Raw genomic sequence first — 72,089 nt, 5'->3', positions numbered from 1 at the left:
TGGAGAAGTGATGTTTTTTTCAAAGAAGGGAGAGGTATTTTGTTTTTCTAAATTTTTTATTCAAAATCATGCGACCAAATTCACCTTAACATTGGATAGCAAAATCTTCTGGCAACATTTTGAAGCATGCATCTCAATGTATGAACATGTGTGAAGGAAAAGGAGGGGTCTTTTGATGAAAGGGATGACAGGTAGGAAGAGAAATGAAGTAGAGATGAGGTTTGATCATTTATTCACTACATTTGTATTTTTGCCATCATTGACTATATCGTGCTTCTAAAATGTGCATTGAAGTATATTTGAAATAATAAATTTTTTTCAAATGGGGAGACATGATTGATCTTTTTTTTTTTACTCACGGATTAATACCATGTAGATCGGTTATTAATATCTTTTGCTGAGGAACGGTATTATTCCCGAAAGTTAGCAGTTATATTTTTTGAATCTTGGGATTGTACCCATTATGTTTTCCTACTCAGATATTCCATTTTCATGCTGCAGATTCTAAGGCGGGAAGTCAGTGTTGTAGGGGTTAGGGAGTTAAGTTTGAACAATCCATATTTATTCCTTTTTATCAATTATTTCTCCATTTTATCGACGCAAAATTCTTTATGAGTGACACAATAATACAAATAAAACTATCTTAAGGTATTTTACTATGTTTCGTTAAGCATATATTTTACAGCTGTAAATACAAAACTTTTGTCAATATAAGCCCATCCTTTTTTCAGGGAGACTCTGGAGGACCTCTACAAGTTGCTAGAACTGGAGCATGCCAATTTCAAATATGGGGGATCACATCATTTGGAAAGATTTGCTCCTTTGCAAATTCTCCGTCCGTGTACATGAAAGTTTCGGCGTACATAGAGTGGATTGAGGACATTGTCTGGCCTGCATAAATGCAAAAATGAGATCATCTATTTCATTAGCATAATCAATTTCTTACGTCAAAAATACTACGTAAATCACTTCAAAGCATTATTTATTTCATAAATGACAACAGGAGTGTTTGAGGTACTATGGTCAGTATTTCTTAGGTGAGTAAACCCCTACCGATATAAAGGAAACAAAATAAACTCGTGAAATATAGGCCATATACACAATACATTAATTATAACATTTGTAATAAAAATTATAAAGTACCTGAAGGGTGTCCATAGAGTTAAAATTAAGTTTTGAACCCTAATTTTTCTAGACTAAATTAAAACTATTTCTTTATATCAATCGTTATAACAGTTCATACGTGTGATCTAATTTCTAAATTTTGATCTAATAAATCTTTTTCAAAATCTTAATTTTCTTTTCTCTCTGCTAACAGTTCTTGGACCAAGCGTTGAACGCTTTGAATGCCTTCCCATAAATTTAGTTTGCTATAAATTAGGGATGTTAACAAATTAACGTTTTGAAAACGTGAAATTTAGATTTTGGAAATCAGAGTCAATAGGTATTATCTTTAAAATCAATATATGTATCTTATTATCAAATATAAAATTATTATATTATGCACACACACATACACGTATAAATGTGTGTATATATAAATAAATAAATAAATATATATAAAAGATAATAATTGATACCCATATTGCTGTCCTTTGCTACGTATTAATTTCGACTTCGAATATAAACTTATTAAATAAAGAATGAATATAACGCTTCACGTGCCTTACCTCATCATCGAAGTTGATCAGCTAACAAAGGTAGGTAAAATAAAGTCCGTTACGATCTGCACTAATTACTTACTATTCCTTTAACCATTAATTTTTCTCCAATATTTGGAGTAGAATGTGCGGATGTGAGTGAATTCCAGTGACACGCTTGCCAAGGGGAACATAGCCGCCATGGTGTTCGGATGGCCATCAAGTCAGCTCAGGCAGCATCAGCATTGGACCTCATCGAAGTTAATGAACTGGAATTTCAACTCTGAGTAAAACCTGTGTTGCCATCTATGAGAAAAAACATTGAAGTTCATCATCCAAAACAATGGTTTTTCCATCTCAAAAATTCCCAGAATAATATATTTAAATAGGAACTAGCCTATGTCAAATTCGGAATTTTCACGCAAAAAAAATTAAACCCCCTACACCTTGACGTGATTTGTCTCGAAGCAAACAAACGAAAAAATTAATTTTCATATCTATACAAGATCTGTCAAAAAAGTAGTATGACCTATTTGTCCCGGATTAATGGTCGGATAGGTGGAGGTTTCTCCAGTCGGGTTCGAGGGAGGGAATTCTCAGGAAAAGCCGGAGGCCGTTGGCAGTTGAATCCAAGCCTTTCTGGAGTTCAGATCGTTCGTTTGCGATGCCTCTATAACATGACCTCACCACGCTCCGTCTTAAACTGGTTATTGAAACAGCAGTATGCCATCAAATTTTGCGTGAAACTGGGAAAGAGACTCATGGCATGCACAAAGCAGCTAATGATGAAAATTTCATGGGTAGATCGGGTGTTTTGGAGAGGCACAAGTTATTTTAGGAGGATAAAGAAGATTTTGAAGACGCCGAAGGTTCAGGACGCTCTTGGCTTCAAAACTGGCATAAACCTGGCAAGAGTGAAGGCTTCGTTGCACAGGAATCGCAGATGAAGTGTTTACATGGTTTCTGATGAACTTTGGATCGCTAAATGTGATGTGTATCGACTTGTGACCGAAAATATAGATAAAAGAATGGTGTATGTGAAGTCGGTGCCGCGAGGGCTCTCGGACGAACCAAAGGAAGTGGATCCGCGAAGAGTATCTCGACTATGTGAATTAGGATCCAATTTTTTAGACAGTGCCCCACCAGGCTTCTTCTTCTTCCCCCGCCTCCAATTCAGGCTGAAAGGACGTCACCAGGGTTGGATGGAGGCGTTACCACGGGCCATGACGAGGGGGCTTAGCAGCATTCCTGGCACCTTCCGGCAGGCTTACGAGGCCTGGGAAACCCACTGGCTGTAACCCACAGGGTGGAAGCTCAGGGGTGCTACTCCCAAGACTTTTGAGTGGGTGTATCAATTCTGGCAATACATTTTTTTTTATCGACTCACCCCTACTATTTTGGGACAGGCCTTGAATGTTTATTATATATATCAAGGGTACGGCAACCTAACTTCTTTTTTTTATAGCGTTCGAAAAAAGGAAGTATTGTTACCGCACCCTGTCTATACGCAGTCTATGCAATAAATGCGCGAACTGGTGCAATCTGGCGGCCATGACGCGAACTATAGCCCCGCTGTCTGTGCATGGCGGATCATCGAGCTGTGCGTGTGGCGCCAGTTATGTTAGTTTCTGTTTTCCTTGTTTTAATGCTTGTCGAAAATTGAAATTGACGAAATCACGTAGCAACGAATCACATGAAGTTTTTGGTGAAGTTCAGTAAAAGTTATCAAGAAGATACTGAAATGTTGACAGCTGTTTACGGTGATGATGATCTGGGGAAAACATCCGTTTTCAAGTGGATTAAGCGTTTTAAAGATGGCTAAAATGTTAAGACACACGGAAGATGCCAGACTGGAACGATCTTCAACCACCTGTGTTGACGACAACATTGATCCTGTGCGGTCCCTTGTCCTTACCGATAGTCGAAAAACTGTCCCAATGATAGCTGATGAACTAAATTTAGGAAAATCAACAGTGCACACTATTTTAACCGAAAATAATGGATGGATGACCACCACCATGACAATGCACCTGCACATTCAGCATTGATTATTCGTCAGTTTCTGGCAAAAAATTCAATCACCATCCTTGATCATTCTCATTCGCCAGATCTCCCTACCCCCTGCGACTTTTTCCTAGTCCCAAGATGCAAAAATGTGATTAGGGGACATCACTGGGAAGTTGTGGGCACAATAAAGCAAGAAACGACGAGAAAACTAAAAAGCCTTACTGCCGAGGACTTCCAAGGGTGCTTTAAACTGTGAAAAAGAAGATGGAATACGTGCATTGCAACGAATGGAGAGTACTTTGAAGGGGACAAAATTTTATTGTAGACTAAGACTGTATTTATTTATTGTAGACTAAATTTTGCAAAATAGAGTTTTAATTTTTACCTCGTATATATACTAGCGGAAATGCCCGGAATTACCGGACCTATTCATCACTGCAGTTTAACTGGCTATAACTGTGATTGAAGGTCTTTTAATGTACGCGTGCAGAGTCTTAGTCACAGAGTAGTCTGTGACTACGTGATTATGCAGATGCTTTCGACAAATGCAAGTCGAATGCGGAGACCTTTAAATCCATTTTTCCTGCCCTTGTTGGATTTGTCTCAGCATTCCCTCTCCTTCCCCGCCATTCCCAGCACTATCCCATTTGTTTTTCTTTCTGTCCACTTCACCATACCCACTCTTCTCCACTTCCACATTTTGAAAGTCTCAAATCTATGTCTATCATTTTGATTCAATGACAATGTGTCCGCGCGGTACAAATAAACAAATAATTTTTCAGAAATATTTTGTAGCTAAAATTAATATGGTTTCTTTTTTTATGCCTCATTCTTTCTGTGTAATCACCCCTTCCTTACCCCCTAGCATTGGCGGGTAGTAAATATATAGATAGATATACTGTGTCGGTGTCTAGCGGCGTCACTTGGAACACAGGGCCTCCAATCAGTAGCTAAGAGGTCTACGGGACCTCTGCGCCCCGGAATTGAGAGATTATTTCGAAAGTCATCATTTTACATGAGTCTTAACATCACTGAACATTTAATTCAGCTATTTTATTTCCAGTGCATCATATCCACAAACAGATCGCAAAGGAATCGTAGCTACAATCATTGAAAATTTGTACATTGTTGATTGATTATACTATAAAATAAATTATTATAAATTAAAAACAAACTCAAACATACGGAGAGAAGCCCGACAGACTTTTAAATAAAAAATTGAATGAAAATATCATCAGTGAAGCATTTTACACCTTTGGAATAATTTTATATTTAAGTTTTGGAAATTCTTGGGCCCATTTAGACAATCCTAATATTAACTCTTTTTATCGATATCCTTTTAATTTGTATTAATCTGACTTTAAGTTAAAATTCAAAGGTTCTTCTCGCTTGAAGATATCTTAAGGTTAAAAAAAAGGGTGTGGTAGGAGTACAGACATCCTAACCAACCCTTCCTTGTTTATTCAAGTAGCAACATACATAGTAATACAACACTGTTATATGTAGATTGAGGGGATGACTGCTCACGCTTAAATTCCCCTTTATGTCTTTAATCGCCTAAGTTATCTGATATGAGATTGTATACCAGTTATTTACATAAGCTCTCGAGTATCCATTTACACCACTTGACCATTTACAGAATTCACAGAACATTAGAATTTAGGCACTTCAAGTACAATTAAGACATATTTTCGCAGTATTCAGCACAAGTACAGAAACATACAACATAATATATTCAGATATAAATAGTTTGTATCATGCATATATGATATATTTTGGTTTTGCACCTGGTTGTGGAGCATGGTTTATAGGCGAATGTATACTGATAATAAATTGTGTTAGATGTGTCTGCTTACATAACTTAATTACCGCTTATGTGACGAAAACAAATAGGAGTTTACAATTGGTATTTAAACAGAATAATGCATGCATCGAGTGATCACCGTGGAACAAATGTATAAGGTTTTATAAAGTAAGATCATCATCATGGAACTTATTGCCGAATGGATGTGTAATCTGGTGGTTGAGACAAGAGAATGAGCGTAGGTTGGAGGTTTTGGAGACGTGGGTGAGAGAAAAATAGAGAAAATAAGTTGGTCAGAAAGAAGGGAAATGAAGGACAAGTGGAAGATACGATGAAAAGGAGAATTTACACTTGTGCAGTAGGAGAAACAAGAGAGCTGTCGAGATACAAGGAAGATTATCTAATTTTGCTTAGGGGTATGGAGAATAAATGAATAACTTGAATATTCCTCAAAAAAATTCTGAGCGGAAAAACAAACACATAGTATGCCATGCTTGAAACACAATGCGCTGCAAAATAACTTTCCAATGAGTTCAGCAATGCTTGCAACTCCATGACATGCCGGTTGATTAAGGATTATCATCTGCAAATCCGATATAATGAATCCTCCACCTACTTTCATTCATTCCTTCAACCCTTCCCAAGCCTCTCATAAGAATATTTAATCGTAACCCGTAATACGCATAGGTATTGATAAGACACGGGTGTTCACGTTACATATGTAACTGAATAATCGTTGCACTCCAGGAATAAAATTATTATTTCATTTCCATTGTTATTATTAGACAAAATTCAAATAAACGGAGTAAGATACCGTGACTGTAACTTTTAACAGATCAATCCGCTAATCCGTATTAAAATACAACCATTTCATGGTGTAAAATTCATTCGCCTTAATCGGGATTAGAACCTGGATCCTTCGATATTAGGTCGAGTTCTTTGGAAAGTTAAGCTACAGATGCGTTCCTCTACACTCTGAAATTTTTGCAATATGATTAGTTTTCCGCACTTGCAACTCCCACCCGGCAGTTTCAGGTGCCGGAAGGCAAAGTTGCTACTCCTTTTGGAATGTGACATCTGTACCATTAAACCAAAAATAATTGACACAGATCCTTTAATTATTTGAAATAGTGGAAAAGGAAGCGGTATAATATTTTTATTCTCATCGTCTAAAATTTAAGTATTTGCAAGTGATCTAATGCTGCACATATAGTCAATCCATTCAATTAGAATAAGACAAACTGAAACTTTCAACTTTCGTCTTTTTGATGTGACTTTTTGTGCAATAGTTTCATAGAGCATTCACTTATTCACATTGACAAGTGGACATAAAAACACGACGGGACGAGTGCAAACGCTGTCTATTTTCATTTCAAAAGCAATATAAGCAAAATATCCAGCATCTAAATTCAACGATTTCAAATTATATCAATTCCGGAATACATATACAATTAAATATTAATTATAATTTACTTTTTTGGCATGAAAAGGTGCCAAATTAATCAATTCAAGGAATAGGTATGGGTCTAAAGATGAATCTAACCTAAAATTGGTATCGATAATTCAAATCCTCACTATAATTTCAAGAGAAGGGAAAAATGGACGCATGTTAAAGTCCACGTCAGTATCAGTTATTCCAGTGCGAGGAATAAATGAGCAACCCTGTCTTCCTTTTTACGAAAACCGGTTGTCCGAGGACCAGAATGAGAGGGATTAAGCATGAGGCTGGTATTCGATAGGCATTCGATGCCTACTTTGGTGCGCAAGATTTAGGTCAAGTGATGAGGAAAAGAAGGCAAAGTCTCAATCTGTCCTCATTGATCAACAAAGAACCCCACTCCAATATATTGCCAAATGAGGTCTGCAAGAATTCTGAAACTTAACGTTTGTCACCTATACTATCTCTGTGCTATTCATAAACATATTCAGGTTAGGAGCATATTTTTTTGAGCTCTTCTGAAATATTTACACCAAGATTAGCAATTTAAATCATAAAATATACGTTGTGTAAAAAGACTTTATTATTTGATGCTATCATACGAAGGAAATCATCTCACTATTTTCCCTATGCATGTCTTGCTGCGAAAGATTTCGCGAATGGTCTATCTGTTGAGAAATCGAGTAGCATGAAAGGTAATTCGTTGCATTATTTAAAATCAGTATTTATTTGTTGGAGAGGTGGCATCGAGACGTCATTTTGATAAAATTTCATCAGTATGTAACCGTAAATGTATTCTATCAAATAATGGCGATAAAACCAAATATTTTTGGGCCACATCATTTCTCTCTTGATGAAATACGGATGAATGGATTTTTCATTAATTTCATCTTTCGTGAACTAATATGATACGAGTACTTAATTAACTTCGTACTTCGACTTCTACAGCCACCAACCAACCTCGTAAACCATAAACAATAGGCTTACAAATCTATTTCATATTAGCGAATGAGAGTAAATAACTGATGTTGAAAGACGTCTAATTCGCGTGCATCCATTCAATGGTTATTACATACCTTTATGTAACACTTGAATAATTTCGTGGCCAAGAATATTATATTAAATGTAACTAATCTCAAGAATACAATTGTGCCCAACTTTTGCGTCGAGAATGAAAAGATCATGATCATTTTTTTCCAAAAAATAAAAATATCAACATGTCTGTTTCTCTCCCTCGCTGAAGCAAGAAGCAACTTTTATTCACTTTTTTCGTCTATTATTCTCTTTGCACGAAAAAAACATCACTTACCTCACGATATTAAGGTGATCAATGTTGTTTCGAGGAAAATAAAATGGCGACGGAATTTCGGCAACGTTTTCTGAGAAATTACTCATTTGTTTGAGTAAATTCCATAAAATTTAGTTTTCAAACCTCTGATTAAAATTGCCAATCAATGTTCAATGCAAACTTATTATGTTTTAATTTTTTTTTGCTAAGTCGCCCTTTTTCCGAATTTCTGCTCAATTAATATTTATTTACACTAAATTCATAATTACATTTTATTTCATAAATTAAAGTGCGATAAAAAATTTAGCAAAAACCTAAACATGGCCAAAGAATTTTTTGCAGTATTTATTTCGGTATAAATTGTGTAATAACTCCTGACCGTAAGCGTGTATGACGTGACTTCTGCGGATTCTTGGGGAGTGTCGGCGTGTGTGGAGGTTAACCCACTATCTACGAAGAGTGTATCACTGGAAGCAGAGCGCCTGGATGTGAAAATCAAAAATTATACAGGTCGATTATGTATCCATCAACAGCAATGTCTGCGGTTTATTCCAGCGCTTTCTATCCTCCCCTCACCCATATTCACATATACACCACCTACTCCCACTCCCTCCCATCCCATACCCAGCTAACGACCTTAAATTGGCCTCGACTTGTCCCACTACAAGACACTTTCCCCCTATCCCATCTCTCTCCCCTCCACCACCCTTGTCCTACCTCCAAGAATGTTATTTTCCTTATTTGTGTGTCAAAGGCGCTACCCCAAACCCGTACAAAATGTTGGAACTAGAGGCGGTGATCGTCTTACCAGCGCGCCGATAGAATTATAACATTTTTAGGGGTTCGAAGGAAGACAACATCTGTCTGCAGGGAAGACGGTCGAAAAAAGGAATGGCCAATGCAAGTTTATTAGTGGACAACAAGAAAATGGTACCCTTCCAAAGATGACAATCGTTGGATGAATTGACCTGTGCTCCCGACTAGTGACCGCAACTATAGAGGTAACTAAGAATATCCTGAACATCTGACTCACCCGATCATTTTTCAGTTTTTATCTGAACGTGAGTTTTGGCCCTCTTGAATTCAGAATAAAATATCCTATTACACCCTTCCCTCTCGTTTCTGCCACTCCGGGCTCACCCTATGGAGTCGGGATATGGATCGGCAAAGGAAATCATAGGCTGTTGTCCGTGATTCATAAATCGTCCTTACGTCGACGATACCCATTTTACAGCGACAAGGAGATTTGATAAATCGAGTTTATTAAACCCTTCTTTTTCATGTTCCTCTCATCCCAATCAAACTTTAATAAATATAATGATACGATCTTGAAAGTAATCTACAGTAGCTGTAAATATGTTATCAAAACGACCTCTGAAATTGAAATACCTCCGCGTACAGAAGTTAACATAGGTATTACAATAATATAACACTAATAAATATTGTGATTGATTATTTTTGAGCAAATTAGTTCCATTGTCTGATAGCTGATTTTTTCGGATCCGGCACAGCAATTAACATTTGAGTAGCATAGGTAGGATTTTAATTTTTGATTCGAATTGAGGCCGCTATTTAGATTTTTATGTTAATTTTTAAATAAAAAAATTTTTTAATTCAAGAAATAAACGACAAAGCTTTTACTCTTTTGAAAGTATAAAATGGCAGTGTAGTATTACGAAGAAATACTCTGTCCAAACTACCTTCGAAAGCCACCGACTTCATGTTGGTAATCCTCATATTTTCCTTTTTCTTAACTCTCGTCTGATTGCCTGTTTAATTGCTGCTTCACGATCCAGATTTGTCGCAGAATTTTGATCCTATGATAGGGGATAGGTTAAGGTAGGTTTTGATGGCTGTATAATTGTAACATGATACATTTCCTAATAGAACACAGCCTGACATCCAACAATATAATAAACCCGTCTTTGATTCCGTATACTTCCTTCTTCCCTTCATAACGTCCAAAACACCTATTCTTTGCTCACTCTTTCCTCGCTTGCCTAGCATTCTTCCTTCTAAAAGGGTCTTCAGCATAACATCGACAATCAAAGCGCTCTGGCTACATCCTTTCTCCCTCTTTCGTATTCCTACCAAGAGTCCCCTCTCTTCTATCAACATACCTTACACATACTCGTTTGATATCCTTCCTGAGCTTTTAATCTTTTCCAACCTTCTTCACACACACACACATCTCAAAAGTCTCAAATCAATGTTGGTCAATATTTTTCAGTCACCAAGTATCCTCCGCAGAAAATCATGCTCAATATCAAAGTTTTCGTTTATATTTTCCTAACCACCTAACCGTTTACCCTTGCCAACTCCCTCCTTATTGCATATGATTATTTTCCTGAAGAAATCCGTATTATATTCAGACTATTTTTACCATTTGGATCCCAAAAACCGGCGAGGTACATAAACTGCATCACTTGCTCATGTTTTTGCCCTCTTATTCAAATATTTAACTTACCTTTTCTCCTTCTCTCATAACCTTCGTTTTGAGTAAGGTTCATAGCGTACCCAGCATTAATGTTGGTATGTTGGTTGTTTTGTGATTATTATCTGTTGAAATTCGTGAGTGTAATTATAGAATAATAGCGTGTGTAGATATTGTGTCTATGTATTTAGTTTTATATAGCTTTAGAGATAAATGATGTGTCGATTTAAATATCAAACTAATTATAAGTGTCAAATTCCGTAGTACTTCTCATTATTTTCTCTATGTTAATTTTTCAATTCCATCAAAATGTTGAAGGAGGATACTACTATTAATAAAATAATATTAAAAGGGTTTTTACTACCGCATAAAATATCGTAAACACGCCACATCAGTAACGGCCATCTAATCTAAAAGAACTTCCGAAATTTAATCGGCTTAGCAACATTAAAAGATTTTCAAAGGTATAAAGGCAGAAAAGTTTTCTACTCAGGCAATGTTATTAAAATAAGTATACAAAAACAAGTGCTATATTTTTACTTTAAGCAAATATAAAATAATATTCTGTTTTGTTAAAGAAAGAAGATATCCGTTAGAACCTTGTAGCGGATCGTTCCCCTAGTGCCACTTGACTCGGTAATGAACTTGAACCTGTTTCTAGTAATTCTGCAGTCGACTCAAGCAAGTTGAAGCAAGCGACCGGTCTCTCCTGGGATCATCGGCCAAGCAGTCTCCGTGTAGGGGTTTAAATTCCACTTTCATTGCATGTTAAACCTACTGCCGTTGACGCAATGCGCTAAATTAGGGAATGGAAACATGCCGTAACTTGAAAGATGACTGACAACTACGAATTACCATGTTACCCAAAATTAACTGAAAGTTGAAATGAAATGAAATAATTGACTTTGTAATTACACACACTTTATTTAAAAAAAAACACGACCCAGGTTTCGACGTTGAACATCATCATCAGGTGGTCCTCATAGAAGCAAACTTGGTATATACAGGTAAACCTTCTGATGAAGGGAGGGGGATTGGTCAGAGAGGGAGGGTGGAGGGATAAAAAGGTTACGATGTAGCTGGGATGAAAAGAGAATTACATCTTTCGGTGTCAATCGTTGACTTGGAAGAGTGGTAGGTCAATGACAAGGGAGTGGGAGGGACACAACATTTCGTTGGCGAGTTCATCTTTGTAACGGACACATTTCAAACTTTCCAACTGCTTCAAAGCATCGAGCCTTTAACCTTTATTTTCAAAATTAATAATTGTAGTCACAAAGTCACTTTTGTGGTCACGTTCGATGAGGTGCTTTGCAAAGAGGGATGTTATGTTCTTATTTTTTTTACAAATGTTTGGTGTTCTTTAATTCTTTCTTTAAATTTCCGTCATGTTTGCCCAACATACTTTGTGTTACATTCTGAGCACTTTAATTCATACACTCCACTCCTCTCGTTTTTGGGGACTTCGTCTTTAGTGTGAGAGATCAGGTTCTTAAGGCATGAACCACTGTATAAGGCTCATTTAATTGTTTCTTTAAGTAAAATTTTAATTACTTTCTTTGCTTTTTGAGAAATATTATTTTATTTTCTATTTGTCGAATGAAATTCAAATTTTACCTAAAGAAAAAATGAAATGAGCCTTTTACAGTGGTTCATGCCCTAAGAACCTGATCTCTTACACTTAAGACTAAGTCCCCAAAAACAAATCCACAATTATTTCATTTCTTTTTTCAATATGCTATGCAAATTCCATAAAGTTACGTCTGAGACAACAAATTTTAACTGAAAGTATTGTGTATTAGCAGTATCATTAAGAGAAGATGTGAATAAAAACTTCAATAGAAAAACTAGAGAGGGATCGCCTCCATTACATGACACCTGGTATTGTTAGACACTGTCAGTGCGAATGGAATGGTTCAAACCACTGATTATAACAACTGTCAAACCACTCAAATAAAATTAGAGAAGCGGATATCGGAAATGATATCTCATATTACTTGTTGTTTCAACAAATATTTCGCTGATCATAAAAAAATAGGTCAAACGTAGGCATTTTGTTTGAAAACATGAGCTTTTATTTTTACCCCCCCAAGTAACAACATCTTAAATAGTTCACACTGACACTCAGTACCGTCGTAAAGTATATTAATAATTAGTATTCATAACACCTCTTTTAAACCTCTGTCAGTAATGCACATTATACAGTTCACATATAATTCGAAAAGGTTGCCTACACTTAACAAAAAATATAAAGGAATATTGAGGTTAACAAACGCTTTCCTTACAGTAGAGAGTTTTGTTTTCTGTAGAAAAATTGCAAAATGCCTAGTTGTCCGGCTGCGGCATTGAGATTTTGGTTTTACGCAATATACGTGTATCATGTTGACATTTCACAGTGAACAATGAAAATGCTTTCCATGAACAACCTGGAAGTGGGAGCGAGGCCGCGTAATACCAGTTTGTACAACCTCTGAAGGTCATCTACCCAACAATTATTTTAATTCTGACGGTCAGTTCGAAGGTGAACGTTCACTGTCTTAGCTGTTTAATGAAAAAGATAATGTCTTCTACTGAAATTAAAGGGTTTCTCGAAATTATGAGCCATATTTATTTTAATAGTCCGTTTTGTTTCCACCGATTTATTCAAATGCCATAGTCCATCTTTTGCATACAATTCCGCATTCTTTATCGACAGCGATAGGGTGGCACAACTAATTGCAAGGGTTTAAAACATTCTAGTCATTTAATATTAGTGCCTGAAAGTTCGAAGTTAACTTATTGAAATGTGGCTTAAATGTACAGCCCATAAAAAATTAAATTGTATATAATTTTTAAGAGAGCGCAATATTAAGTCCAAATCATCTATGTAATAATATAACCCGGTTAAGGGACATTATGATTTATTCTCGAAACGAAAAGGGATGACCAGATTTATATTGTCTGCATTATTCCAAGAAAGGTGGTAGTTAAATATTATTCATTTCCGAGAACATAGCACAAACCATATGCTCATTTACAACTTAGTGATACTTGTTCACGAGTAATAATACATATATGTAACAAAAAAGAAACCTACTAGTTCTTTTAGATAAGTCCAACGTTCCCTACAATGAGTTTTCGCTGAGTCGAAACCTAAAAAAAATGATTTTTCACATTCTTAAACAGTAGTATTATGTCATTTCTTAAAAATACTTAGAGGAATACAATATGAGTGGAGTCGTTCATTTCTAATTATCAGTATATGGAACACCGAGCTTTTCTCAGTTATGAATGTCCTTCGCTTTCTCCCCACGGTCATTCCTAATTCCTAAACCGTATTCCCTAACTCCACTTCCACATCGCCCTTCGCTTATCTTTGCTTTCCAATCCCCTATCCTTGTCCAATGCTTCCATTCAGGAACACTATCCTATGTCCTCTATCTAATCGTGTGCATTATCGACTTATTCCGTCCTATGATTATGATGATCCTATGATGAAAAATCACTAAGTTAGTCGGTTCTGCCTTTAATTTTACTAATAATATTCTACCACTCGCTTACTCTACGCTTAGTACGTATCTTCCTACCTTTTTGTTCAATACTATTGCCACCCCTCGTTAGCTCCCTTTTGTTGCGCTCCAGATAACTCTATAATTATCGCTCCAGTATTCCTCGCGGTCATTTCATCTCACCTTGCACAGCCCTTAAAATATATATACTTATCTCTCCATCCCCGGCTTTAGATTTGCCGATTTCTCTGCTCTCAGTATCGTCCTATTATTCCAAGTCCTTATTATGACTATATATGTCCTCCTTTTTGTCTTCCATGCTGCTGCTGTCCATTTTTCTCTCCAAGGATTTAATGAGATGGCAACCGCAAAAAAGCCTCTCCTCTCCCTCTGCCAAGCATGGCAAATAGCCCAGCCACGAGGACCGAGTCCCATATTTGCCACGACTCATTATTAAACCTCTGTTACTTTGGCATTGTGCCAAATTTCCATCATTGATGTATGAAATAATAAATCTGACTATTTTTTATCTGCCTCTTTTTTGCAAATCTTCTGTCATAAATAAGATATTCAGCAATAACTAGGCAAACACGAGCTTAGGCCTGCTCGGGAGCTCTCGTATTAGAGAATCCTATCAATATTATAGATTTGTTTCATAATTTTGTAAAAGACTGTTGCATCTCTTTTTGTCACGAAAATATTTTTAGATCATTATTTAAAATTATTATTTTATTATATTTATTGATATTATATTTTAAACCTTCATATTTTGAATTACTTTCATTTATGATCCAGACAGGTGAGTTAGTCTTCAAATAACCACTACTTATTAACTTACTCTCATTTATTCGAAATATTACAAGCATACAGGTATATACGTTCACCACAATTATTATTCATTCGTTAGCCCATATATGTAAGCTAATAGCATTATCATTGTTAACTGGTATAGCGGCAGGGAAAATAAAATGTTTTATGTTAAAAAACACAAAAATACATTTTATAAATGTTACTAACACAGAAATACTTTTCAAAAGCGTGTGTCATGTGAAATTATTCAATAGGAATGTGGACACTAAAATGTGGTCGAAAGCTTTCCTTGGAAACATTTTGAAAGCCGGGCTGAGGTGGGAAATTAGAAACCTGGAATATTTCCACGCAAATTTTGTCACCACGGATAGCAAAAAATCTCTCTTGAACGAGTTCAATAAATGGGTTTAATAGTTAGGGTTAGGTTTATTCAACGCCAGGTAATTTTTCTGCCGATTGAACCTACTTACAAGGATCTTATTTATAGATCCTCTGATAGATACGTGAAGATCTCTTCTCTCGATAGTTTTATAGGCAGAATAACCAATTTGCCAGTTTATGAAGGCCACACGTGGTCTTCGATCCAGCCAATGAATGCCGATACTTTCATATAAATAGACGGAGAATTTGCAAAAGAGCAAATCTTTCCAAATGATGTTACCCCCCAAACTTCATACATACACTTAAAAAGTATTGGAACTTGTAGTGGTCCCCCGGAATCTCCCTGTAAAAAGATAGATAGTTATTTAAAATTGAACATTCAATGGTTACAAAAACCTTTACATGTACATAACATACGAGTCTACGAGAGTTTATGTAACGTCAGGGAACAATTTCTATTGTTCATTCCCGCGATAAAGTCCAATCATTTTTTACATCTTCTTCATTTTATGGTAGCACATTAAAAGTAACATTCGTGTATCATAAAAACGTTTATTCTTTGAGTAGATTTCGATTGTAAAAGGAAAGATTTTCGAAATGCTTTACCTTACAAATGATCCTTTCTTAAAGGGGGAATGATCAGTGCAAAGATTGTATTGCTACCAAGATAAAATAGAAAAGTATGGTCTAAATGTCATAATCATGCAAAAAATCTTTTAGTCAAAGTCCTTTTATTTTTACTAAAACTGATACCCGTGTTTAAGGCGGCATTTATTTAGGAAAATTGAAGGACTAAAATAAAGAAACCTCATTATGCATACCCTGATGAGTGATAGTTACAAAGTTTAATTACTTCTACTCTCTGAGTTTAATGATTAATTTCATAATGAATCGATTTCATAAAGTTACAGTGGCAGTAGAAATAGGATAGGCATGCCTGACGTTACCAAGGGTGTAAGGATGTTTTTGGATTTGAAGAGGAACTTAATGTAGCGCCAGGTTGTGTTTTGATAGGAGAGGCAAGGGAATGCATCGTGCTACCGTTGAATAGTCCGTGTCCATTCAAAGTCTACCTTAAAAGGTAGAATACCATTGATAAAATATTCATTAGCTGCATACAAATAGATGTGATACTCAATCCAAAATGCGGATAATATAAAAAGCGTTACCTGGCAAGTGTCTTTCCCGCCTTTCAGTATTCCGGCACACATCATGGTGGAGTCAATGCCTCTCTTTAATTTACTAGTAGTCCTGATTACGTCTTCGAAAGTCTCGTTACACGCGGCCTCGTCGAAGACCTCCAATTCCACTTTCAGAAGATCATCACTTTGGTCTTCATCTATGGAAATTTTAATAAAAGTTAAGAAAATCAGCGATAGAATGTTTTTTTTACGAGAACAAATGGTGAATCCACTGAGATGATCGGATGCTTGTTTCAGGATTTTCAATGTTTTATTTGTCAATTGAGATAAAATATATGACTTCAGAGTACCTTCATCCACTAGTGATATTAATTACGTTATAATGCTTACAGACCAACCGATTGAAAATATCGCAAATTACACCTACAAGCGTGGTGATGCCTCGGGAAAAAATGAGAGTGTTGGCCAGGTACAAGGAAAATTTCGTTAGCTGGTAAGAAGGGAGAGTTATTTCCCGGAAGCTGGGAGGAAACTATCTTTAATGAAATAAGATACGCGTTCATTTTAAGTTACAAAATTCGATGTAAAAGTTCGTTGAAGAAAGGTTGAGAATATAGAAACAGATGATGCATGGGAAGGTGGCAGGAATAAGTAGTAGACGGGAGAAGATAGAAGGTTGGAAATTCGTAGGTGATAAAAACAAGTGAAGATAAAGCAGGCAGAAAGAAGCAGCGGACTTCGAATATTAACACTGAGGTGAGCGTGTAAGATAAGAAGGAAACAAAATAAGAGACATTTATAAGACATGAAAATGCGTCGAAAAAATGAGAATAACATTAAGGCAATATTAAAAAGTCTATGATTCTAAATATTTTAGAGGTTCTTTAGAAGACCATCCGTAGTCAACAGTCATAAAGTATCGTAATCAATCCAATAAATTACAATACGTCAGAATCAAAATACTTTGAAAAAACAGTGAGGCATTACGTCCTTGTCATGAAAATAGAATACTAAGAATTCTGACATATTAACGCTAAGTACACAAAGTTAGAAGGTAGGTTCCTGTGCTTTTCATTTATTCATAACCTTAGAAGCTGTAATAGTTAGAATAAGCATGTCACATACGTGGCCCTGTGCGACCCCATCCTGTGGCAATGTATGATGGTGATTTTCCGGAATCGTCCGTTTTCAAGCAAGCTGGATGCAAATGTTCGCTAGTTAGAGGCCTAGCATTCCTAGTTAACGCTGGTCCAATCTCCAATAGAGCAACGTCATTGTATTTTGTAGGTGGCTTGTACCCAGGGTGGCGGATCTTCCGAATGACTGCATGGATTTGCCCCGTGTCACCCAAAAGAGACTCATTCTCCACTAATTTCACCGTGCCCAAAAGAACCCATTTTGCTGGACCACTGTAAAACAAAATAACACTTCTATAGTTTGTCCCTATGGAGTTGTGTTGGCATCTCTTGGCAATCCTTAGTTAGGTAAATGCATCATAGCAAAATATGGTGGCAGACTGTACTTCCTCAATATCATAATTGGAAGGACTGAATGATTTATTTCTAGCCTGAAATAAAAAATCAAATTCAAAAGATATAATTACCTATACATTACTCTAAATAAGATCCATGCTTAATGTACCAACCAAAATTGCATGAAACGTAGTGATTTGTATGCAATACTAGAAGCTGATAATTTTCATATTTTATTCGTACTGGGTTATAAAATTTGTTTTTTAAAATTCCACTTTAATTTGCATTTGAATTTGAATTTAATTCATATGAGTGAAACTCGTCAAATATTTTTTCCTTTGAGTGAAGCAGAAAAATAAATTAATCAATTAATGTTTTTAAGCGGTAATAATAAAATAAATAATGTTTATATGAGATATTTTAAGTGGAAATACATGTGAATTAATGCAAACTTTAATTCAATTTCTGAAAACAGCAAAATTTGCTAACTTGGGTACTCCATTGATGTATCCCTAAAATTTCTGAAACGAATTTTCCGCATAATTTTTCCACTTGTTATTGCACCTACGATTTTGTTTTTTTCAGTAAAATTTTTAAAACTTCCTGATAGGGTGTCTCGAATTAATGGTGTGATTCAGCGTAAAATACGAATTCTCGTATCTAAAAGTCACCTGCCATATTTCTGAATTCACTGCTGGACTAACTGGAAGTTGATGACGCCAAACAATGAAAGTAGAGACCATCATCTGTTTGAGACTCGGCGCAAAAACAGCAACACATCAAGTGACCCCTTTAAAAATTTTCTACTGATAATTGTAAGAAGTTAGCAGAAGCAATCCGCATAATTTAGTACTTGATTTCTTTCTTCACTGATCTAATTTGATTGTCCATTGTAGGAAATATATTACCTATTTAAGTAAATGGAATATTTATTATAAAGTACTGCCAGCAAAAACGGAACAAATAAAACTCTTGCTATCTAGTAAAATATACTTTCGATGCATGCAGTTGGAGTTCAATTCAATGAAAACATAAAAATAACACTTACTCTTTACCACCGTTAAGGCAATGGGCAGCTGTTAGAATAAAGTTTTCGCTAATGAGAGTACCTCCACATTTCCACTTGATATAGTTTTGCGCTCCATAGCCAATTGCTGCCTGTGAAAAACAAAAAAAGGTGTTTTATAATAGCAAAAAAAAGGGACGATTTTTGTCATTCTTGTTGATGGAAAACCTTGCTTGAGATACAAGAGGGAAAACAGGGACATGTTTTGCACCTAGCTCGACTGAAAATTTAGTTTTGGAGTCGTGTATGTTTTATATAGGGGCTTGACGGATTTGAGAATTTCCGATAGGCTGGGGGGATATCTAAAAGTGATGGAAGGGAATTTTTTGTGGTATGTTTGTCCGTGATTTTGCGGTTGGTAAGGTTAAGGAAAAGGTCTTTAGGGTGCACTTGGACGAACGTGTGATCCCAACCGTAGAGATAACGCCTAACTCTCACTTTCCTCCCCACAGAAAATCATACGTAAAACATGTCATTTTGCCGTCCAAACCTATTTATCCCACCCTTAAAAACATTTAAGTATTGAGCAGGTACACCTTATTCAAAATAACGCATCTATCACCATGCCTTCGAGCCCAATTTTTAGAGGGATTTTTTCTTATTAAGAATCCGGGGAGTTTCTTTTATTAGACGGAATACGGGTCAAAAATCAAAACTCATGCAGAAATGGATATTATGATCTGGTGGAAGATACGAAAATATTACTCTCAGATACCAGAATAAACTTACAAAAATCATTTTTAGCTTTCCTGTCAATTAACATTTTGATCAAGGATATTTAACGTATTTTTAAATTTCTTAAAATTTAAATAATTAATTTTATAGAGTTCGAAATTCATGCCAAAGTGAGCTTATTTTATAAAAAACAAATAAAACTTACCATGTGTGGAAATTCGTCTGGAAATACAAGTGTCCCTCCAGCCACGGGTAACGGACAAAACCGTTTGTATCGACTGCACCCTGAATTCCGTAAAATTCATCTGATTATCATTGATGAAAATAAAAAAAATAAAAACTTTTTAAACATTATACAATTCTATCAAGTTAAGCCATAAATACTCAGGACTAACCTTCTATTTCATCATTTTGTTTGACATTTGACACATTGCTCAAATTCATCCAATGATAAATAAAACAGTTTCTAGCGTGACTGGGTGGAAAAGTTTCACATTGAAATTGAAAATAAACAACTTTGCTTTACCTCGCAGAATTTTTTTAATTTACGATATAGGTTTCATTAAGGTATAGCATCGTCAGGTCCATACATACCATAGACCTGGCGATGTTATACCATAACGAAACCTAGCTCGTAAATAAAAAAATTTTCTATGTGGAAGAGCCAAGTTGTTTATTTTCAATTTCAACAAACAATGATAACTTTCTATGGGCAGAAAATACGTCCCTCCGCTCATACTTTTAGCAAAGAGAATTTAAAGCACGTTGTAGCCATTCATGATAGTAGAGTCACGAAACCTGAGCTCATATTCTAATTGGTAAATGAATACCATCGAATTTTCGGTATTTGCTTCCGACACAAACATATTGCAAATAGAAGAATTGGTATTATTTTTATTTTACTTGCCCTGATGCCTTATTAAGATAAATTTGATTTTAAGTGAAAATCGCTTTGAAGTTAATGGGATTTAAAATGGTTGATGGTCAATTATATTTCTTTCAGACAAAGCTGATTGGGATAAGTAAGGGACAGTTTAGTCTCAGGCGGATTTTCATAGATTGGAAGGCCTTTTAGATGCAGGTGCGTAGAAGAGTAGGAAAAACGAAATCGACAGGAAAGAAAAGAAACGAAGACTCGCCAGACATGTTTGGAGTGAGAGTGAAAGTTGCTGAGAGAAATTCGAAGAAGACTTTTCAGCATAATAGATAAAAATCACTGGTTCAATTTCGGCGTAGGGTGCCATTCTCAAGGTGCCTACTCCAAAAGTATCAAAAGAAGTAAAAGACCGATAGATGGGGAAAATAAAAAAGCAACTGAAAAGTGTATTTTTAATTCGCCTAAAAACTAACAATGTTGTGAATTACAGATAATAATAGCAATTAGCGTAATTACAAAAGTTACTCACAATAGCTGGCTTTATCTCCTGGATTCTTGAACTCAGGTAGAGGGTCTTCCGGTAGTTCAAAGGGGAAAGGTTCATTTTCTATTGGCAACTCGGGATAAATTTGTGGACGAGTTGTAACTTCAGTCAACGGAGGTGAAGATGTATCCCACGGTAAAGGGGGGAAGAGTGTTGGACGCGTGGTCATTGGTTGATACGGACAGCACACAATGAGATTTCTACCAGGTATTCCACAGATTGAAGGAACTATAAGCCATGGTAATTCCTCCGTATAGGAAAGACAATCCTCGTAACGCCGACAGATGCCAGCTCGTTGTTGTGAATCAGTGCATCGATCACCTGAAGAGTAACATTAAAATTTTTATGTAATTATATGCATAAGCATGCATTTAGATGCTGTAACATGTCAGCATGAGATCACATGAAGAATTATGTTGAGTGAAGTGGAAAAAAGAATATTATGTCCTGCAGCAAAATACTGAAAGGAACAGCCATATTACTTACTTGAGAAGAGTCATAATGGGAGAATGGTTATTATATCTAAAGATTGTACCACCTATGAGGCAAAACACTTTATTGATGTACCGATGTCAAACTCAAATTCAAATTTTCAAATGTTATTTTCTACACCAAATTAGGTTTCCTAAATGTAGTATAAAGTGCTATCAAGGTATTGGCAATCCTAATCAACGATATTATAATAATTAATTTTCGTCATTCCTATAATGCAGCGTATTTACTTTTCAAAAAATATTCTTTGCTGTTTTTATATAAAAAAATCTTAAATGACAATTGTATTGGCTATTATTGAGCATCCAACCAAGGATTGATATCACGCAATTCTATACTTAATCTTTTCGACTAACAACTTCAGATTTGTTTCTCCTCTATGTTACAATTCATCATTTATCCGATGCACCTTATATCAACGAAATATTTAAAATTTATTTTCTATGATAATTGTGTTTACTCTATAAAAATGTAAAGAATAAATAGAATATATATATATATATATATATATATATATATATATATATATATATATATATATATATATATATATATATATATATTTCGTATTTCTTCGTAGTACCCTACGGGGTATCCTTTTGGTGTGTGACAGATTATTGGAAAACGAGCATGTTCAAGCAAAAATTAAGTTATTCACAATTTTAGGCACAATAGTATTGGTATTCTAACGATTCAGGTTGTCTATACAATACATGTATAATCATTTCAAATATCGCGATTGCAAACGATAATGCATCACGATTATTTTTTTCAGAGAGGATAACAGAATCGATAGAGTGTGAAAGATTGCAGATTAAAAACTAAGAGAGAGGTAATGAAGAAAGAATTCTCAGATGTGAAGAAATTTGGATAATTTTGAAGAATGTCTTTGCTAGACTGTTGAGTGGACGAGTGAGACAGGGATGCCAAAAGTTCTGCATCGCGGTAGTATGGAGGGAAAGAGGAGTGGAAGATTATGGGAAGATTTTGAAGAGTGTGCGCAAATAAGAAACAGACACCAATGCCGAGAAGAATCAATAATAAGGAGCGATTAAGTGAACGACATAAGTTGGGTATAGCATCACTTAATAGATGGATTTATCGTATAGACAGGAAAAAAACGCGTGAAAGCACTGGTTTGGTGTATTGTATTCGATGATGGGAAAATCAGACCGAAGAGAGAAGAATCTTTAGAATTCTGGAGTTAGAGGCAGATGGTAAAGATCAAAATGGCACAAGGCTCATCAAAAGAGAGGACTTATTCAGAGGTGTGAAGGAACGAGCGAAAATATGGAGTACGATTTGGAAAAGAAGAGCCAGACAGATGGATCCCCATTGCCACATAATGCATTTTTGTTTGGATCATAAAAGACGGTTAGGCTAAAGCATAATGTAAGTATCATGGAAAGGCTCCATCAGGTATAAAAAGCTCTCTCATCGCATAAAAAAGATTTTAGGGTTCTCGATCAACCGAATCAAAACATACGATGCAGAAATATGTTAACTTTCCCTGTCCCTGGCCTCTTTGAAATGTATGCTCAGCTTCATTTTGGCAGTCTTCGCTTTATGAATTATTTTTTATCTTGTACAAAAGGAAAATAAATGTAAAAATCTCACTTGAACGATGAAGTGAGCTAAAGAGCAGGTTTTGGTTAAATATATGAAATAATAATTTTTCTACTTTCAATGCGTAACACTTTTGCATTATAAGCACGAGAAATTAGTCAGACATTTTTAGGAAAGTGGGACCAGCTACTGTGATGCAATTCATCGTCCCAAACAAATTACATGCAAAATAAGATTCATGTCCAGCTGTTCACTAAAAACATCAATGTATTCTTTGGCAGGATACTTGTATTCCATCAGTGTTTAGTGTTGTAGCTTTAGGTAGACGGGCTCTCGTAAGACCTGAAGAAGGCCTAAGAGAAGGCCGAAAGCTCAAAACTATCTTCAATGTGGGTGTCCTTATGCAATTGAATGTGCACATTGTGTGTGTGTGTGTGTTTCCACACATTCAGGTTCACCTAAATTTGGTGCTCCACAGATAATCTTTAAAGAAATATTTGGCAGGGATAATAGAAGAATAATTTCCGTCATAGCATAGTATAAAGTTATAATAACTTATTCGTACGACGTAAATTATTTGATCAAAAATTATAATTACGCTATGCAAACTATGGGATGTAGCTTAATAAAAATAAGCACTTTACCTGGATATGTTTGTGCATAGCACACAGCTACCCAGCTAAGGAAACAAACGCCAAAAATTGAAACTCTCGCAGCCACCATTGTCATTACATTTGTGAGCGGTCCTTCGTTGATCACTGAGGAAAGATGGGAATCTTCTCCTTTACCACATCTTATGACCTCGACTAGGTCATCATTGCAAGCGGATAACTCCTTCATGTTCTCTCTCTCTCCCCCTCCCTCTCCCTCTCTCCCTCCGCCAACCGGTTTTCCTGAGGAGGAAAGTGTGTTGAACCTGTCATCTTCCTCAGTACTGGTAGTGATCACGGCTCCGTGAGCCTTGAAGGAAACTTCGCATCTAATATCAGTTTCACGTACTCACACATTTCCCTATATCATCGACGGTGGAAGTTCTTCCAAAGAGTGCAATAAATACACTCCAGCACATGCTGAGTAGAGTTTTTATGGTAAACCGCCAACCAGTATCATGCTTTGATCGATTGTATCATGATTTCTTTAAAAAACGAATAGCAAAAAAACCTTAACGAAAGAAATTAATTTAATTTCTTTGTTGTTTTTTCGTGTTCCTCCCAAATAATAGAAGAAAGCTCATGCAGAATTTAGAGTATTGAGAAATATTCAAATCCAATCCTAAATTCATTTCAATTCCTTGTCATAATACCTAAAATATCTCGTGGACTAGACCGGAAAGAATAACATTGGTAAATTAGGATAATCACACCAATTCGAAAATTGAATTTTCTATCGGAATTCTGAATTTATTTTCTCATGCATTTTGAAAGACCTCCTTTAATGTGAGAGAGACTCCTATCAATTGATTGTTACCAACTTTTGATGCATACCATAATTAAAGTTACGGTGTTAGGCTGATTTCTTCCGTATCATTCTCTCTTGCAATCACCCGGGAGATAAGGAATCCTACCCATTCGTTTGCATTCGATTATTTTCTTTAATCGTTTAAAGTTTACTGTATTATTATTTTTTAAATGTTATACTTTCTTAGATGAGTGAAAAAACATTTCTCCTTTTTGACTACATATTCCTGTAATTATAATTTTCTCTCGGAGTTATTAATAAAATCTTCCACCGTCAATGTTCCTAGCTTTAAATATGTTAATACTCATCTAACACGCGTCTATTTAGTTAAGCAGTAATTGCTGTTTTAATATCAGCTTGTTGATGATTCTTAAAATCATGAACCATACCTTGATGGATGTGGGTGATTTGAAATATCAGTGAAAAATTGAACAGAGCTTGATTTTTCGTGGCAACCCATTTATATTTTTTCTGCCTTTACCACGAATTCAACGTGTGATCCCTCTGTGTTCACTAGAGGAGCATGTGACTTTTCATCTTTCTCCTCATCGACTGACCTTATACATATCCACGACCAAGATAATGCAAGTACATGATTAACCACAATTGATATGACTTCATGTACTAGAATTTGACCGGCCAGTTGGCGGAAAAATTTAATGATTCTGTTGGCGCAAACATTTTCACAATGAGAAATAATAATCATTTTTTTTCTCTACCCATGTGCTACTATAAGCAGTGAAATCCATTTAAACATATGCAGTGGAAATTGATTAAAATTTTTCCCTTTATTGCTAAAGTACTATGGGAAATAATTACTCAGTGATGAAAACAATTGTTTTTTCTCAAATATATAAAATGTTACTATGGTTATTTAAAAAGTGAAAGTCCTACCACTTTAGTTTGTAAAAAACCCTAGGAAATTAAAACAGGATAATGGGATGAAGGTAACGTATTGTTAAATACACACTGAATATTTATTTTTATTTAAAAATTTAAAATATAAATAAACAAAGAAGTCATTGCACATTGATTAATTACTTTTTATCTACAAATAGTCTCCCAGCAAATACAGATTCTCAGAATGTTGCTCACCACAGCAATCTTCACCACTACTTGTAGCGATGAAAAACGCTTTCCACATAGAGTTTCTTTGCATTAGAGTACAGCAAAAAGTCCCTTGCGGCTAGGTATGGACTACAGGGAGGACAAGGAAAACACTTAAAATTGATTTTCCAGTGATATTCACCAAAATTTGTGATGTACGCCGTACATTACCGCGGTGAAGCATCAAACCTGTTACCTTTAAACATAAAATCATGAAATTCGTGCGGCTAAGGAGAATTTTCAGTACATTCCTACGGTATACTTCATCGACTCTTTCGTGTGATGGTAGATTCCCTGAATGTTGGCCAATAATTTGAGTAACTGACCATAACTTTCCTAGCAGAAACCTTTGCCGTATTTTGTCTTATTGTCTTATTTGTCTTAATTTGTATTATTTTGGCGTTGATGATTTCCGATATTTCCACATAGATCTTTGCCGTTTCCTCTCAGAATCCAAATAACTTTCACAAGTTTCTTCTACTGTGGTAACCTTCGAGAAAAACTCCTCGTCTTTGTGCAATGTCATCTTCAACTGCAAACAAACCAGCTCTCAAATAACCTCTTGCCCCTGTCTGAGCATTCTCGGAACCACGTCGCGCATAAACAAGTCTTATGAGCAATTATTCTAATAAGCATGTGCTGGCGGCAGCTTCCATCAAAGATCCGCCTAACATGACGTCAATTACCGCACACATAGCAATTGATCATTTCTAAAACTGTGGATAGCTTCCATTCCCTGTACATCCAAAATGCATGATCTTTCTCTCCCTCTGCCTCTTGATTGCTCTCGAAATCTTACCTTCACATTTTACACTCAGATGCTTATGTCTGAATTTATAAGATGCATCCACTTGTTCTTCGTCCTTCAAATATCTCCAATGACCTTCACCTTTCACCTTCCTAGCACTTTGTTTGATTTTCTTTCCGTCCATCTGATTTTTTCCATCCACATCTACAACGCCATCCATTCAGACACTATTCCTCTTTAACCAAATATCTTTATTTAAACTGTTTAGTCATTACCCTCCTCTTTGTCAATGTATCTTTACCAAATGTAGGTCTCCTACTAATGGTCTTATAAATTCACTGGTTTTCGTCGTAAACAATTACTAAATACTTTGCATCCATTGTTCTACCTGGTCTAGTACTACTTGATCCTCTCATTTCAATTTTTAGGTATGTCTTCCTATTTCTTGATAAAATTATTATAATTGTTTTCTAACGAATGATTCTCAATTAATATCTTTAACACTGGTCCTGTAACCAGTGTGTGACTCCTGTTCACGGACTGGTGTCTTTTCTCTTTGAAAACAGATCATTCCCTAAGAGCTGGTTCGTAATACGATTTATCCATAGCATGTCTACCATGTTCTACTAGAGAAAGGACAGCGCGTACTGCACGATATTAAATGCAAGTACTTCGCGAATATTTTTATGTCTTCTCGATTACGGAAAACACGCTTGCGGAGAGCATGAGAGTGGATACGCTGATAAGTCCCGTTTAACAATAATTAAACTGTCATTGATGAAAGTGACTTTAATTTAATTGGAATAATGTGTCATTAGAATTTTAATTAACTTCCACTTCAGTTAACTTAATGGATATACTTTCATCATCGTCCCAGTTTGGCTGCTTTGCTTACAATTTTGGTTTATGAAAAATAATGTGAAAGCGGGAAAATAATGAGTACAGGGAATAATTACAATGATGACAATTCCATTCTTAACTTTTTAAAGCAGTACCTCTACATACTTACGTAAAAATTTTTAACTAATAGATGGAGCTGTAATAATAGAGAAATGGGGTCGCGCACTACCCCCGTCCTCCCCGTGCGCCCGTTTCATTCCGTTAGGTCCGCAACCTTTTTTGTGTGGATAATGGCGTAGATGCAAGATGTGGAAGTCTAACACAAGGTTTCACCAATTATTAGGAACTTGTTTCCTGGGGCAGATGTCCAAAAATGGCCTCGGGATCCGAAAGTTTGATATAAAAGTGAATCTTTCGATTGACAATTGATTCAATGCATACTTTTCAAGAAAACGTTTGATAAGTACTTGTAGGCATATGTTTCTGCAACTTTAGGGGAAATCCATCTTTAATTCAGTTATGAAGAGAATACCAGATACACTTCTTACCATTCGTGTCGAATCCTCATCGCATTTAACGGCTATAGAAAACCAAACTCAAACATTAAAGCAGAGCGAGACTAGAATAATTACTTAGTAAAATGATTTTACAAGGTATGTAACTTGTATTACACGGTTATTGGTGTAATTCTGTATAATTGTAGAGAGCATATGGTATATATATAAAAATTTTACAAGGTTGAACAATTATTGCATGAAAATTAATTCATATGCAATCAACCTTAGAAAAAGAGCTAATTTTTTATACATATGGATGTTCATACCACTCCTCTGAGTTTCTCGTATGTACGGGTCGAGATACTACTACAAAAAAATAAACCATTTATATATATATAAATAATACATAATGGTATATATATATATATATATATATATATATATATATAACCTTCCCTCCCCGGACTACAACCTTGACGTGGTGGAAGGGCTTGTGCGTTCCGATGACCCCTAGAGCTGTACTGGCGGGAGTAATAAAAATTGCTCCTGGTAGGGTCACCCATGCCAGATAGGTCGAAGGTTAGGAGCCAGACGAAAGGTAGTCCACGCAGCGTCTGTTCCTCAGTGAGGCGGCTGCAATGGCGTCTGACCCCAGTGGGGCGGCCAGTAAGTGATGGTGTCACGTTAAAAACACTATTGAGGAAGGCAACGGGAAACCACCTCAATTATCATTCCCAAGAACAATGTGATGGACAATAGAGATATTTTGAGTCCTGGCAACCACGGGGCTCGGCCCAATCGGCCGTGTGTCGTGCCCGGCAGCGGGGGAGGCAAGGCTTCCGCGGTCGTCATCCCACGAAACCCTTGCAAGGGAAAACCAGCAGCAGCAGGACAGAAGACGCAGGAGAAGAAGACCAAATTAGTTAGAATAGGAACGTGGAATGTTAGGACAATGATGAGGACGGGGAAATTGGAGAATGTTAAGCGAGAGATGGAAAGGGGAAATATAGATATTTTAGGTCTATGCGAGGTGAGATGGAAAGATAGCGGGGATTACTGGAGTGATAAGTATAGAATAATATACAGCGGTGGGGACGAGAGCCAACGAGGGGTCGCCATAGTATTAAATGAAGAGGTAGGAAGAAGCGTCGTCAACATAGAGCAGGTAACGGATAGAATACTACTAGTGGAGATAAAAGCAGAACCGACGAACTTAGTTATTATCCAGGTATACATGCCACCGAGCAACCATAAGGAAGAAGAGGTCGATAGGATATACGATCAGTTAGAGGACATGATTGCATGTGTTCCTGCAGGGAAACATTTGATAGTGATGGGGGATTGGAATGCGACAGTAGGCGAAGGAAAAGATGGTGATGAGGTGGGGGACTACGGTTTAGGCACGAGGAATGACCGCGGGGAGAAAGCAGTTGAGTTCTGCAGGAGACAGGGGTTAGTTATCACCAACACTTGGTTCAGACACCACAAAAGACGCAGGTATACATGGAAAATGCCAGGTGACTCGGGAAGATATCAGCTAGATTATATCCTGGTTAGACACAGGTTTAGGAACAGTGTGATAAATTCCCACAGCTTCCCGGGAGCGGATGCGGACTCAGACCACAATTTAGTTGTTATGAAATGTAGCGTACGTTTTAAAAAGATAAGGCAGGGGCGGCGAGTTAGAAAATGGAATGTAGAAGCATTAAATGGGTTGAAAAGAAAGGAATACAAACAGGCGGTAGAGAAAATCATGGAGGACGGTAAAGAGCTAAGTACTATTGAAGAAAAATGGGAATGTATCAAAAAAGGGTTGTCTAAAGCGGCAAAAGACACTATTGGAACCGTTAACGCTAAAAGGACTCGTAAACCATGGATCACGGATGAGATGATTACAAAAATGGATGAGCGGCGAAAATGGAAGAATATAAATACAGAATTAGGCAAAATGAAGTACAAAGAATTGAACAATAAATTGAGGCGGGCAACAAATAAAGCCAAAGAAGCATGGTGGAAGACGCAGTGCGAGAATATGGAAAGTCTGCAGAGGAAGGGGGAAATCGGTGCGCTTTACAGCATAGTTAAATCTTTATCGGGAAGTAAGAAAGGGAGATCAACGATAGCAGTTAGAGATAAGGCCGGTAAGGTAATAGTTGACGCAGGAAAGATCCAAGAGAGATGGAAGGAATATGTAGAAGACCTGTATAGTAAAGAGCTTAGACCAACAAAGTTAGACATTGAAAAGGAACATGACGTAGAGGAAGATAGCTTAGGTCCAGGCATACTAGACAATGAGATAGAAAGGGCATTAAGGGAGATGAAACTAAATAAGGCCGTGGGGGTAGATAACATTCCCGTGGAACTTTTGAAATGCTTGGGAAAATGTGGGAGGAAGAGGCTATATGGGCTGATCCGTAGTATTTATGAGGAGGGAATCTGGCCGGAAGACTTTGTGAGATCAGTTTTAGTTCCTATTCCGAAAAAGGTAAAGGCCACGTCATGTGAGGACTATAGGACAATTAGTTTGATATCCCACGCAGCTAAGGTTGTTCTCAGGATCATAAACAAAAGGATAGAGAGTAGGGCAAATGATTACTTAGGGGATGATCAGTTTGGGTTTAGGAAGGGGAGAGGTACGCGTGATGCCATTGCAGTAATGAGATTATTAATCGAGAGGAATATAGAACACAACCAGGAGGTATTTGCCTGTTTCGTAGATTTCGAAAAAGCGTTTGATAGAGTAAATTGGGAAAAACTAATGAGTATATTGCAGAAAATAGGAATAGATTGGAGGGAAAGGAGGCTAATCCGCAACCTGTACATGTCTCAGACTGCTCAGGTGAGGGTGGGAAACGGGGAGTCAGGATGGGCAGTGTTAGGAAGGGGTGTAAGGCAGGGTTGCCCATTATCACCGTTGCTGTTCAACCTGTATGCAGAAGAAATGATCAAAGAGGCATGGGAAGAACTCGAGGTAGGAATGAAAGTGGGCGGGGAATTCGTAAAATCAGTTAGGTTTGCTGATGACCAAGCTTTAGTTTGTCAGTCAGCCAAGGGGCTGCAAGCATTGCTTAGTGAATTGGAAATTCAGTGCGACAGGTATGGGATGAGAATCAATATTAATAAAACAAAGGTTATGCGATTTTCTAGAAAGAAAAAGGCCAAGCTTAACATTAAAATAGGAGGGCAAAAGCTAGAGCAGGTAGAACAGTTTACGTATCTCGGTAGTGTTTTGGACCAACACGGTCAAAGTAGTAGGGACGTAAGGAGAAGAATTGCGCTTGGCAAAGAGGCTTTCACAAGGAGGAGGGAGTTGATGACAGGGACTCTGAGTAAGCGTGTTAAGAAAAGACTCGTAAAAACTTTGATATGGAGCGTAGCTATGTACGGAGCGGAAACGTGGTCATTGAAGCAGGAGGATAGACGTAGATTGGAGGCTTTTGAAATGTGGGTGTGGAGAAGAATGGAGAAGGTGAAATGGACAGAGAAGAAAACAAATGAGGAAGTACTTGGTATGGTGGGCGAAGAGAGGGGTTTGTTGGGAGCAATCCTATGGAGGCAGGAAAAGTGGATGAAGGGGGTGTTGACCGGCAGTGGGATGTTGAAGACTGTGATAGAGGGTAGAATGTTGGGCAAAAGAGGAAAGGGAAGGAACAGGATAGGGATGTTGGACGGGATGAAGGGAGGAAGGAAGTACTCAGAGATGAAGAGGGACCTGATGTAGAGTAGGATGATTGATTTTGTGTTTTGTTAGGAGTAATAAAATATTTGTTTGGTAGTTGTGTCAGTCCAAAAACCTACCTTAACCGGTAGATTACTTAAAAAAAAAATATATAACCTTAAATTTACCATTAAATGGTCCATTATTCCTATCTAAATCCAGGTCTCTGCTTGCCCACACAGTCGTAGGTAATTTAATAAAATATGCTTTAAGTACTTGAACTTTCTGACATGAAATCATTAGTACATCTGTCATATCTCAGATAAAAAACGCATTTTGACTGTAATTGTTTGCGTTGTCTCAAGAGTGTAGGTAAAATAATAAGGAGATGGTTTTTTATTGCTCTGCCTATATTAAGGAATTATTAAGCCGATTGGATAGCTAAATGGTTGGGAATTAATTTATAGAATATAACTAGTTGATAAAAATGTTACCACCAGATGGGAATGTCCAAAACTCAAACGCAAAAGCTAGATAATAGAAGCAGAGCACTTGGCGTGACTGAAATATTTGGAATGTCAAATGTCAGAGATTGAAAGAATGAAAAACATGACAAATATTATTTCTGAATCATTGTTGCCACTGAATGTTTACGGTAGAAATAAATACATCGTATATTTTTTCTGTCTAGTCTCGCCGTGAAAACTCTTCCAATCTTTTTGCCACGTATCAAGATGTTTCCTTAAGTTTCTCGATCGACTTCTTTCTTGCACGATTGGAAACCGAAAATTGAAGAATTAAGTATAGGTCTTTGATTTTCAAGGAACACGCCAAATATCGTGCACCCAAATTGATTTTTTGTTTTGTAAATAATTTTTTATATTAAACCGTTCAAGTAGGTTTTTTCAAGGCCAAACGATATTTTCTATCCAATCCACATACTTAAAAACATTCGTATAGACTGCCGGTGAGTTTTTACATCCACATATACTCCCAAAAGAAGTGATTCCAAGTATTTCGTACATTGTAGAATGTTTTCTCCGGATTTGCAATGGGCCGCCTGAATCACCCTGCAACGTAAGAAATTAAGGAATTACATATATAGTTAACGGATATGTCAATCAACGACCAAGAAGTATCACTATCAATATATGACCTATACCGCACAATCCCAGCAAAATTTGATTTTAATCATTTGCATTTTTTCGCATTAAAGGTATAAGACTACAGTAAATCAGCAGAACCAATATTTGCATACGGTAATGTTTTGATTACAAAAGCATGATATGAAATTAAAATTTGAAAAATTTCATGAAATTTTGAAATGAAAATTTTTTGAAGCTCTGGTAATTTATGCACCCCATTGAAGCCCGAAAAGAGTAAGTGGCATAAAATATTTAAATCCGAATACAGAAGGTGGAATGTATCCAATTTACCAGCTAAGCTTCTCAATTTCCTACAAGATAACCAAATGTTTTTAAATTTTATTTAAATGAATAGAAAACTGGGGGAAAAGGTAGTTAACTTGGAAAAAGTGAATGAGAGAATACTGTTATTTGAAATACAACTGCATCGATCAATAATGTGTTAATCCAGATGTACATGCCGACAGTAAGTCATATGAAGGAACAAGTACATAATTTTTTTATTATTTAGGCAAAATTATTGCGAATATATCTAGGAAAAAACACTTGAGAGTGATGGGGGATAGTTTAGCGATGGTAGGGGAAGTTAGAAACGTAAGTGAGGTACCTGAGTGCGGTTTAAGATAAATGTGTCACCATGGGTAGAAAACTAGAGAATTTTGAGGGAGAAATAGATTCAGCGTAATTAACAACTAGTTTATTTACCGCAGTAAACGTAGGTAGACACGAAAAATGCCGGAAGATATCAGCTAGAATAATTTAGGTGATGATATTACACAGAACTCTCCAATAAACTGATACGAGAAACTAATATGACAAACATGAAGCAGCGGAATGAGTCTCGACTTAACGTTCCCCGTTTTGCCAGTGAACAAATACATGCCCCCGTGAAACCTATGCATTCCATCATAACTTATATGCATTACTGGGTGTCGTGGTCACATAATAATCTTTCATTTACGGCAGTCTGTACGTCGTATACCAAAGACCATAGTGCATATGATAATGGTCTCTCACATTTGTCATTCGAGTTCAATTCAAAATCTTTTGAACCAAAGGTTCCCTTGACCCGTCCCATGTCCCTCAAAATCATTCTCCGGAAAGTACCGCAAACGAGATATCCTGAAATTATTTTGTGCAAAACAGTTTACTTCATTATGGGTTTTTCTCTCAGATTTTCTCATGTCTTCTGGATTATTGGTACGTTACAAACATAGCATTTTAAGGCATGGCTTTGTGGAATTCCTTCATGATGAGGGTAGAAAAAGAAACTTTGCACTTCCACATAAAGATTTAATACTTCACACGACCGATGATGATGCCTAGCATCGAAACCATGGTCGTGTAAAGTATTAAGTCTTTATGTGAAAGCGCAAAGTTTCTTTTTCTACCCTCATCGGTACGTTATGTTGAATATCGTTAATCATGTTTTTATTTGTTAAATCCACCACTAATATAAGTAAAGCCATGGATTATCTTCAAATTAGGCTTATACGATAAGGTAAGAGGAGGAGTTAAAAGGATATTTGAATATTTATGAAATTTTAAAACTTGTGCACAAGAGCAGAAGACGTATTTTTCTATTGATGATGCGGCAACCTCCAAGCTCCGGAACATTGGTGACTGGCACAATATTCTTTTCCCTTGTTTTTGTCTTCCATAAAAACTGTACAAGAGAAATTTATAAATAATATAGAAGCACTCACGAGAGCAATATAGGGTCTGTCCCAAAAAGTAACTAAATAATTTTTCCTGGCAAAGCAAACGACTGGAGTAGGACGATTTGAGGTGAAAAAAATGGTGAGTGGTCTTGGAAAATAAACAAGACCGGTCTCGGTAGTCTGCGGGCCGTTAGTATCTGCGGATTGCTGCCACACTGAACCCCTGTTCGACGGTAACGCCACGAATTCACGATGCTACTTTCCATGGAGCAATGATATGCGATAAAATTTTGTGTTAAATTCGGGAGGGTTCGGAGACCATGACCATGGTTAAGGATGCTTATGGGGATGGAGAAATGTCCCAAGTGACGGTTTTCTGTTTGCACTGGATGTTCTGGAAGAGTAACGAGGAGGTTGACGATAAGGAATTTTTAAAATTACTTATACATTTATTTCGAAAGGTATGCAGACCGCTTGTATGAAAGTTACCCCAATCTTGCGGAAAATGAAATAATCTCATAATCCAAATGTAATTTTGCATTCGAAATACCTGCACGTTCAGCAGCTATGAAGAATTTATTGATGAAAAATTCTGAAAGGTTATAGGTTTTGGTTTAGTTTTATTGATTACCTTTCATATCAACAGCTAATCCATTTTCAAGACACCTATTAACCGAACCTACTACCGGTGGCGTTAATCATCTGAGAAAGACTAATTTGAACAACTGAATACTTGCTCTCGCAACTAAATACTGAAGCCGCCCATAGCCAGGACAACTTAATTTAGGCTATAGAAATCAATGAAGCAAACACGGCATCCCAATATTCACTGATTTCTTCACATACTATATTTCAGAAAATTCAATCAGTGATATCTCATATTCAGTTTAAGCACTTTAGACATACCTTACACGTATCTTTACCACCGCAGAGCCTTCCAGCACAAACCATCGTAGAGTCGACTCCTCGGTCTAATGCGCCTTGAGGTTTGATTAATTGAGGATAGGTCTCGTTGCAGTGGAATCTTTTTAATATTTTTAAGCTGACTTTCAACAATATTGGACTGGTATCGCCATCTGCAGAATTAAATTTAAACATCAAATAGAACATTTAATAGGCAATGAAAAGTGTGTGCCTCACATCTCATGTAATAACGAAAAGTGCATCAAGGAAAATAGGGAAATGGCGTAGCATATACCCTGAAAATTAAATAACAAAAATGTGTATTCTAAGGCTTAATTATTTGAATATAAAAATGAAACAATTACAATGCATATTAGACATTTTTGGGCGATAGCATTTTTACATAATAATTTGAACCTGGGACGCATATATATATATATATATAAATACATATATATATATAAATATATATATATATATATATATACACAAATATGTGTTTGTGTATTAATTTAGGTATTCACTCACGGAATATATTCATGGAAGTGAATATAACAATTGTTACAGGTCTGTATGGCGTAAAATACGTAAACTAAACAAAAAATTGATACTCAAGATTACCCAGCACCTCTTTCAGCGGAAGGAAGAAGTCTGAAAGCAGATCTAAAGGGCAGGAGGGGATGGCTAATATGGGGAAATATGAGGGAGGAGGGGTATTGCGTCGGGCGAGTTTTAGGGTAGGAGTGAGTTCGGAAAGTGGGAGAGTACCCCCTAGTGGGCAAGGTTCAAGCATGCTCCTAAGAGCCAATTGCTAATCTCTTCAAGGATTTAGAGTTGGAAAGGTATGCTTGATAGGGGAGGCGGGCAATTATCGAGACGTAATTGCGCCAAGGATGGCAGCTGGCATCCTGCTGCCAACCCACACACATTAAACTCTCTCCTCCGTACTCACCCTCCGGCCGAAGTAACCGAATCGGCAACTATCCCCACTTCCTTGATGGTTTTATTTTATCAATCTATCAGCAATCGCTTCCACATGAATAGTTAAGTTTTGGCAATAATTTGTTAACGTTAATATCATGCCGTGAATGTATTCCCACGATCCGTATGCCCACTCACTAGGCTCTGTTTGTCCCCAGCCGGTCGCAATAGCTTTCATTGAGCGCGCCGATCTATCCTTCGACGGCAGGCAGATTGGATGAAGCTGTTTGCTGACGGTTGGCAGGGCGCGCGGCTCCAGTGCCGGACCTATTTCCAAGAGGGCCACGTCGTTGTACTTGGAGCTGTATCGGTAATCTTGATGTGGAATGCGGCGAATAACGGGGTGTGTTTGCCCTCTCACCGAGTTATCCAATTCCTCCGTGGCCAAGCGAACCCATCTGGCAGGTTCCCTAAAGAATATTGGAAAGTGTGGCGAAAAAATAGATACAAGCGTTAAATTTTCCACCTGAGTGAAGTCTTAGAAAATAATAATAGGTCTAAAAATCCACTTTCTCTTGGTGGGTGGTAACATTATCCAAACTAACACCATTATTTCCATTAATTTCGTGGAGGATGGCCTAATACTCTCATTAAATTGGAAATGATTATTTATCCACCTTTATAACAGATGAAGAAATACTTTCGCCCATATTTCTTTCTACATTAGATTTTGAATTGCGATTAAAAATCTCTCACTTCCTCGTTGAAATTAATGAGGTCAGCATATGGATAGGTTACCTGTACATAGAGGCGCCATTACCTTTACTGTTGCTCAGAAAATGCAATTATAAGTCTATCGTTCAATTGTTGGTCATTGAAGGCGACCGACACCTGTGGTCATCAGTGATAGTTAGATAATTTGATAGATGTGGGCTTTTCAGGGAATCGGGGAAGGGTGGATGGAAATCTGGCGTCGGCATTAGTCTAGTCTAATCTTGTCAGCATCAGTCACATCATGGCTGGCGTTCTAAAACCACCCGCCATGTTCCCTTGAGTACGGTGGCGGGGTATCGTGTAGATAAAGTCAATACAAATAATATTTTTTGAATTGTACGTTCTGCATGCAAATAATTCAAACTGGTAATTAGTGACTGTATTGAATGTGAGTCTGTCCTATTTAATGGTTTTCCTTATTTATTTTCTTAGTGTAACCAGTGAAGTAGTTACCACGGTGTAAGTTTCGTAATGTGTATAACGGATGTTGCTCGCCCGCCTTGCAATCGCTCTTTCGGTGGATTTCGGGGTGCTTTTTTCATGTGGAAGTAGCAGAGTAGAAGTAGAATGGCTGGTGACTTAACATCCTCTGCCACATGTTCTTACAACGGCTCGAATGATAGTGTATTAGTATGTTCTCTCGGCTGAATCCGACCAGGGTTTCTCATTTAGTATTTAATCTGGCGTACTCCACTTGAGGTGATCTCCTAATGGCACCCAAGTAGGGATGAGAACCCCTAAAAAATTCTACTACCTCCAGGTTTTGAACTTTGTCCCTCTCAATAGAAAGTTCAACACAGCATCCTCTTTTGTTAATTGTAGTGCATACTTATGAATGAGACATTTAAGATTCCTCCCGTCCCTGGAGTCCTGGATCGCGTCCTACCGTCAAAAGTTGTAAAAAGCACGGGTGGTCAACATCATACTTAGCAATGCGTGTGCTCTCATGTCGGAAATTAATCCAAGTATTGATCCATTTCAAGATTAGAGTGGCGTCTCAGGCAGAATATTTAGGGGAAATACCATATTGAAAGTTGAACAGAAAACCCCTAAACACGTAGGGGTCTTTTGTTCCCTGCTCCTCAATCTACCCATTGGCTCCTCGGTCTCCACTGTACGGGAAATCGGTAAAAATCACGTCAGGGGTTGACTGATGTTTGACATAGATATTTCTATTATTGCTTTGTTACTTTGAGGCCCCTAAATGAGTAACGGCACGCATGAGCGTCGGCTGGAAAATAATACAATCATCACAGTGAAGGAGTTACGTCAGGAAAATGACCCAATCCGCATAGCGGCATGATGTTGCAGAATTTCTAACTGAAAAGCTACCTGTAGATAAAATTTTATGCAATGTAATGACAAAGCAGAAATGAGATCACTAATAAAGTCGAAGTCTGAAGACTAGAGAGACTAAAATTGTGTGAGGAAGAGTTTTTATGGACATTCATGGCTTTTAAGATGGAGGAATTCAGCCGAAATATTTTGTAATATTAGCGTTAGTTTCCATAGAAAAGCAACCGTATGCTAGGACTACAGAAAAATAAGTTTTACATTCGCGCACAGCTTAACAAGATTCTCAGATCATTAATAAGAGGATGGAGAGCAAGATAAAAGATTTATTGGGGGATGATCAGTTTGGTTTCAGGGAGGACAGAGGCACGCGTGATGACGTTTCATTGTTGAGATCACTGATTGAAAGGGACGTGGAATGCAATTAGGATGTACATTTTTGTAAGTATGATAGATTTCGAGAAAGTGTTGGATAGGGTGAATTGGGTACAGTTAATGTAAAGTAAAGGTGCATGTGTTTGTTAGTTGATAGTATATGTATTTCCATGCATGTAAGTTAAAAAGGCTTTTGTATGAATGTATATGTCAATAGTGTATATATATGTAGGTTAGAATAAATTATTAATTTATTTTATTTAAATTATTAATTTATTATAAATTAAATATTGATTTTGCATGTGGTTTTGTTCTCTCTTACTGGTGGTGACCTAACACCCCCCGCCATACGCACTTTCACTGGCTTGCGGGGTATTATGTAGATTTAATGATTGCATCACAGAATAAAGGAGTCGATTTAAGGGCTAGGCGACTTATCCGTAAACTACACATGTCAAACACTACCAAGGTGTTTGAGGTGGATGGGAAGTCGGGATGGGCAGTAAGAGGGGGCGCGGGATAGAGCTGTAAATTATCACCTGTATTTTCCAGTACCCATGGAGGAAATGTTAAAAGTAGCCTAGGAATAACTGGAGACAGGATAGGGAATTAATGAAATCAGTTAGATTTGCGAATGATAAAGCTCAGCTGTTAGCCAACGGGTTACAATCATTGCTAAGACCATTGGAAAACCAGTGTGATACGTATGGAATAAGAATCAATCCAAACAAGTCAGAGATTATTAGATTTGCGAGAAAGAGGAAAGCCAAGTTGAACATCAAAATATGAGGGCATAAACTAGAGCGGGTAAAACAGTTTACCAGCCAGTTTAGAAGTGTTCTGGTCCAAAATGGTCCGAGTAGTAAGGAGATAGGACGAAGAATTGCGAAGAAGGCAAAGACGTTTTTACAAGAAGGTGGGAATTTATGAAATGGACGTTAGATAAAGATGGTAAGTAAAGACTCGTTAACATTTTGGTTTGGAGCGTGGCATTGGGCGTCTCGTAAACTTGGTTGTTGAAGCAAGGTGATAGGCAGAGGTTAGTGGCTTTTGAGATGTGGATATGAAGAAGGATGGAAAAAGTTTAATGGACGAAAATTAAAACAAATAAGTTCTAAGTATGGTGGTGGAGAAGAGGATTTTTTGGAAGTAATCTAAAGAAGGCAGAAGAAATGAGTGCAGAGCATTTTGATTGACGATGGAGTGCTGAAGATTACCTTTGATCTGGCATCACCTAAGATACGTGAAATGATTATATGAATAATACAGGTGGAATACTTACTGAGCGTAGCTATACAGGCAATGAGCAGCTGTCAAAATGAAGTTTTTGCTGATGAGAGAACCACCGCAATACCACATTGGCTCTTCTATTTTACCAAAGCCGATAGCTGCCTGAAAAAAGATATTCTTTCCTTAAAAGTCACAACTCTGAAAAAATCTATTTCAGCGGCAAATATGCTGGTAAATTATTGGGATATGATTTCCAGAAAATTAAAGAACAATACCACATTTTAATTAAAATTTCACATCAAATTCTATAATTGTTAATGCAAATCTACATGCAAGAACATTATTAAACTTGCAGCTATAATGTTTCAATTAGTGTACCACTCCATGTTTTCGTGTAACCTATACCTGAATATTTGAGACCTAAATTAAGTAGTAACTTTTAATTTCAATCCTTCATTTCGACGTTTGCCGAAGAATATCTTTGGAGCTACTCAAAGATGAAATTTCATTAGTGTGTACTTTCATGTACAGTATGATTTTGACAGTGCATTTCTGCGGCATGATTTCTTTCCTGCAGTGCTTTTACGGTATGGCTTCGAGTCATGTCTTTAAGCTACCATTCAAGGATTTGAACATGCTGAGATTAACCTTCTTTATTTTCCAGAAGCGTTAAATACTCCCTCAAGTACAGTATCAAATTATTATTGTTAACTGTCTATTATTAACTCTGAATAATCTTACATAATTGTATAGATTTTAGGAGCTTATTATATTTTTTCATACCAAAAAACTTTCTATTTCCATCTATTCCTCTCAAAAATCCATATCTTCTATTACTACTGCCTTGCTTGATAACATACCTTGCCTTGCTTGCCCAAAGCTCTATAAATTTATAACTTTTAAAATCTCATTCTCATTGAATATTTCATCTTCCACACACTTTTCCTGCCTTTTATTATCATAACAAATTTCGATCTTCTGTCGTCTTGCCCAACTTTCTTTGATTTTCGTCCGTTCCATCAATTTTATTATCTTCGTCACTTGTCACAACCTGCTCCCAAAATTCGACAAGCCACGTTCGAGTTCTCTCATCGTTTTCACTAGTTTATGTTTCTGAATGGCCGATATCAGTGTTTTCAATAATCTTTCATTTAAGTCTTTGTTTCATGCGTCCATCCAATACATTTCACACTGATTCTTTGAATCAATCCTTTTAGTAACTAAATAGAGCTTGATTTTTCGCAAATCTAGTTCGCTTAATTAGCTGTCCACCTTTTTTCATTTCGATTTCCTGCACTTTCCATGCTCTACAGCAAGTTACTCTACGTACAGTCTAAAAAATACTGAAGAAAGCGGATAGATCCTCCATGTTTAGCGGACAGACCTTCCATAACCTATCGATGTTCATATTTATTCTAATTTTCCCGCACTTTTGCGTGCACTCCGAGTCAACTTTTAAATAATTGTCTAACAGTGCAGTCTTCTCCTACATTCTGTTATATGTCCATTGGTTTTATCTACTCTGACGCGCCAAATGCTTTCTCGATATGCACGACGCCAAACAAGTCATCTTGGATATAATCTATATTCCTTCTTTTAATAGTCTAATTACCACTATGGCTTCAGGCGTATTCCCCCATTCTGAAACCAGTTTGAACTCATTTTAATGAAGTTTGAAACGCAGCTGGAGAAATTATGTACACGTATCTTCAGGCTCAACCGTAAGTTATGGGTTGCGCTGCTCACATGTCATCAGGCTTTCGTCAAAAGGTACAATTTTCATGCGTGAGCAGATGAGCTTTGAAGATTCAATAGCCAGCAAGTGATACTTTATAGTCTAACTCGCCACTTCGTAGCGGGTAATTTATAGCTGACTTTGGGATTTTTGAAGAATTGTTAGTGCGTCCACGCATAATCAAGCCTCATATTATTCCCATGGGTACTTCACATGATTTCATAAACTTCATCTTTAAGAGTGTTTCAATTTAATATTCTCTCTTTCTCTACTTAAGCCTGCGAGAGAGCAAACTCAGCAGAATCTACTCGTCCGCAGTCCCTCAATAGCGTCCAATATATTTTAAGGGAATTCCCGTAAACACATGAAGCACAACTCAAAACTTGATGTTTATTGATTATATGCGAAGATAAACCAGGACAATTGAATATGACGACGGGTAAATAGCATAGGAAAACAAATACAAAGGCTATTTCAATAATGAAACAAAACGTTTGTGTCCACAACTGAAACAAAAAATTAAGAAATTTAAATTCATGCCATAGCCCAGGAATGCACGGTGATGTTGGACATATTTGAGTATAATTGGAATTTATATCAAGTTAAATTTTTCAAGAATAGCATAACCATTCTCTAAAACTGATGCCTTTAGTTTTTGGTATCCCAGTTATTCCTGTGAAGATAACTCATATGTAAGTTAGTTTTTATGACGAGCTCTTTTAAAACATTGTCTAAAAGCTTTTATTAATATTATATTTTGGCACTTTTAAATGTTCTAAACTAACTAATTACGTGTATTACATTTATACTGACGAGGGTATCTAGCCTGCAGAATGACTGGAACCCATGCATTGACAGACGTTAAAGACTTAGAGAGATTTTCCCTCAGTTTCATACTGATGATATAGTCGTATTAAGTCTTGTTATGACATTTAGCGTTGGTAAAATATTGCCGTTATGCATGGTTTGTTAATCTACGATCGGCCAGAAACTGATGTCATAATGGCATTCTCCTCATGGACGAAGCCACACTGAGACAATTAACTCCCCGCTAACTTTCCACGAAGAATTATGGTGAAATGCTTTGTGGGTATTATTTTCACCGTAACCATCAGGAATAGATAGCACATATTCATACCCAAGTAACCCTTGGTCAGTAAGTTGTTAAATTTTAATTCTAAATGGTCACTCCCAACCCATTCGTAGGTACATTTACGTTTGAGGTCTAACATCAACTTTCGCTTATACCTAGCTCTTTTTATGTTATTAGACAAAATCTGAGCTATTGGATTTTAATTGTAGGCATATATACACTACAGCACTCTAAGGGAAGGTATCTTTCTCTGGTGTGTGGAGAATCTCCGATTAAAAATTCCAGAAATAAAACGTGTTCTTTTCAAAGCACTATGCTCTGAAACCTTCGGCACCGTAGATTTGGATACACTTAACCTGCGCAATTTGCTGGATGCTAATTTATTTCAATGGCATTGGAACGTGTTAGAAATTCCCACACATTCAGATAGTTTCCATTGGGCGCGTGTGAGGCGAACGCAATGACCGCGAAAGGCAGGAGGAAATGGAGTTGACGAATGGCTCGTTTAGTCAACGGCTGATTTCGTAGATGATCATCATTGCGGAAAACGAGCTCTCACGGACAATGTCCAATGGCAAGAGAGAACACATGGTTTCCGGAAGGATGCGTAAGCAAATGAGTATGTAATCACTCTCCTGATTATGTTTTCTCACACATCCGGTTCCGCATACGATAGTGCTTTCCATCGACACCCCCTTTTCTCCCTCGAAATATCACGCACCGTACACGTAGGTGTTGTCACACATTATGAGAGAGTGAAGGCTTCCACGCCGCGTCACGTTGCGTGACGAAGAGGGGGGAAGGTTAAGATCATGCTTTGGTTACACGAGGTAAAAATAATCTACATACCTCATAAATGCTCTCTAGCCGTACTCTCACTATGCTCTGATACTGAAAATAACATGTATCTAATTAATCAGAGGCTACGATTTTTTAAACCTCATTTTGTTCCACAAACTTTGCGCTAACAGATGTTTAAATTGCCTTCTCCCCGCGTTTGGTATGCCAACGGAAAATCAATCGAATTTTAACCATTACGCTAAAGCAAATGTCCTTGTAACATTATCAAGAATGGGATCCTGAAATCAGCGTGACAAGGGTTAAGGTGAGGATCCCATCTTGTATGACGTATCCATTCGTTAATAAATAATTATCATATATATATATATATATATATATATATATATATATATATATATTTACTGTTTATTTATTTCTTTCTCACTAGATCATTTAGTTGCTGTCATTTTCCAGCTTTAACATTTATTGAGCATATAAAACCGCAGTTACCAACCCATATGTCAGTTTGATATTTAAGGGTAGACCTCCTATAATATTAACCCCAACAGCATGTGAAATTCACACATGAGGTTATAGGAGTAAGTTCCTTTCCCAGTGTTGTTTTTCAGGAATGTCTGGAAATCAAAAAGTCACTCGGCTTTTATGGAAAAGAGGGTACCCAGAGGCGTCCAGGAATCGAAACCGGGTCCTCCGGTCAGTAGTTAAACGCTCCACCCACTGGACTACCACGCCTCATACTCAAATTGTGTACGTGAGTATACATGCACATTATTTTATTAGTATATGCTCAATTTTCTGGTAAATTGGTTAAATCGCGTGAAATAAATTGATTTGAATATACCGTCCCATACACAAGCGGAAAGAAAAAGGATTCGTATTTGAATGTTGCACCAGTAATTCCCATAAACTTTGCATTGATTTTTCCCACTCGTTTCTCTCTTATTCTCGTTCAGCCTCGAATAATAGTAGAGAGGTTAAATCTAGAGATTTTATCGAGAATTCCTGACGGGTTTTTCAGTTAATCAGCTCGGATTGTTAATAATTTGAGGGATATGCCTCGTTAAATTTTTCCTTGGGTACTGGCTCATTTTACCTTCTCTAAACAGTATTTAAGGTGTGACCATTAATTATGAATAAATATATTTAGGAACTCAGATGGTAGGGGATCTGAAGGGTAGGTAAATGTTCTTAAGCTTACCATGTGAGGGAATTCCCCAGGCTTGGCGACCTCACCTCCAATGATGCCAGCAAATCCTGGGGCTACCATAGAGTATTTCTTACACCCTGCGACAAAAAAGGCATTAGCGTTTCTATATAATAGCAAATCAAGCTACTCTTATACTCTATGCTCTTCTAGCAGTCACATGCGTGCGAAGGTCGGGCCAAAGAATGTACTTTAGATTTGCATATAAATAAATATTTCAATCTAAAATATCTCGTAGGGGGTCAACATTTTCAAATAAAATGATACCACATTTATTAGAGCAAAACCATCAGAATATTATTCATTGCATAGTATTACGACTAATCTAATGTTTTAGTGATTTTATTTTATGGGTTAAGCTAATTATTAATTTTCATCCAATAGTTTAGCGTTCAAATTTAGCATTAGAGAATAAAATCGTTCTAGGTTTTTTTTATTTGGATTTGTGCAATGAATAGAATTGACATTTTGCTCTAAACTCTTTGAAGAGAGTTCACCGAAAGCTTCCGCCCTCTTAAAAAAAATACGGTTAAATCCCGGAAAAATAATTTTTCACCACGCTGAAAGGCTCCACCAACTCAATTACCAGATCTGAATCGTTTTCAATCACTGGCGAACCTTTTTTGCCAAATAAGAGAGATTCATCAGATATCCAGACTATAGGATTTTTCACTATTGATTTTTCTTGGAAATTAAATTTATCCAGTAATGTTCATTGTTTCTAATAGGCTAATCATTAAAATGCATAAAAGAGCGACATCGTAGAAATAAATAATTAGTAAAGGAAGTGCAAATGATCTCATAAAACGCATAATTAATCTGATGAATAAGTGATCGTAGTAGCACTTTTCCACTTGATAACATTTTTATTTTACGACCGGGTTTTGATGTATTACATCATCATCAGATGATAATGTAATACATCGGAACCCGGTCGTAAAATAAAAATGTTATCAAGTGGAAAAGTGCTACGGTCAGTTATTCATTATGTTCGACTTCCACCAGGTCACGCCTGAAGCTACTCAGAATTCATCTAATGTAAGAGCTACACACATTTGTGTGCATGGACGCAACGATCTGCGAGCATCAATGTAGAACAAATAAGATTGGTATAAAACGTTAATATTTTGCTCAAACTCGCTTTTATTTTCTCATGGATATAACGAAAATATATATGGGAGAGTTCACTCACAATTTCAAAATTTCTTCACGAAAACTCTTGGATTTTAGGGAATTTCTAACTAGAACTAAATAATATATCCAGTCTGCGGCTGTAAATATTTCCCTTTCCAGCCCTCACTTTATCAGCATACTCTGACAATCGAGATAACGTTGATGGCATACCTCAAGGAAACTTCCTCCCTCGACATTCAGTGAATGAAATTCATTCAACCGGCCTTATCTTCCCTTGCGAATACCCTCCCATTGGTTTTGCGATAGACTGTATTATATCGAATTGGTATTAGTTATTTATATTTTTAATACTACTATTATTATATTAATTAAATTGGCTAATTAGGGGCTAAAAATAAAAAATGTACTTTTGAAATTAATGCATGTACTTCGTACTCAAGTCTCCAGTTATAGATTAACTGTAGATGTATGCACTGATGCTTTGTTCCCTGAGATGTTTTACAGCGAAATTCATTATGTAATCCATTGGAAATACTTGGTAATAAGGAAAGATATATTTTCAAGCTTACAACGCCTGGCTTTGTCTCCTGGTTTGACTTTTGATTCACTGGTCGTAGAGGCTGCGGTGGTGGATGTTGTCTGTACGGCTTTCTCCGGGAGGGGGCAGCATATTAAAATACCAGTCCAATGGAACCCACAGAGGCGGTTAACTAGTAAACCCCTGGAGACACCCGATCCAGAAGAACAGAGATAAATTGGTCGACATGTTCCTTCTCTGCCAAATGCATCGTAACATTTGTCGCCTGTTTGGAAAGAGGAGAATTACACCAGAATGTTATTGGCTAACGATAAAGTAGGAAGGCAACTTCTTAATAAGCAATAAAAAAGACGTTTGTAAAAATATTAATACGCTAGCGTGCGCAAAACCTCCTCTAAGCTCGTGCGTTTTAGTAATTCTCAAGTTGTGCTGTTTTTTCATGAAAAGTTTAGAGAAGACAAATATACATTTCTTGAAATCTCGTACCTTTCGTACTCGTAATCTGAAAGAAGGAGACGGTTGGAGATAAGAGCAATTTGTACACCGAAGTAATCAATCCCCCAATTTCTCATCCGATATCGATTTATTCTTGATAAACATTCCTGAATCATAAAACGCCCGTGTTTCTGAGAAATATAGATAGATAGATAGTGGTCTTTATTTGGGTGAAATTGAGGCCAAATGGTCCCTTCTTCCATTTAACCCCAAATATAGCAACCAAATCCGTCAGTAGGAAGTTACATAGTGAGTATAAGAGAAGTGGAAATAGATGATCATTACCATAAGGGTTTCCTAATTTATGGCATTTGAACCATGCATTCTGACAGAAATATGCGGATATTTATCAAATGTAGTAATAGCTAAACGGCATATAAGAGTTAACTTGGTTAGCCCTGACAATACTTTTCCACGTTCTCTTATGTAAATACCGCAGGAAAATTAGTGAATCATCCGAAGCTTGTGATAAGTGAGATAAGAACTCTCCTATTCTTGAACCCTAGACTAAATAAAAATGCATGCATTAGCGAGAGGGAAGCAAGTTCGTCTTACTGAAATTCCTGTTTTTCTAATGGAGTTTTGGGGACAAATAATTATAAAATCACAAGGTCTCGGTTTAATTACAGAGGCGACCGTGACAGAACACGGGGGCGCTCTAACTAGAAGTCAAATACCCCATTTACCTGTTTATCATGCCAACCGCCTAGTAGAAAGAAAATTTCATTAATCGCAGTTTTAAAAGTAACTGGTTAGAAGGTGCTGGAAGTTGAATAGAAGTTAGCGATTGAATGCCGCGTGCAAAAATACATCGTATATCCGGGTACATATGCGAATTATGTATTGATGAATTTCACTCGATTTTCCAAATAAATTCGCTGTGCTTACGAAATCACTAAATTATGTATATAAATCACTAAATTATGTATATTTATATAAAAATTAAGCGGAAACCTAATTCCTAAAATAAAACTGGTAACTTGCAAAAGACTTCGGCTAGGAATGGATTTTTTTTAATGTATTCAATGATTGGTCGACTAATAGCAAGTGTTTTGGTTAATGCAAATGTCCTTTGGTCATGTGCCTAATGAATCCGAATACGAGAAATGCTCTCAGCGGTGTAATAACTCAGTAAACAAAATTCTTCCAATACTATGCATGCGGCCTGTATTGCAGATGCCGTATTTTTATATGATAATAATATGAATAATAGCCATAATCTCAGAGCAATAATAGCAAAGTATTAAATTAGACAACATTTATTTTCGTGAATTGTAAAATTACTATCTTAAGCTCGTCAAGGGTTAATTTCATAGGATCAACGTTTGCTTGATAATCTAAGCATAGATTCACCGAGTAATAAAATTAACTCCACAAGTAAATATCAAATACTTACCCGGCAGGCGCTGTGACAAAATATGGACCACGGATGATATAAATAATAGGGAGATGAGCCCCAAGTAGCAAGCCATTGCCTGCACAGACTTCACGCCTTCTCAGATCCAGGAAAAGTTAATAATGTAGCATCGAGAGTGCTGACTTCCTTTTATCCGATGTGTCCCACACATTTTATCACCGCACGATGCAGATAACGCGCATCCTTCTTAGGGGATTCCCGTGGGTAATGGCTTTGGGCTAGGAAGAGTCACCCATTGACAATAAAAATAGAAGTAAAATTTGACCAAAATTTGACCAAAATATGATCCAAGATTTCCTACCTACAAAGGACCAAACGATTACATAGTAATAGATAAACGAAACGTGAGTCAGTAATATTTATTATTGTATACTCCTTTTCAAGGTTGTTGCTTTATAGAGGGTGATCCAAGTGATTGACAAATCTACTCCAAAATTAAGAGAACATCGGTAACACAGCAGATAACAAGCGTCTTTTAAAATGTCATTCCTCTTCGCCAAGATATAAATAAAATGATCATCTCTTGTCCCTGGCGTTGCAGACTATGTTTCCGATTAGAAAGAAAAGACGTTATTTTTGCAGTCATGTAATTGTGGGTAAATGCAGCTTTGTGATTTTCGGAGGATTTTCGTCATTATGGTGTAATTCACTGATTTTTTTATGTCACTTATTCTCAATATTTGGCAAAATTCAGTGAGTGGTGATCCTATACCGATGTTGTTTAATTTTTTATGTCGTGGTTTATTTTTAAATATCATATAAAAATTATTTAGTTAGTCAACATAATGATATATATCCATTACCGAGTTTAGTGATCATGTATTATTTGCTAATACATCTTCCGTTCCATAGTTCCTGTTATTTATTTCAACATCGACTATACGGGCTGCGACTAAAATATATTTCATGGAATAAAAAATTAAAATTTAGTTCATTAGAGTTAGAAAGTAGAACTCCTTCCTGAATACGAACTATTCCAAAATTTGTTCATCATAAATTAACAAGCATTTTACATAAAACACTAACTTCGTATTTAATTTATTCAAAAGGTAAATTTACTAAAGAGATGAGAGACTAAGAATGTCGGTCCAGGAAACAAATCACTATTTGGTAGTTTCAAGAGTAGATCTGGAGAGGTGGGACCAAACGGTGTGTGGATGCCAACAGAAGAATTATTGAGATAAGATGAGATATATCAAGAAAATTGCGCTTTTCTAAGGCTACTAGAATGTTTATATGTGAGTGTACGTTCTCTTTCCCACATTATTATAGTGATGTTAAACTTGAGTATGACAGAATAAGCTTTAGTATTAGCTAAATGTGGTGAGTTTGGGGTACTTGAGTAGAGTTTGCGGCCAAAATGGAAGAGATAGACACGGTCCAGAATGAGTTGGTCATGAAAGAATCTGGATTTCATACACCGGAAATAGAAAAGTGTGAAATATTTGTGCCTTGCTGGTATAGTTAAGAGATTGGATGAGACTCAAAGCACTAAAACATTCGTGAGAGTAGTAATTGGTTTGAGGACCAAGGACAGTCCGAGAAAATCATGAATGTTAAAAATAAACGATGAAAACAAGGAGTATGGTCTCTGGTGCAGAAGATTATGTGTGAAATAATGGATAATTGTGACATAGATGAAATATTAACATGGGGATAGGCAATATTCTGAGATTAGCACCTCGAAAAAAAGCATTTTAAGCGTTATCATCCATCCAAAAAAGCGAAAAAATAATTTTTCCTCGTTGGAAAGCGGCACGGCGTCCCTCATCATATTTTTAAATAATCAAATGCCATTATTTTTCACTTTCAAATTGTTCGCATTCTTGTCCCCTTTCGTTCGCTGCCATCTGAAGACAGATTTTTAATATAATCTACAATATGTTGTATAAACAATAAAGACATGCATACATCAACGATATAAAAAGTAACGAGGACCCTTAGGATAGTCTTTTGTATTTCCCAGTCCATAAGAGAGAGCAAAGACATTTTTGCACAAGTACGACTTAAATGACCGATTTTTGCACTACAAACATAATAAATATCTATTGAAAACACCACTGATTTTGGCCAAATAAGAATAAAGTTAAGCTGACGGGTTGCGGATGGCCAATGATTGCGGAGAAATACGAGGTTTGGGACGAGGAAAAGGTGAAAATTGCAATGGAAAATGGTAGAAATCTCTCGCAGGAGAATCGCTGACGAATACACATTAATAACTTTTCCCATTCATTTTATTGCAATATTTTATTGCTTTACACTAAAGCTGAGGAATATTCTTTCTTTGGGAGGAAATAATTTAATGCTTATATTAAGTTAAATATAATAATAGTTCAGTTCAATAAGATGGCTTAGGCCTCCAGGTCACAAAACAGGAAGTCTGAAAATTTCCATATAGCATCTTTGAAAGAAGTACATGCATGCATAGCAGTGGTCATATTTTTCTTAGTCGAAGTGTCTTAACCCGACCAGTTCAAAATTGAGCGAAATATCAATGTTGACTTTGAATTTAACTACCGCAAGAGAAGCTACCAGACGGGTTCCATGCCAACCCCCCCCCCTCTTGGATCCATCCTTTGCCTGAATGTACTTCATGTAAGACCGAGTTTCATGAGTGCTTCATGATGAAAGTTCCTCACCAACAAATTGAGGCTCAATTTATCGCACTCAGGGTCAATTCAAGTATTAACTAAGTACTTTTAACTCTTCATCCCGTAACATGTTTGTATGAAATGCAGTTAAACTCATTTCATTTCAACATTAATACGTATGTTTATATTTGATTGAGCGCCGCCTTTATCATTTTAGTTTAAAGTTAATAATTACTATTATGGTGTGGTGATGACAAAATATCTATCCTCAATCAAACCTGAACCCGTTCTTCCACACGATAGTCGGTTTGCTATACCCCAAAAGGCTATCGCGACACGTTCCTTTCTGTGTAAGTCAGGATCGCTTGTCAGAAAGCAATTTTCCTCCATAATACAGTCTGCGATCATGAGTGTTGGAAACTCTCCTTCTGGCTCAAGCTGATATCAAGAATCGCGTTATTTCGAGTTCCTCGGGCCGAAATATAATAAAGAGTGATAGAAAAGTTGTTATCCATTACTAGTTTGTCGATTCGACTCTCACCTTATTAATATTTACCATTATTCATTGCCGCCCTTTCGGTGTGAAGCCTTAAGGCAGGTTATTATTGTCCATTTATTGTCCAGAGGATCAATCCCAAGAAATGCGAAGCCTTAAGGTATGTTTCCAGTCATTATCTGGAGGAATAGTCTTCTTCTGGATTTCGGAGCAGTATACTATGTAGTTTATTTGGAAGCAGTTCCCCATTAAAAATTATTTCGTTTTTTCTAGGGAAATGCTCTCTAAGGGAAAAGAATGTGCTCCCTTTTGCGGAAACCACAAATGTAAAAAGAAGAAACTCTTGAATAATAACTTTAATCTCGAACCGTGAATCAGAAACAATCCTCAAAACCGCATCCCACAACTAAAAGCATTCGCTTGAAGAATAATTTCCGCGTGTTCATTAAAGCGCTAATGCAAACAGCAATAAAACAATGATCGCAAAAGGTCCATTTCATGGATGTGAAATGCAATAATCACTTTTTTAATTACAACTGGAATTATATATGTTGTTTTCATTTGAGAAAAAATGATTAGTATGATATTTGTTGCCGTTTTCTTGAAATTTATCCGCGGACGACTGAGCATTTCTCGTGTATCTCTAAATGGCGACCACTTCCATGCATGTGTTGTCGCCTGCGATTATATTAACTATAGATGATTAAACTTTATCCAACCATCCAATACGTATATCCTTCAAAATTAAAATACCAATTAAATCTTGGTGAGATGAAAAAATATTTTTCGAGAAACTGGGTAACGTTGTGCGTCACCTGACGCCTACGGTAATTACATAAGAATCATATCACTAATTCTGCAAACATGAAGAAAAAATTAATCTGTTCGTCACTGTTTGAAAAATAAATTGCCAAAAACCTCATACCAGATAATAAAGTATTTTTTAATCTCTCATGTATCATGTCATGTGCTTCAAGTGTAAAATATACATAATTCAATAAAATACATTTACAAAACTTCCCTCATTCATTACCATAACTTTTTACATCACAGTTACTTCGTGTTGATGACAATACTGAGTACTGCGATAGGTCAGACACAAATCAAATAATTTTAATATTGAATACCCAGTTCCAGCCTCTTTCTGAGGTTTTTACGGATGGATTCCACAACCTTCCGAGGATGAAACGTTACATTACCCACTTCCTACGGAATAAAAGAAAGTACTGAATTTTGTAATGCACATCCATAACAATGACTTCATTATAAGGTTATATGCAGTAACAAATTACTTTTTCCCAAGTCTGCGTTATCAGTTGCTTTCACCCTTGTCTCCTTTCTTCGGGAAAAAATTTAATGATAAGCTGTTGATGCAATAGCGAAGACCAGTTGGTGGTGGTCCATCATTGAAGAGATGTCCCAGGTGAGCATTGCACTGAAATATATTTTCACACAAATACTGATAAATAATATGCTTTATTGTAAAGTATATTAAAAATTGGATAAAATTAACCAGGATATTTTTAAAGACTAAGATGAAGTCCAATGTGCTATAACATAGTTTTATTTAAGGTTGTGACCTTTCAGCGCAATGCCAAGTTGAGCGTACAACCATAAATGTTCACTCAATGCGTCAGAAATCAATATTTTTAAATACAAGTATAATTGGTTTTGTTTTTTTAAATTTTATTAAAATATTTTAACTCCTATAAGGGGATGTGTTATTTTAGCTTATCTAGAAATCATAATTATATTACGAAAAATATTGATAGACTTGAGGTTAGAATACTCATCGCGACTGGCATTCAGTCCCACCCGAAGTATCCTTCTGTTTTCCTTTCTACCACATCTGGTTGCGATTCTGGTATCGAATTCTTCAGGTCTCAGCAATTATTTTCCCTTACGACGAGTAAGAATCTTTATTCAAGAGGTTTTATTTTTTCGCGAAAGCAAAATCAGCCAGCTAAATCAACTGGATTAGTGGTACTGTTACATGTAGACTCTCCGTGAGCGGAGCACATGCTGTGAGAATATTCGTGAATTGATCGTGAATATAAAAACAACTTTTTAAATTGGAAAACTTATAAATTAAGCCATTCGTAGTCTTTCAGGCGGATTATATTTCTATATAAGAGATACCTGGCAATTTTTTTAAAGCTACTATTTTCGAGAAGTATTTTCAATTATTATTACAGAAATTACAAATTCTCAGCAAAGAGAAAAATGCTATCGAAGACATTTTTGAAAATATTAACTCAAATATTCCACCATAACACAACTTTAAAAACCGAGGTCGTGGACTCGCCTGCGCAAAACGTGTTAGCGCCAGGCATCTACTGGCCATACTGCTAACTTCTTGATGGATATGCCGAATTGCCGGATTCCGCTTCTCAGTTGTTTCGAACTTCCAAGTATTTCCATTCAAATTTTATAATACCTATGTGTCGGCCACTAACCAGGTGCAATAAATTTTGGTTAGCTTTATACTATATGCTTCAATATCGGCTGACGAAAGTTTGCTGAAGTCCGTGAGGTTACATTTTACATGGATAAACCAACATGAGATACTTAACGTTCACTGTTTCAGTGTAAATGACTTCATTGCTATTTTACACTATTTTTGGAAAACATACCATGGAATTCTCAAATCCAAGCCAAGTCGGAGGTTCAGTTGTGTTCGATGTAAATTATAGAGTTCATTGTTTGCAAATTTGAACCACAACTAACTAAGAGCAATCAGTGTGCAGGAAATTTGCAAATATTAATTTCCCTCTCCAACTGCCAGTGAAGTAATGTGGTTATCTACACTGGGTAAAAAGAGAGGGTGTACCTGAACTAGAATGTCCTCAGCACCGTCATAGTTCAACTAGTACCGTCTATATTTTTAGGATGGAATGTTTTGCACCTTTATGCAAGATTATGGCATCCTTTGAGGAATGTGTAATGTTAATTTTGAACATAATTAACATCATGTTGCAACCAAGGGATAAGTTTCTAAGAGATGGATAAATCAAGGTAATCTGTATTCCCTGGCCCTGTATTCACCTATGTGTAATAGGCTAAGAACCTGCTAGTACCAAGAATGATGTGTGAACTCTCGGAGGGTGTTGGGAAAAGGTATTTGAAATATATTAAAATCATGACTAGTTAATAAAAATATGAATGGCAAATTAGTTAGAATTGGAACTTCTAGTCTATGAGTCGCGTGGAAGACGTATTTTAAAGTCAAGCTGTGGTAATGTTGTTAAGTAAACAGTTTTATTAGCAATGACTAATTTTGTGTGCCAAAGAATGAGGATTCCAGTGAACAATTTACTTTTATGATAGACATGTAAGTAATATGTTTTCATTACATTTTATACATAACAATAAAACTTTGAGAGTTAGCTACGTGAAACAACTTGTCCTACCTTATTACAAAGAACCTCCGTTCTCAACATTCCATGACTTTTATCTGTTGTCAATTTCACCGGGCTATATTTATCTTCTTTTTGTGTAATCGACGAGTAGAACGACGGCCATCCACTTCCAGAGTCGTACTTCTGTTTGGAGCTGTTAAACATATGTAGAAATAGGGGTCTGATTAGACAAGATAATAAATTTTAAGTACATGTTCACTGGTATTTTTTCAAAGTAATGAATTTTCATTTTGGTCTCATACATTCGAACTTTCAGAACTCAAGTCATTTATGGTTTACCTGAACAGGGCTTCGGAGCAGCAAATGCATCGATAAATCCCTTCTTCATTGTGGTTGTAATATTTCCCACTAAATGGCTGTAATATTAAATTGAGATTAGCCTTTGGTCGCTGACTCAAGGAGCGTTTATGTGTTTATCCTCTTAAATTGTTGAGCACAAGTGCAAGTGTTAGAGGAGAGGTTGAAGTGCTTTAGATAAGAAGTGTCGCAGACGGTGGTCGGAAGAGTATTGCTCTATGACTTGGTATGGAACCCAGGAAACTATTTTGACTCTCAGAGGCAAGACTATTTTTGATCCCGTCTGTCTAAATGTGAACAAAGGCCCCGCCACTGCCTTTGTGCCTCTTGGATCACAACCGTAGCTAAGTAATCCAGGACAAAGTAATCAATAGAAAGGCAGGTTTGATTATTAAAGTAAATATAGTTTCTCGTAAATATAAATGGGAGAGAAACTCACGCGTTCTGTTCCTTTTTTACGAGTAACTGCATATTCTTCGTACGTCAACCTGTCTCGCCATTCTTCGTCGCTTATGTTCAGCCATGAATTTTTTTCATCTTTAAGTGATTTAGTTTTGTTGCTTGGTCCATCTAAACCGTTCCATAGTGGAAATAAATAAGAGAAAGCCTTAGATGTTTATTTTTTATGAGTAAATTAGCAACAGAAATAGGAATCAATAAGCTTTTTGACTCGTTTAAAGACAAAGAATTCCTTTCTTTAATACCCGATTTAAAACGAACAGTGCCATTCACTAAGATTTTTGTGTAGTTGAAATATTTTCTCTTGGCCAGCTCCCCTAAAATTGGCGCGATAGTCCTGAATATTGGTGACATCTCCTCAAAGGACTGAGGTGAACCTTTTCAGTCAATAGTGATAACGATTTTATTTACCAAGGAAACGGACTCGACTTCGATAAAACAAAGTCCTTTGAGTTATTTACAAAATATCAATAACCCGAACTGCGCGTTCTCATAAGTTTCCCTGCTGCGTAGGTACTATAATGGGGTTGGTTCTTGGCTTGGATCAGTGCTTATGACCCAAGTTTAACGAACCATCAAGCATTCATTGTATTATTATATACCCTCATGTGTGTGTGAAATTTTTATCGACTTAAAAAATACCCGTGAAATGTCTAGTTCTAATTGTTCGGAGGACGATCTAGAGGTAATTTAAATGAATGTAACATTCTACTCAATATTTGAAAAGTTGGTATTACTCCCGGCTCAATTTTCAAATCGTGCAAGAGCTGTACGTAATGAAGCAGTTGTAATTATGGCGTATCTCACTCGGAATTCCAAAAATCTACTACATTTCCATGGACCCTTTATTTATACAGGTCGTCGTATAAGCATGATATGCAGATAAATATTTTTGGGACTGGAATATGTTTTTCAGCAACCACCTACCTCATTCTCTTTTTCGTTAAATTTAAGCCCGTTAGTTGTTAGGTGAACTTCTAAGATTGACGCGGTGAAGTACCTATCCATGATTGAGCGGATTTAATTCGTCTTTAGATATAAAGAAAATGTAATTCCGCCAAGTTCGGTGGATAATCATGTTTCTTGAATGCATTTCTGATAATTTTGAATGATATCATATTGAAATAATCAAAAGTTTCTCATTATTTTGGCGGCTAACATGTGAACAAAATTTGATTTTGATGTTGCTCGCTTGCAGAAGGTGATTCACCCTCTGCCACACACATCAGTGACTTGTATGATACCATGTTGACGTAGATATGTGCGTTATTTTAGCTACTAACATCATTTTCATTTAACTGATGTTTTCAGAACACAAATATTTATGCTGCTTATTTTTTTTGCAAATATTCACTTCTTGCTACCAAACATTCTAATGTACTAATTATATATACTTTACTTGATTTTAATGAAAGCGTTAACTTTTTAATTCTGTATGCCTATTGAAAATATGTTTCTGTCAGTTATTGATAATTTTCATGATTTCAGTGCTTTATAAATACTCTCCTGTAATATGAAAATATTCAGAGTCACCACAAATTTTTCTTTGTTTATGCCTTCAATAATAATAGGTACAAATATTACATAATGCTAAAGTGATTCTCATGACACTTCTCATATAGGATAGTGTTTTTTAGTATACCTTTTCGCATTACAGATTCTATTTCTGTTAGTAGAAGTTGCCAAATGGGTAACTTTGTTCTTATTGGTTTTATTGCAATCATGTGGTGGCCAAAACTTTTAAATACTTAATATAAGAAACAATTTTCCATTCACATTCGAATAATACTTACAACAAAGTCAAAGTGTGAAATTTCTTAGGAGTCTCTTGTGCAGTAGGTTAATCAAGCAAGTAAGGTAGGGTGTGGCTGAGTACTAAAACTAGAGAGAGAATATTTTTTATAGAGATTTTTTAGTGCCTGTGTACTTTTGGAAGAGTATGTTTATTATTGAAAAAGTGTCAGGCTTTTAATTTTATGTCGTTATGACACATTCCGTGTTTCACATTTTTTTACCTACTATTTTAGTTTTGATGACATAATTATTGAGTAGAAAGTTGCTCTTAGTATAAAATGAAATATTATATTTGCCACATTATTATGAAATGAGGCAATACTATATAAACTAAGGTTCCTCATTGCTTTAATACAGGAGAAAGAAGGGCAAGATTACCAGGATGAATCATCGAAGGCACCACCTGATTATGAAACTAAAACAGAATTTGATACCATAAGAGAAGTCTTTGATAAGGTATAAAAAAATGCAAATTTTGTGAATTTGATGAGTGGTATTATTAGCATTGTAGAGTACTTATTTAAACTCTAGCTCTGCTACTTAAAACATGCTAAGGATAGAGTGCAAATCCCTTCTGCTTGTTTCTATACAAAACCTTGCTGAAGACTCACCTGTGTCTATTTTGTTAGTTCTTCTGGGAATATGATTTTCGTTCGAATAATGCTAGTTTTAAGTATCATTAATTTTCATATTGTTTTGTAACTCTGTGTAAAAACTCCACTATTTTCAGAACATATGCAATTATTTTAGGAGATGTCCGCTAAATTTGGAAAATGGTCACATATTGTGTTGATGCACTGAAATGAGGGTATTCGCTAAAATTGACAAATGGTGTATTCCCAACAAATTTTAGAGGCTATTTGAGTAGATAACCCTACAACTTTTAGTTGGTTTTTACCCATTGAATATGAACAAAATTTCAATATGATGCATTTCAACATGTATTGCTAGAATAGTTCAATAACTATTCAAGATAATTGAAAACCCCATTAAAAAAATTACATTATTTTGGAGGCAGAAGAGCCTACTTGCATTGTAACTAAACCAGGTGTCAGGTGAAAGTTGGCTTCTGAAGAGGTACTTTGATGGAAAAAAATCAACCACTGTAGAAAGATAAATATCTTCAAATGTGTGTGTACTATATGGTATACCTGTATAAGCTAAAAGTATAAAGTGCTGCAAAAGAGAATTGTGAATGTACTAAAAAATAACCAAATTGCTAAGATTGGTTCCAAATAAAATTTTATTAAATGTTCCGTTTTTCTTTCCTATTGTCATCGTGTAGGTAAGTTGTGATGCTCATGGTCTCAATTCAATTTTTCACCATAATGGTGTATTTTTGCAGGTCTTAGTGTTTACATTGATGATTTTAGGGAACAGTGGCTTTTCCCTCTGCAATTCTGTGATGAGGTAATTTATATGTAAAATGAACAAAGATATTTTTTCATAAATATAATGCTTGTTAATACTGAAGTAGCTTATTATTATACATGCACATAAACTTGGGAACATATATCACGCTGTATGGAATGATATCCAGAAAATAGATCATGTTTTACTGTCATTTGAATTGATAAGTATCAGATAAAAACAATGCATGGTCTAATATGAAGGTGGTTTGAAAAGGATGTGATGTGTTCAAAAAGTAATGGGAAAATTGTCATTTCGATTTTTGAGGCATAGTTCTCACCACAAATTCAAATGATTGATAAAGAGTACGATGTATAAATTCAATGCTATTTGCATGAAGTAATATGAAAAAAATACCTGTATTTCTGGAAAAATAATTCTTGGCTTTTGCACCACCACAATAATGCACCTGCTCACACTTCACTGCTTGTTCGTGAATTTTTGGAAACTTAAAGGGCCGTCATTTTACAAGCATAGATGAGTTTAAAAATGAATCGCTGACAGAGCTAAGAACTGTACAAAAGTGTTTTGAGGATTTGAAAAAGCACTGGCATAAGTGAATAATACCTAATGGGGATTACTTTGAAGAGGATAACATTAATATAGATGGATAGTAAAATTCTTTCCAAATAACTAAAACTCCTTTTATGTATTGAACACACCTCATGTGTAAAAACAAAAAGTATTTCATTCAGTAGAATAAAACATTTATATTTTTCAACTTAACCCCATTTTAGGCTTATGCATTTTATCCACCAATGTTGCTCCATTTTGAGGAGCTCTTCGAAATAATGTGGTAATTCCAACTGCTAAGTAGGGATTTGTTTCTACCATCAAGAAAAAAATTCTCCATCTCACCAGCCATTTCTTCATATTGGAGAACTAGTTAATGTCTTTGGAAGCTAAATCTGGAGAATATGGGAAGTTCTTGGAATTGTAACCACATTTATATTGCAGCCACATAGTCAGAGGAGTGAGCTGGTGTGTTGTTGTCATGATGAAGGACATTTTTGTGAGCTCGGACATTTTTATTGCAGTTTGGTGTTTGAAAGTCTCATAATGATGCAAAGCATGCACCTCTATTAGTGTGGCCTTTTTCCAAATAGTTAAAGAAAATTATTCATATTGAATCTCAAAATAGTTGCCATTACCTTCCCAGCTGAAGAAATGGTCTTCACCTTCTTTGGTGCAGACTACCTGCTGGCAGCCCATTGTTTGGACTGTTCTCTGGTTTCAGGCATTAAGTTGTATATCCATGTTTTCTTCATAGTGATGATGTGATGCAATGCATTGAATCTTATCACTCCTGGATTAAATTTCACTTTGAAGAATATAATTGAATAGGTGATCACATGCCTACCTGCAAAGCAGTGTTCAGTCCACTTCCATTTTTCACTTCATCTAAAATTTGAGATTTATCTTAATACCACCACCTGCAGTGGCATGGGGAATTTCAAAATTATGGCCTACTTCAGTAGTTGATATATCATCATCATGTAGTTTTATAATTTTAGATTATATTCCTAAAATCACAGGCTTTTTAGAATGCTTGTAGGTCTAAAATAACTCTTTTGCTCTCCTTTTTAAATCCTCTATTATCCAAAATACCAGCATCCAAGACACATAAAGGATATAAAAAGCTCATATTTTTTGTCTCAGGGCAGATTGAGAATGAACAAACTTCCAGTCCCAGAATAGTGAACAATATCTCAACAAATTGATTATTTTACACATCAATAGCATCCAGGTCATTTTCATGGAAGAATGTAACGATGTTATCAGTCTTTTAATCTGTACAATTGACTGGCAGAAAAGAAAGGAAAACCAAAATGTATCAGTCTGTCAAATAAGCAAATGAAGATAGTTGAATAATTACTATGTGAATGAGTAAGACTGTAAAAAACTCGGTGATGAAAACTGGGAGCTGCCATAACAATATTTTTAGAGGATGACATAGTTTAATAATACTTCAATCTCAAAAGTATCAAAGGATTTTGGATCCTCTGTGGTGGATAATATGAGGTTTTGGTGTGAAAACAATCTATTGTATTTGACTGAATATAAGATCTACCCTCATTTCAGAAGGGCACACACACAGGAAAAAATTTTTAGTAGTACGTGCAAGATCATGACTCTCCGCTAACTTAATTTTGGTTCATTTTTTAAAGCAAATATTTCCACTCAATAAAAAGAGTACATGTTATGTTTTTATGATTAGTTGTAATAAAATATGATCAAGTTTGTTGGGTATCTCATCTGTACCTCTTTTAACATAGCAGAAGTGAGCAGCCCAATATTCACATCACATAACAGCGATGAGCTTAATTATAACAATCCCAATGACAATACTCTTCAATTGAATAATATATATTATGGATAAGTAGATATAATGGAGACAAAATAGTTAGTGCTGACCATCCTGGGCAAAAATAACATTTAGTATTAAAGGTTAACCCATGGAGTTGGAATCTTTATGAATAAGACAAAGGTGATTTTTTAACCATAACTTTGGGAAAATGGGTGAGTCTTTTGCTTTGCCATTAAATTTAGGAGCTTTGGAGTTGTAAATATCATTCCAGAACTTTCATTTTTCTTCCTGTTCTTGGCTCAAAAACCAGTGAAGCCTAAGAACTGAGCAGAACCATCATGAGATAGAAACAATCTCTGAAGTAAAATGTTTGAAATTCAAAGAATGAAATTAGGAACATCAAAAAAAGACAAAAGTCATATATTTTTGGTCATACCATCAGCATTGACAATCTGTCATTTATCCTCATGAAATTCAGAGGTGCATTTGCTAAGGAAGTATTTTGGTTGGGTTTGGGCCATTGGTTTTATAAACAACTGAACTGTATAATTGTACATTTTTCTTTATTACTCTAATACTTCATATTTGTTTAGGAAATGCCTTATTTTAGGTCTCTAAGATGCCAAAATAACATGAATGCCCTTATGTGTTCTCTTCTTTCTGCTACTATATTCATCAAATAGTTCAGCTTAAAATTGGGCTGGTAAAGTTGTACACACAGACTATTCCAAAATTATAATAACTTTCTTCTCTGGTCCTGAGTTGAATTAATGGTTGGGCATGTTTCCAAATTTGCTTTAACTATTGAGAAATGTTTTATTGGGAGAATCGAGACAGGATTAATCTGATGCATCAGTGTATTGGATGTAAGAATAAAAACACACCCCTCAACAATAGACAATGCCTGCAAACACAAAAATTATTCTTGTACCAGATGATTATTAACCTTATTGCTTTAAATGTCAAAAATAAAGTGTCTGCACTTGCATTTGAGGATGATTATAATATTCCTAGCTTGCCTACAAATGGCTTCAAACAATTGTGATAGAAGAAAATAGCGTTACTTATAGGATTAACTTTCCACTCTAAAAATTTGCATAGTCATCTGTTCAGATAATTGTGTTTTTCATCACTAAATTTCATCTAATTTTGCTAACTACCATCTCAGGATGTTACTGTTAGAGAATATTTTTAGTAATTGTTGGGTGATTTATGATTTCATCACTTTTTCCTGTATTTAGAGGTTATTTTCAGGGAATTAATATGACCATAAGTGACACTACATTAGTCATCATGGAAATGTGCAGTAAAATGAGTTTCCTACTGAAAAAGTGAACTAATCATTTACCATCATTACAGAGATTTACACTCAGTTTTAATTAATGTGGGATTTTTTATTTTGTTGAAATACTTCTTCTCTGTAGGTCCTTGAAGATTTAGAAGGGAGAGATGCTTTGACTAAATTTGCTGCTCAATATGGTGCTATTTACAAGAAATTAATTGAGGTACATAACAATGAATGCAGACTCCAGGATATGGTGATGCAACTTGAAAATACCATAACTGAATACAAGGATAAGCTTACCTTGTCCAAAGAAATATCTGAAAAGGATCATGCATCTATTGACTCCCTTAAAAAGGCAAGTAGAGTGGAACAATCATAAAGTCTCATACGAAAGAGTTGAAACAGTTGTACTTTTTGTATTTTTGTGGCACCAGAGGGTTTTGTCTGATACTATAGCATAATAGGAAAAAACCTTAGATAAATTTCTTGATACATTAAAGTCTTTTGGGCAACACTACAGTACTAAGAAAGCAAAATGGAATTTTTCTTGCATCATAGTCCTATCTCCCTCCTTGATATTTATTTTTATTTGATTATTTTCCAAAGTTAAAAAAAATTTTTGATCAGATCATTTTCACAAAAAAGTATTTTTCTATTATTTTTAAAGCTTTTGGAGGAAGTAATTTTTGGGCTTCCTACCCCAATTTCTGAGGAGACTACTGTGCATAGTAATTGATGGGTCCCAGATTAAAATTTGGGGGCTTTCTTAATTGTGCATTGTCAACTTTTAATGGTGTTTTCCACCACTTGCCTCTCCTGTGAACCTCATTGGACTCAAGTTGCTTCTATAAGATTCCCTCTTTGCCATGCCTTGTATTCAATCCATGTGCCCATACTTTTCCTCTTTTGTCTTATCTCTACATGGCGACTTCCTCAGCCAGTCCAGGAATTTCCCATCATAACTGTATCCACCCTTGGGGTCGTGTTTATTATTATTATTTATATCGTATGATCTATGGTGGATGGGGAAGGCAGGATTTGAAGGAATTGCTGATTCAAATTCTTATGCTAACCCTTGGTAGCCCCAACCCATACGCAATATTTGAATGGTGAGTGAATTTAAAAAAGTCCATAAGACAATTTGACACACATTAAGGAGGTCTTATTCCATGTGAAATGTACCTTTTACATGTCTAAGTTTCCTCATTTCATCTTTAAATAATCCTGATGTATGAAATGACATATGTAAATTAAACTGAAATATGTAGGCACTTTGGTTTATCTTCATCATGTTTGTCCACCATTTTAAAGAACAAAGAAAAAATTATATCTGCTTTCATATTGAGCATCCACTTTTAAAGATGTGGGCCACTATTTCCCCCCCAAATGCAGTGCTTCATTGGGCATTCAATAATATGGAAAAGTTTGTTGTATTCACAGTTTACAATGTCCATTACTCAGTTGCTATTTTAGGAGGTAACCGATAGATATGGTATTTGGTACTGTTGCTCAGTAATGAACCATATGATAAAAAAATCAATCACTAGTATTGTTTACTCTATATTCTTTATGCATCCTGTAAGTTCAGAATAGCTTAACTCAAGTTATGTGGCATAATATGGTGTAATTGCATGAGTTTTTAAATAGTTTTTGGTAATCTTACCATTTCCGAGATTATATGTTGCCTAGTTGCTCTGGGGATATTTTGTATGAGTACTTATTTAAAATGCTGAACTCTGTGATGAAATGTTTATTCCTAATGTATTGAGCTCTTCCCAATTCAAATAATAGCCATTAGTCTCACAATCCAATTGCTATAAAGTATCTTTTTCAAATGAAAACAAATATATGTTGTTTGAATTTTTCTTTTCTTTTTAATGTTGTAAACATTTATACTTTTGGTACTTATTACATTTGGCAATGCTGTCTTAGGTATTTATTTTTCATTTTAGGATTTGGACCTTGCCCATACTAATTTAGATTCAGCTCATGTGAGAGAGCAGAACTTACAAGAAACATTGGAGAATCTACGTGGCCAAATTGCTAAGCTCTCTCATGAAATTGAGTTAAGGAATCAACTTGATATGGAAGATGAAGAGTATGTTGTTGTACCTTGAATATGGTTTTCAGTGGCCCATTGCCACTTCAGATCTTCTTTCATTTAGTTCAAACTATACTTAATATGGAATTAAACATAGATAATTGGGAGGATAATTGTTCTGGGTAAATATAGTTTTGCATTTTTTAATGGCTATAAATATGCTAAATATTAACTTGCAATTTAATCTCATTCTCACTGTTAAAACTCTTGAAAACAGGAGGCATAGAATCCATCTTCTCAGCTTGTTTTATACTTTATTGATAAAATAATTCTTTTCTAATGCTATAAACCTTGTTTCCCTGGCAATTATCCTTTCATGAAGTTAGATGGTATTATTATTTGTAGAAATTTTTGTCGCTGCATGATGTAATCAATAAGAAAAGTTTATTAAAAGTGTCATGATAATGGAACATTGAATTATAAATTTAACTACTTTTATTCAATAGTTCTCATATGTTTTTACTGAATATATTTTTGAAATATTTATGTCCTTTTAAAATGATTTCAGGCGTGGAGCATCTGTAAAAAACAAAGCATTGTTGCAGAGAGAAAGGGACCGTTTAGTGAGAGAAAAAGCTGATCTTGTTGAAGATATTACAAACCTGAAGCAAAAATTTGATGAACTATTTGAAAAGCATGCTGAGTCAGTCAAGAAAATTGCAGAGATGGAGGAGGAGCTGAAGGTAAAAATCTTATGTGTTTTTTGTCTTAAAGTTAGGTAATAAAGCATCAGACTTAGAGTCAACATGCATTCTTTTAGCCATTAAGTTGAAATGGAGAATTTCGGCTGGTATTTGGAATTATAAAATTAAGATGAATGGAAAATTTGACATTTTGGACTTCACATTCTACTCTGGCATTCTTTTCTTTTTATAAGTTTTAATATTACCTCAAAATACCAATAAAGAAAGGATATGAATCTTTATAGAGTATTTCATTTAAAGGCAAAAACAAAAATATTTAAAGGATATTTTGCCCCAGGTGGCCCTAATGGGAGAAGAATCCCAGATCAGATCATCCGACTTATAGATTGTATATTCATTTTGAGTAAAATTTACTATCCCCATTGAAATGAAAATTTTTCTCATGTGGTTGCAAATTAATGGAATGCTAATTGAACTCAGTTTACCCTCCTCTAATTGATTGCCAACTTTATTCAAATAACTTATCAGTAGTTTCCTAAAGGTTTGTTGTTATATGTGACTTGCATTTTTTCGAATTTCCAAATGCCTAATGGTGCTTTAGTATCATACCAATACCAAACAATGCCATTGTTTTCTTTGTGTTTAGTTAATATCATACCAGATTTCATCAAAATCAAAATATGCTCTAACCTCCCAGATGTGAATTGTTGAAAATTTGATAAAAATCTAGTTAATCCAGTGAATTCTGCCTATGTACTTTGCAATTTCTTGTTACATGTATCCCAACAGCTAGGAAATGTATTCTGTATTATTCTGGCATTATGACTGTAGTTCAATTTTCTGGGTGAAGCATTCAATTCCTTTTGAATGCTAGATTTTACTTTTTACCTCTCAAACATGATGTACATTCCAGGTCAAAGCAAGAACAATAAAGGATAATTCAGTAAAAATGGATATTTTTACTTTGGATCTAAAAACAGCAAAACAGGACCTGAAAGCCAAAGAAGAGGAGCTGAAAATTTTAAATAGCAAAATTGCAAATTCATCTCAAGTGCTTGAAAAGATTGAAAGGAGGTTAAAAGAAGAAGTGGTAAGTTGAAATATTGGCAGTTGTTAACACTTAAAAAAAAAAAACACTTAGAAAACATCTTTGTGAGCTCTTTCATAATCCTTTCACATTTCAGAAATCCTTTTAGCCTTCCAAAATCTACCTTTCCTGGTTGTATCCTGCTTTTTATGTCCACTGGAAATCCTTCTAGTGACGAGAATTCTCAAATATTTAAGTGATCCTTTTTTTATTCAGTCCCTCTCATTTCCAGTGGTATAAAAGTAAATCCTTCTTCTTTTCTAATATTTATCACTTTTGTCTTGATGAACTTGTTTATTAATTATTACTACTTGAGCTAATTTATTTTTCACTCTTATGCTACTTTCCATCATTACCTACAGATCTTCCAACTGCCAGTACCACCTGGTTGTCAGTCTACTTGTTGAATGTTAATAATTGTCTACTAACTGCAATGCCTCTTGCCTTTTCCAGAGCTTGAAATTTAAGCTTGAGCTCTATGAAATTTTCAGTGCATTTGCTAAAAAATGCTTTTCAATGCAACAATTTCAGAGTGTAAAAATCATTCGCCTTGGCCAGAATTCAAACCCGGATCCCTCGATGTCCTGCCAAGTACTTTAGCCAGTTAAGCTGATGATGTATATGAATAGCTCAACTGGCTAAAGCACTCTAGCAGACATCAAGGGATCCAGGTTCAAATCGCGGTCGAAACGTGATTTTACCGTCTGAAATTGTTGCATTGATATGCATATTAGTGGATGATGTAAAAAGTTACTGTTGTGGTATCTCCTGAAGTATCTCGCAATTAAAAAAAAATAATATTGGCATTCAACCCCTCTTCCAATTCTTATTGTTTAGATATAGGTTATTGTAAAATGTTAGTTTCATATATTTTGTAGATCAAATTGGTCAATATTGTTACTGCACAAACTCTCAAGACTTTTAGTACTTAAGGTGGTATTTATTCACTTTTCTCTCCCTGAGAGCTTGAATTTTCTGCTCCATTTCTGACCTTTCTACTATTGGCCTTTGCATTTCCTTGTCACATTCCAGCTCATCTTTCAATTCTGATTCTTCATTAGATCTACCTGATAATGTAAAAGCTCCTCTATGTATCTCACCACATACCTCCTTATTTCCTTGTGAACATAGTACTAACCTTCCCTGCTTATTTACCATGCTTTGCTTTCTTATTTTCCTTGGGTCTCTCCTTGCCAAATACTTTGCTTTTCTACACAGCTGATCCATTTTGCCTTGCTTTTTAGTATTTCCACCACCTTTTCATCCACTCTTCCATGCCCCTGTCTTCTCAACTCATTGCTCTTTTTTCTGCAATATTTTCACTTTTTTAGAGCATTCATTCATCCTATCCCTTTTCCTCAATTTGATGGTCTGCAGGATCTATTCCTTATTTTACAGTTGACCCATTGTGGTTACAAAGTTTACCAGCCAACCAATTTGGCACACATTTTGTAGTCATTTGAAGAATTTCAGTCAAAATTTGTTGACAGGATCTTCAGTTGATACTGACTTCTTCATCAGCTTCTAATAGTTTTAAGAGTGATGCAAAAATTATCTCTACTGCTCATTACGGTGAATAAGGAAGGTCGTTCAATGTTTGTATCTTCACCACCCAAAATGCAGCCCTCTTTCAAATGATTTTAACGATTTTATAGTAATGCATTCAGCTCATAGACTCCTTCCCATATGGTTGGTTAAGCAAATGAAATACCTCTAAAGTTTTTGCCATGTTTGCAAAATTTGACAAACCCATTAATCTTCAACATCTTTCAATGTCACTAATTTTTCAGTCAGTTTATGCATGTGCTTCATAAGCATACATAGCAACTAAATATTCATAGCAGAAAGAAATAAATGGCAATTAACTGTTTAAGTTGCTCTGCCATTTTCTGATTACTGAGTGCCATAAGACACACTCAGTAGCCAGAGGCTTTTCTTTGTCCCTGTTGGTGTCCTCTTAAAAAAGTTGTATTTGTTAAACATGCTTGTATTATAATGCCATTATAACATTTGGTGGTCATGCAGTCATTCTTTAAGCTCCAGGAAATAATTTTCATACAATTTTTATCATTACTTACTTTTCAAAAGATTATTATTTTGCAGATATGTAATCAATAATCAACAAGTCTTGTAATTTTGAATTGAGTATAAAAATTAAGATTATTCCATGATAATTTTGTTTATCACATTATGCTTGCTTGCTGTCACTGCGGTTTATAATTACTACTACTAAATATGTGAGTTATTATTCCTGGATTTAAAGACATTCTTTCTACAGAAAATGATCTCTCTATCAAAGTTTTAGTGAATTATTTAATGCTATAATTATTTGAGGACTCCTTGTGGAAAATAGCAAAATTTGGCCAAGTGGCAAAATAAGAGAATGGGATTTTATACTTTGTATTCTTAGTCCATTAAGTTATATTCTTGCACTGTGCCATTTCCGTTTATGCTCTTTAAAACCCCAACCATATCAGCCAAGACATCCCGTAAGAGCATCTCAGATTCCATGAATAATGGATTGCAATGACTGCTCGTTCATATAATGCCTTATTTACTTTTTAATGTCCATTCTTCTTGCCTGAGCACATTTACATCTCTTGGTGCTTGTGAACTAAACTGGGATTGTCTTGATATACTTTCACCCTTTATTATGGAGAGACAGCCTTTGGTTTCAAGGCATAATGAATGTAATGTGGGTCAATTGATCTTAATAAGAATTGTTTAATTTTCTTCCTAACAGTCAAAAAATGAAGTAAAAGCCCGAGAGAATGAAAAGTTGAAAAATGAATGCCGATCACTTAGAGTTGAAATTGCAAGAATCCAGACAAGAGTGGATAATCTGAAGGCAGAAAATAATGAAGTCACTAAGCAGAATAAGGTGAATTATGAAACTTTTCTTTGCCCTGCATGTCAACAGGATTTTTTAATGCATTAGTGATGTGCTCATTGTTAATAAATGTAGTTTCAAAACATGTAACACAAATCGTGAAAGGCTGATGAATGACCTAGGTTTCGAAAAGCGTACACATTCTTAAAATTTCAAAAATAGGCATGGGGAAGGGCTTCAATTATTTTTTTCTTATTTCACAAATATTTCACCCACACGCACATGGAGGCAGACTTCTTTAAACTATACATGCATCTGACATCATACACTGCCTTCTTGTTGATAACATTTGCATAATTTCTCCGTAGCATAAATATAAATAATTTTTTTCGAGACTAAAAAATAAAAATATATTTTGGTGTAAAGTGATATCAATTTTCTGTACATCATACTTTGATAAGATACGGGTTGGTATGATATATTTGAGGTAAGATATTGGGCTATTCTGAACCTCACCAGGGAGGGAATAGTTTATCCTTCTCCAAAGAATCACTAGAGAAATTGGAATAATTGCTTTCAAGCACTTCTTGATAAGTCGATTTAGCCTTATTAAAATCTAAAATACCCTGGTCCAAGCAAACATATATATATATATATATATATATATATATATATATATATATATATATATATATACTACCTTGATCAAAAATTTCCCGGAATTTATTCAGAAAATTAAAAATACAAGTTTATTCATCTAAATCTATATTGTCCCCTTCAAAGTAATCCCCATCGACTGCAACACACTTATGCCAGCGCTTGATCCAATCCTCGAAACATTTTTTATATTCGGTTTTCGGTATGTCCATCAGTGCTTCCTGCGATTTTTCCATTACTTCCTCTCGGCTGCTAAAACGCGTTCCCCGTAATGGTTTTTTAACTCGATTGAACAGAAAGAAGTCACAGGGAGCCAAATCAGGTGAATTCGGTGGCTGTTGGATGGTATTTGTTGCATTTTTCGTCAAAAAATTACGAATAATGATAGCACTGTGCGACGGTGCGTTATCATGGTGCAAAATCCACGAGTTTTCTGCCCACATTTCTGGTCTCTTTCGGCGAATTGCTTCACGCAAACGTCTCATAACGCCCAAATAATACTCTTTGTTTACTGTCTGGCCTTCTGGCAAAAATTCATGATGCACTACACCGTTGTAATCCATGAAAACCGTCAGCATTGCCTTCTTTTTTGACTGAAAACGACGTGGTTTTTTTGGTCTCGGCTCATTTGGTGAACGCCATTCACTTGCCTGATGTCTGGATTGCGTGTCGTACTCATAAACCCACGTCTCGTCTCCAGTAATGATCCTTTTGATGAATGTGGGATCGGATTCAGCCTCGCAAATCATGTCTTTTGCGACGTCAACACGGTCTCTTTTTTGCATGAAATTGAGGTCTTTTGGCATGCTACACGACGGAAACCCAAATCATTAACCACAATCGGGCGGATCCATAGGCAATGTTCAAGTCCTCCGCTATTTCTCTGATGGTTAATTTGCGGTTATTGACCAACATTTCTTTTACTTTATCAATTTTTTCACCGACTTTCGATGTCGATGGTCTGCCACTGCGTTCATCATCTTCGATTGACTCACGACCACTTCTGAACCGCTCGTGCCACTGGCAAACGACCGTTTTTTTTAGAGAATCGTTGCCGAAACACTTTTCCAACATTTCCAACGTCCGTGCGCCACTAAATCCGTTTTTTACGCAAAATTTAATACAAGTTCGTTGTTGCAAATTTAAATCCATTTCTGAAATTGTAAAAAATCGCCAACACACACAGAGATAGATGTACTCTTGGCTACGTAACTTTTGCAAATGTCAAGTTATGACACTAAGATTTAAAGGGAATATCAACAACAGATGTACCAATTTAACAAAAAAAACAGAACTCAAATCGGAACGATGGGAGCGCCACACGGTGGTTATTCCGGGAACTTTTTGATCAATTTTGATTTGATATTGATGATAAATCATATATATATATATATATATATATATATATATATATATATATATATATATATATATATATATATATATATATATATATATATATATAGATAGATAGATAGATATATATATATATATGTATTTATATATATATATACACGAGGGTCATCCGGAAAGTAGTACCCGTTCGTGCCGCATGAAGTGCTGACGACGCGAGTAGCCACTGGACGAGGTCAGATAGCTTCAGTGGCTTGTCTGCCTTCTCTGAGCCAAGTTGCGTGACGCTAGCATTGCCTGTGTTGTTTCTGTGATTGTTTACAATGTTTAAAAAAATTGAGAACGCCGCCAGTTGTGAAGTGAGGGCAGTGATTAAATTCCTCAATGCAAGAAACGTTCGCCCATGTGATATTCATCGCCAATTAAAGGAGGTGTATGGAGACAATGTAATGGACGAGTCGTCTGTTCGGCGGTGGTGTCGCAACTTCAACATGGGGAGGGGGAACACACACGACGATGAGCGTTCGGAGAGACCGTCTGTCATTACAGACCAACTGGTGAGCTCAGTTGACGAATTCGTGAGGAACGATCGGCGCGTCACAATTGATGACATCTGTGAGCATTTTCCCAATGTTTCTCGAACAATTGTTCATGAAATTGTGAAACACCATCTGCATTATGCAAAAATTTGTGCAAGATGGGTCCCTCGCGTATCTCAATGAGCTGGCGGCGAAGGACTATGCAGCAGGAATACAGAAACTTGTCACACGTTATGACAAATGCCTTAATTTGCTTGGAGATTATGTTGAGAAGTAGTTTAAAGTATCCTCTTTCAAATAAAATTTTTTATGTTTGTTAATATTTACTTTTGTGTCTTTATTTCACGAACGGGTACTACTTTCCGGATGACCCTCGTGTATGTATATATATATATATATATATATATATATATATATATATATATATATATATATATATATATATATATATATATATACATATTAAAACATATGAATATGCACACAAAACATATTTGGATGAAGATATAGGGAAAAGGGATGGAAACAAGGGGCACAAAGGGCAAACGCAAGGTTAGTGGGAAGGTGGAAGGGTGTGGATTCCGAGTAAAAAAGTTTCCTTGACTGGGACTTGCTCGGTCAATGCTCTGGCCATTAAGCTACCAAGGAAGATATGATTATCACTGGAA

The 72,089-nt window shown here is 35.9% G+C and overlaps 4 protein-coding genes and 1 long non-coding RNA gene across 6 annotated transcripts in view; 3 read left to right on the top strand and 2 right to left on the bottom strand.

Moving 5' to 3' along the window:
• The window catches only part of LOC139687841 (serine protease snk-like), a 12,591-nt gene extending 11,077 nt beyond the window's left edge, over positions 1 to 1,514 (top strand). The window contains exon 7 of the mRNA XM_071585157.1: positions 732 to 1,514. Within this exon, the coding sequence (XP_071441258.1) occupies positions 732 to 899 (168 nt within the window). The 3' untranslated portion in view covers positions 900 to 1,514. The remainder of the gene's footprint in view (positions 1 to 731) is intronic.
• A 13,382-nt stretch (positions 1,515 to 14,896) lies between these two features.
• Positions 14,897 to 46,515, bottom strand: LOC139688168 (ovochymase-2-like). The gene is given in 13 exon segments (XM_071585595.1): positions 14,897 to 15,633; positions 16,460 to 16,629; positions 17,558 to 17,841; positions 18,953 to 19,062; positions 19,851 to 19,930; positions 21,052 to 21,387; positions 23,769 to 24,103; positions 32,321 to 32,502; positions 35,145 to 35,314; positions 36,261 to 36,532; positions 39,787 to 39,896; positions 44,562 to 44,647; positions 46,271 to 46,515. Coding segments are annotated over 12 exon segments (2,286 nt in total). The 5' UTR covers positions 44,631 to 44,647; positions 46,271 to 46,515; the 3' UTR covers positions 14,897 to 15,465.
• Positions 46,516 to 52,168: 5,653 nt separating this feature from the next.
• LOC139688282 (peptide methionine sulfoxide reductase MsrB-like) lies at positions 52,169 to 55,939 on the bottom strand. Of its 2 annotated transcripts, XM_071585768.1 has the most exons (6): positions 55,659 to 55,939; positions 55,394 to 55,524; positions 54,937 to 55,013; positions 54,649 to 54,790; positions 52,531 to 52,673; positions 52,169 to 52,444 (listed from the first exon to the last, which is right to left on the bottom strand). In XM_071585768.1, exons 1-5 carry the CDS (start codon positions 55,765 to 55,767, stop codon positions 52,551 to 52,553), a joined length of 582 nt encoding a protein of 193 aa, XP_071441869.1. In that variant the 5' UTR covers positions 55,768 to 55,939; the 3' UTR covers positions 52,169 to 52,444; positions 52,531 to 52,550. The 2 variants fall into 2 exon arrangements, with proteins under 2 accessions (XP_071441869.1, XP_071441868.1); XM_071585767.1 differs by having other exon boundaries at positions 52,169 to 52,673.
• On the top strand, positions 55,228 to 58,463 carry LOC139688284 (uncharacterized). The gene is made up of 3 exons (XR_011700733.1): positions 55,228 to 55,332; positions 57,565 to 57,663; positions 57,938 to 58,463. It is a non-coding gene; the product is annotated as an uncharacterized lncRNA (long non-coding RNA).
• Positions 58,464 to 64,294: 5,831 nt separating this feature from the next.
• Positions 64,295 to 72,089, top strand: part of LOC139688167 (tropomyosin-1-like) — a 14,331-nt gene continuing 6,536 nt past the window's right edge. Inside the window, exons 1-4 of the mRNA XM_071585594.1 lie at positions 64,295 to 64,308; positions 64,820 to 64,994; positions 65,869 to 66,045; positions 68,786 to 68,923. Coding sequence (XP_071441695.1) covers positions 64,295 to 64,308; positions 64,820 to 64,994; positions 65,869 to 66,045; positions 68,786 to 68,923 — 504 coding nt within the window. The remainder of the gene's footprint in view (positions 64,309 to 64,819; positions 64,995 to 65,868; positions 66,046 to 68,785; positions 68,924 to 72,089) is intronic.

The sequence above is a fragment of the Hetaerina americana genome, unplaced genomic scaffold (assembly GCF_022747635.1).
Source record: "Hetaerina americana unplaced genomic scaffold, ioHetAmer1.1.p SCAF_2, whole genome shotgun sequence".
Taxonomy (NCBI): Eukaryota; Metazoa; Arthropoda; class Insecta; order Odonata; family Calopterygidae; genus Hetaerina; species Hetaerina americana.
The sequence above is the reverse complement of the archived record's forward strand: the minus strand, read 5'-3'. Positions and strand labels throughout refer to the sequence as shown.

Coding starts and splice junctions, on each gene's coding strand:
- LOC139688282 (XM_071585767.1), bottom strand. CDS start 55,767: ATGTCACCAATATTCAGGACTATCGCGCCAATTTTAGGGGAGCTGGCC. Junction 55,014..55,393: donor GTAAAAAAGGAACAGAACGC/GTGAGTTTCTCT, acceptor TTAATATTACAG/CCATTTAGTGGGAAATATTA. Junction 52,674..54,648: donor CGGAGGTTCTTTGTAATAAG/GTAGGACAAGTT, acceptor AATATATTTCAG/TGCAATGCTCACCTGGGACA.